The sequence below is a fragment of the Manacus candei genome, unplaced genomic scaffold (assembly GCF_025592945.1).
Source record: "Manacus candei isolate 608988 ecotype Guabito, Panama unplaced genomic scaffold, ASM2559294v1 h1tg000086l, whole genome shotgun sequence".
NCBI lineage: Eukaryota > Metazoa > Chordata > Aves > Passeriformes > Pipridae > Manacus > Manacus candei.
Window position 1 is genome coordinate 3,644,860 of NW_026138134.1, and position 69,720 is coordinate 3,714,579.

Here is a 69,720-nt window from a genome sequence, read left to right on the forward strand (position 1 = left end):
CCTTTGTGCCTGGAGGGACTGACAAACTTTGCATAAACAATTTTCCTTCCCTCTGATGTGGAAAGGCTGCCACGGAGCAGTGGGAGAGGCCAGAACCAGTCCCTACTGACTTGAAGAAAGCCAAGCCCAAAAAGATTCCCTGAAAAATGACATTAATGGCCCGAGAGCAGCGGGATGGGGGTAAGACTATGGGAGAGGGGGCAGCAGCATCTCTGATTTCTGGTCCAGGGACCCTGAACTGCTTCCTAATCGTGAGCCCTCAACCTGGCCACCCTGATCCTGTTGGAAAAGATGTTTCTCTGCCAGGTTAAATGCCAAAACAGGGTGGGGAGAGATTAAAAATCATCCCCTTCCCCAGGCAAGCCCTCCCAGACCGCGTCATCCCGAGATGTGCTCTGGCACCGGAATATTAATGTGATGGAGGATGCTGTCCACCTCAGCCAGGCACCAGCTCCAGCACAGGAGAGAGATACCAGGAGCTCAGTTTGTGTTTGCCTGAGCCAAGGAGAAAATCTAATTAAACATGGCATCAGGGCTTGGAGGAGCTGGGGATGGGGCAGGAATATAAAGCGCGGCCGCTTCCCGCAGATCAGAGGGCAATATTAATAAACCCACGGAGGGGGACTGCAGGATCAGCTGGTGATATTGATAAATGTAAAGCAAAGACAAAGCAGCCGGGGAATATTGGATGGTAAAGCTGATAAAAAGGCAAGTGGGGACAGCCAGCCCTGCCGTCCTGGTGGAGGGAGCCCTGCAGCCACCCGCCTGCTTCCCAGGCAGGGGATGGCACAGAGCACCCCAAAGAGGGGGGGACTTGGGCCCGTGGGCTGTTACCCCTATTAATGTGCCCCCAAACCTGCAGCCCCCAGAGCAGCACGGCTGCCCTGCACATCCCAGAGCCAGGTCTCAGCAGAGAGGAGGCCCAGGCACAGGATCTCCATCCAGCTGGGAGCTTGGGATGCACTGGGGATGGGGAGCAGGGACAGCAACGGCCAGGGGCTGTGTGGGAGAGCAAAGCAGGGCGAGCTGGGAGCACAGAGCACTGGAGATGCTCCCTGCTTGCTCCATCAGCCACAGGGATGTGTGTGGAGGCAGCAGGGATGGGGCTGAAGGTGGAGCAGGGGGCAGGAGGAGTACGTGGGGGATGGCACAGCCTCTGCAGCTCTTCCCTGTTACCTGCAGCCTTTCATCTCGAGATGGAAGTTTGTTTTCTTCTCTTCCACCCTCAGTGCATTGACCTTGGGTGTCCCTGAAGCCCCTCTCGCAGGGATCACTCTCCCACGGCCGTGCACCCACCGCTCCCTCCCCTCTGCCAGCAGCACGTCGAGCCAGGGCATCGAAAAGAGCCACTGAGTGCGTTTTAAATAAAAGATCGCGTCTTTCCGAGCTATTGGAGAGATGATTTAAACATGAAGTCAAAGCCAGTAATGGTGTTGTCAGAGCCGTGGCGGTAAATCCAATCAATAATTCACTGATAGCAGGAATGGTGGCTCCAGCCAGACCTGCCTGCGGAGGGCACGGAGCTTCCCCCTGGAGCTTCCCCCTGGAGCAGGAGGTCCATCCCCTCCTGTCTCCCTGCCAGCATCACCCACGCTGGCAGCAGAGGTTTGGCCCCCACTGGGGATGGGCAAGAGCCAGGAGCCAGATCTGGAGCCCCACAGGAGGGGAATGCTGCCCGGCTCCAGGGGATGTGAGATGAAATGAATTTCTTACCTGGAGATGGATGTTCAAAACGCTGGAAACACCTTGGCTAAGTGATGGCAGCTCAAGTTTTCCTCTCAGCTCTTGTGCCCTTTGAAAGAGGCCAAATCAGTCCCAGCTGTCCTTGTGAGGCTTAAAAACACCGACACCCTAACCCTAACCCTGCCCCAGGCCATCAGCACAGCTGGGTTGCCCACCTGCCACAGGGGTACCGGGGGTACCTCATTCTGTGACCCCCCCCGCTCCTCCAGCCCAGAACCCACATGCCCCTGGATGAGCTCCTGCAACATCATTTACCTGCACAAACACCTCAGTCACAGCCCAATCACCTCTTTTTGCCCTCCCGTTCCCTCTAACACAGCAGAGATCAGTTCTCCTGTAACACAGGATCCAGATGGGGGACCTGGATCCCCACTTCATCCCTCCTCCTTCCCACAGGGCTTCACCAAGACTGGAGCAAAGCTGGGTGGCAGCACCTAAATGACTCCCAAGCATCTGCCTGTGCTGGGCGCAGGGTGTTGTGGCACCCACAGCAGGATGGTCCCTGATACCTGCACAGAGGTGTGCAAGGTCCATGTGGGAATACCCAGGGCAAGCTGGGGCTGCCCTGGGCACAGTTTTGGGGAGCAGCCAGGGAGGGATGTGGAAGTGGCCTTTGTGTGCATCTCTGCTCCCCCCTGGGGAGGAGTTTAATTGGGACTGGTACTCAAAGATGCTGCACAGCCTTGAGCCACATCCCCAACACACTGAGGGGTGTGAGGGCAGCACAGCTCCCCAGAGAGCAGCCAGCCCCTAAAAACATTGCAGGAGCCCCATTGCAGGGGGACTCGGTGGGCACCCCGGCACTGGGGGGCAGCTCAAGGACAAGCAGGAGGCCAGACAGACAGAAGCAGCCCCTCTATCCCAGCCCTGTGGGTGGATACACAGAGGACAGAGGTGCTGGAGGTGGTCGAGGCAGCCTCTTCTCCTTCCATCCTCATCACCAGCGCCGGGAGCTGCCGAGCCGGCACTGCCACCTCGTGGCACGGCCACCGGCGAGGCTGGGGACATCGTGGCACCACACACCGCACGGTCCCGGACATGCTCCATTGCTTGACAGAGCCTTTATTACCAGGGGAGCTGCTGCCGCCTGAATCAGTGCCAAAAAATGGCAAAAAACTCCAAAGGCAGCAGGCAAAGGGGAGGGGAGAGCGGGTCAGCCTGGCTAGAGGAGGGGGATGAGAAGGGGAAGCTGTGGCAGCTGGTGGGGTGGGATCCCTGGGCTCTGAGGGGACAGCATCACCCTGTCAGATGGGATTTGGGCTCTCTCACTTCCTAGTCCTTTCCCAAAAGCAGGATCTGAGCATCAGTGTCCATCTCGGTACCCATCTCAGCTTGGACATGCTGCAAATCCCAGTGAGAAAACATGATTTGGGGAACCCCACTGCACCCCATGGGATGCTCAGGACAAAGAACAGCCCAGCATCCCAAGGGCAAATCATCCCTATCCCCCAAACACCTCTGGGGCAGCCCACCCCCTCCCCTCAGCCCCTCCACCCAAATCAATGAGAGCGACAAGTCTTTTTATAGATATATTTTTTTTTTTTAGCAAATGTTTATTTATATCAAAATACAAAACATTTCTGAAGCAGGGTAATGTTACATGAGGAGCAAGTTAATCGATTCCAAAACCCATCATTCTCCTACAGCATGGCTAGTTGTACGTAACATTGCAACACTGCCAGAATTTCTTATAGTGGGTACATTAAAATAATAATAAAAAAACCAAAACCAACCCAAAAAGTCAATCTATGAACATGCAATGTTACCGGCGATAAATTAAGTACTCAGCAGGCCTTAAAATCCCAACAGGCAGAGACCGAGGGACCAGCTACTCCCAGTAAGGCAGGGCTTCAAACTCTCATTTCTTCCAATTTTTTGTTGGCTTATTTAGCATTTACTCGTCAACTGACAACAGTCCAAGAGCCAAAAGGACCCAACTTTCTTGGCAGAGTGGGATTATTGCTTAGAGCTATCAAAGCAGCCCCAGCTCCCAGCCGGCCCCAGGGGAAGGGCAGGGAGAGGGCTCGCAGGGCAAGAGCCAGGGGTCTGCCTTGGCTAAGCGCTGCGGAGGTCGGGCTGATCTGGAAGATGTAAAATGCCCCCGGATGAGGGGGCTCATGGGTCGTTATCCCCTTGGAGACCAGCTCGGGAATGCCGGGAGGAGCGGGCAGCGCTCCCGGCGAGGTCTCGGTTCCCTGCCCAGGGCAGGATAGCACCCAGTCGGAAGGAGAGTTTGGGGTGAGGGACCCCCCCCACTCCGTGCCCCTCATCGCACACCTGGGGAGCGATGCTGAAATTTGGCTTTCCCTCCCCGTGGCCCGGAGCAGCTCCGGGCCGTTCCCGGGGATGCCGATGCCGAGCACGCGGCCACCGGTCCCTCCTGCTGGCATTTACTGGCCCTGGAGAAGGCCCAGAGCAACAATACAGGTACAGAGAGATTATAGAGAGCGCGGAATAAGTTTCATATAAGGCTTTGGTACAGCACCATCATGTCAGATTTATTTGTAAATCGTTTACAGAAAAAAAAAAAGCTTACTGAAAAAATAGTGTTTTGTTTCTCTTATTTTTTTTTTATAATTTTTTTATTATTATTATTATTTTCTTCTGAGGAACATACCTGAAAGTTCAAAAATTAACCCTCTAGTTGCCGTCTGGGCTCCCATCAAACGCTAGTTTTGCTGTGTGCAGTTCCAAAACGAAGTGACTCGATCCCAAATCCCACTCAGGTGTGACACAGCCCACCCCGTCTCACAGCAGTCACTAAAGAATCAACACCACAGAGATTCGGCAGCCGATCGCTACTCACTGTTTAGTAAAAATTAAAAAAGGATTTAAAAAAAAAAAAACAAACCTTAACAAAAATTAAAAAAGAAACTCAAAAAAAAAAATAAAATTAAGTCACGACAACGAACGTTATGGAACCAGCGGTACTAAAGTTTCTTTTATTGTTATTGTTATTAAAAAAAGTCAGTTCCACTGGTTACCATTGAAACAGCACCAAAGAGCACCCTAACGTGTGTTATACATCGTAATACTCGACATTCAAGAGATGGAAACGAGGTTGGATGGTCTAGTCTTTATATCCAGAGGCAAGAAATTCTTCTTAAAAAGAGGAAAAAGTTGTCCCACGCAACCAGACCCCTGTTGGGTCCAGAAGAAAATCCTGCCTTAGGGGAAACACTATGGAGTTAGGAGGGAATTAAATCAAGAGCTACCTGTGGAGGTCTAGGAGGGTTCAGAGAGTCTACAAAACCTATTAAAAGGGGATTAAAAAGTCTGGGCTCCCCTGGAGAGCCAGGGATGCTCCCAAGGGAGAGCTGGAGATGCTCCTGGAGGGATGTGGGGATGCCCCCGGGGTGATCCAGGGATGCTCCCCTAGGAGCTGGCAAGGAGGTGTGACCTCCAAATGCCCAAAGGATGGCTCGGGAACCTCACGGCAATGTAGGCATTTCCAGGAGGATTTCTACAGGGCTTTCCCACGTGGGAATGCCAAGGGACTGGAGCCTGCACAGCCGTACGGAAGGTCCTGCACCCCCTGGATCCTCAGGAGCATCCCCTGCCTGCTCTCTGCCAGCCCCGCAGAGGGGAAAAAAGGGAAGTTTGGCCTTAAAGTGCATCTGGGAGGGCAGGGAGCGTGTGCCGGCATCTCCCACCGAGCCAAAACCTCCCCGGGCGGAGACGGGCGGTTCCCAGCGCTCCCGCCGGCCGAGCGGGAAGAGCCTGGGAGGGGGCGGGAAGCAAACACCCCCCCCGGGAAAAGCGAGCTCCTGCCAGATGCGCGCGGCTGCGGCGGATGGAGGCAGCGGGGATGCGGGAACAACCAAACCAAACCAAACCAAACCAAACCAAACCAAACCGCGGGAAGCAGGACGATGCTGTGGGCGCGGCCGAGAGGGAGGGAGGGGCGGAGCAGCTCTTGATGTGTCTGTTTGGCATCCAGAGGGTTAACGCTACTGTGGAAAGTGTGCTTTGTAAACATTTATATCTTTCCTTTTTTTTTTCCTGTTTTTTTTCTGTAAGTGATTCCAGGGGAGATGGGGAAAGGAGAAAGCTGCCCGCCCCCCCCTGCCCACCCCCGGCAATACCCCAAAGCCCCACCGGGGGGAGGGTGGGGGGGAAGTGCACCCCCCCCAGCCCGGACACCGACCGGTGAGAAATCTCATCCCTTCTCTTTCTCCTTACATCCTTTTTTTTTTTTTTCTTTTTTAAACATATAAAATACTCACTTATGTATTTACCGCTAATAAATGCAAGTTAGTCCCACCAAACATGCTTTGCTTCGATATCAAGAATTGGTGCTGAACAAATCTTGGCTTGATATTAGAAACATCCCTCCCCCAACCCTCCCCAACCCGACGAAGAAGACAGAAATATCATGGAAAATACAGGTGACACCTACGGAGGACACGGTGCCGCTGTGAGGGGCCAGCTCCCGGGATTACATTCGTGCCTCAGCCTGGCAGGACATGGCATGACCACGGTGAGGGACCTCTGCCTGGCTCTGGAGGGGTGGAAGCACTCGGGATCTGTGCCACCATCCCCTCGGGGACATCTGAGCCCCAAAAACAGCATCTGCATCCTCCCAGAGCCAAGGATTGTGGGACACAGCCCGAGGGGTAACCACTGCCCAAAGCCAACCCCCAAATCCTGCCCCAGCGAAGGCAGAGGGGGTGGTTTGCTGCTCCCTGGCATTGCTCAGTCCCAAAACTGGCTCCTCATCCCCCCCCTGCCACCCACGGGCACACAGGGAAGGGGGTCCGGCGGGTCCTTGCAGGAAAAGCCCCAAGTATCCCCAGCACATTCCTCATCACTGGGACAGGGAGAGCCTCATATCCCACCCATCCGGGCAGGGAGAGCCCCCATCCCACCCCAGTGCATACCAGCAGCCTCCCCAGCACCAGCAAACCCCGATGGCCAGAGTTACTCTGTTTGGTGGAGAGGTATCGACGTGCCTACAGAGAAGGTTCCCTGCTCCAGCCGCGTGTGGGGACCCACTGTGGCCACCTGGGTGGCTCTGAGGGGCTCCACAAACCACAGGAGGGTTTCAGGAACCCTCAGGATTGATGAGGACGGGCGGCCAACAGCGCCCAGGGAGGCAGTGGTGTGGGGACCCCATCCCACAGCGCATCCCTCATCCTGTGCCACCCCCCAGGTCGCAGCCAGCCTCGTCCTTCCCGCTGCGAGCAGCGCCCCCGGAGCCGAAATTTGTCTTTTTTCTCTGGAAAGAAAAGCCCTGGGTGGAAACACCACCCCCTCGCCGTGGCCCTGGGCGAGCTGGCAGCAGGCCCAGGCTTCCCATTCCCGGGACTTTTTCCCTTTTCAGTGTTTTTCCCTATTGAAAGAGCAACGTGACAGCAAACAGCGGCGATGCCGGAGCCGGCGGATCCCCCGGAGCCCCACGAGCCCCCCAGCCTCGCCCAGCCCTCCTCTCCCTCGCCACCGTATTGCTCAAACAGCACTAGGCATGGATACAAAAATAAAACAGCTATGTGACTTAGATATATATAATTTTTATATATATATATATATTTGTATATATATTTTTGTCTATTTATAGGTGGATGGAGAAGCAGAGAAGCTGAAGCGCAATATAATGTAAAAATACTCGCTCTGCTCCCGCTGTTGAGACTCTCCCCCCCACCTCTGACAGCCTCTCTCATGCTGCACAGAAGTTTCTGACACCTATTACTAAGGAATTATTTTAAATATTTATTCTCCCCCCCCTTCTAAAATAGAAAGTAAATATATATTTGTTTAATTTTATATACAATGCGGTTCCGATACACCAATATCGTTTCTTTAGATAGAGATACTGGGGCTCATTTCTCAAGGTTGTTTTTTTTTTTTAATTTTATTTTAATATAAGTGCTGGGGGGGAGAGTGGGGGGATATTAGAGGAGCTTTCAGTCCTGGGAAGATGGGCATCCCCTTTTGCAGCCCTCTTGGTCCCCTGCAACCTCAGGAGGACAAGAATAAAAGTCCCCCTGGGAGAGAAAGTGTCATTTTGATGGTAAAGCCAAAATCTGGGCAAATTCTCCTCCCTGGGGGATGCCAGTTTCCCACCCCACTGCAACCAGTATAAAAATCCTTAGCTACCACTACAGTACATGCTTTCTGCACCTGAACCCCCCAAGCCTGGACCAGCCTGTCTGCCCCCCCTTTCTCTTGCCCACCCCCTCCCCAGGTACGGTCCCTCCTCCATCCATGCATGTATCAAAATTCAGCCAGAGCCCTGGGATTGGGGATGTCCTGAGGTCACCCAGCATGGCCAGGAAGATGCCTATGCCACACAATGATGGGGAACACACAGCTCAGGCAGCACAAACCTGCCAGGTCAAAACCACAGAAAAGGGGAAAATGGGGAAACACGGCACTGGGCAGCTCCCCCTTCATCCCAGTCACCAGGGGAGGGGAACAGGCTCCCATCTCCAGCCCATTCCCAGCACCAGCATCCAGTCCTTTCCACATTGGAAGTACCAACTGATGGGAATTAAGTGCAATATTGAGTTTCTTCTTCAGCTGGCACCAGCATTGCCAAATCTGGATGCTGCTTCCCAACCCTCAATTCCTGGATTGTGCATTCCCTGACAGATCTCCAGCAGGAACAAGTGTGCTTCCCACCTCTCCTCCCCAGCAAACACAGGCAGAGGGGAGTCAAGATACACAGAAACAGGAAAAAAACAAACAAAACCACAAAATTAAGCTGAAGGGGGGAAATGGGAGTAAACATCCTATTTCCTTTAGGGGTTACACTGTGCCCAGACAGCACAGGGATGGGCTCCTGGAGCGTGGTGGGAATACAGCCTGAATTCGGCTGCCCCCGAACCCAGTACTGGCTCTGGCATCACTGATGACCAAATCCCCTCTCTGCCTCAGATCCTCAAAGTCCTGCTAATGAGGTTTAAAATGAAGACGCTGTGAAGAACATCTTGTCCCTCCAAGGAGTCACTGCTGGGGCTGGCACAGCCGGCGCCGCCTTCCTCAGCTCAAGGGACAAATTTAGCTGTACCCCTGTCTCATCCCTTCTGACTCACGCTTTTCTGGGAAGAACAGATGCAAAGCAAAATGCTTTCACATGAGTAACCGGAGAGCAGCATCTAGAGGGACTTGAGGGAAAGGTTTCTGCGTGGTGCAGCTTTTTCTTTAAACGATGGCACCAGAGATGAGGCAACGTTACGTCCCCCTCCCATGTCACGTCCCGTGTCACGCCCCACGTGTGTCGGACACACAGAGGAGAGGACCTGTCCCTCCTGCTTCTCAATGTCACGGCCCCCGGGTGAGTCACAGACAATGAACAAAGCAAAAATAAAAAATGGGGGGGGGGGAGATAATGAGGGGAAAAAAGCAATTTGTTGTGTGCAGCAGGTCACGCCTGCAGCGTGCCTCTCCATTCCCAAATTCCCCTTGGGCTCCAGCTGCTCCCAGCCCCTTCCCTGCTTTGCCCATCCCAATAATCCCCCTTTCAGCACAGCTCTTAACTCTCCCCTAGAGACACACATACCCCTGACATGCAAATCTACTGAATTCTGCAAACCTATCTACCTTTGTCCTACGCTTCTTCTATCTATTTATATCTCATATATACAGTGCATTTTACTCCACTTCCTTGAAAAGATTTCCTTCCACAAAAAAGCATCGACTCCGCCAGCCTGGGGCCGCAGTGAGCCCACGTGGGACATGTGGAAATCCCTGAAGGTCCAGCCTCATGGAAAAATACCCCCAGACAAGAGCTACAGCTGAAACCAACCCGAAACTCTGAGAACTCCCAAATCTACGTCACTGCCTGAAGCAGGAGGAGAAACCAAAATGCCAGGAGGGTTTAGTCCTGACACAGGCTGCAAGGTGTGAGCAGCAGTAAGTCACGAACACGTGTCGTGCCCGGATGCCATGAGACATGACTAAGCCCTGCCTGGGCTGCTGAGCCCAAACCCAGAGCCCTCAACACCCCCAGAGGTGGGTACAGAAAATTATTATTCCTTTTATATTCCCTTTACCAAACACTGTCACCTCCAGACTTCCTCCAAAGCGGGTGGCACCGAGCCAGCTGACAAGGTGATAAACACCAGATCAACAGCCTGGAGCCCAGCAGTGCCCCAAATCAGCCTCCAAGTCACAGGTGACCTGCACAGGGCAGCAGGAATGAGCATCCCCCTGGGAAAAGCATCACCTGCTCACAGAGACACTCCTCACCACCCTGGGGACGCATGGAGACCCCCCTGCTCAGGGGGACAGACCACAAACCATGCTGAGGTTCACACTGGGAAGAGACCCCGGGACCCTCCAGCTCCCCACATCCTACAAACCCACTGCTCCAAGTGCCTCTGGATGCAGTAAGTGGCAGGCACAGAAATGGGGCCCCACAAACGAGCCCTAAATGCTCCCCTTCCCCCCCACTTACAGTAACTTGCATTTTCCTTCATGTCAACACTGAGAAACCGAAACACTGCTGGGTTTGCACGGCAAAGTCACCTCAAAAACACGTGGGTGAAAGCTCAGCAAGTCCTGCTGGAAAAGCAGGCAAAGCACTTTCCCTGCCCTTTGTCCCTGACTGCACAGGGACACACAGGTTTTATTGGAGAGGCTGCGAGGGATGGCACCCCACGACCACCCCCTCTTTCCAAGGGATCTCAGCAACACCCTATACCTACCTCTCCATGTCATCTCCCCCAGCTTGGGGTGCCCAAATCCTGCAGCCCCCACAGTGGCATGAAAACGGCACTGGAGCATCCCCACGGTGGCCACCTTGCAGGCAGAGGCACCAGCAAGGACCCCCCAAAACTGGGTTAGCACCCCTGCACTGACGTCTCAGAGGAGCCCAGGGACAAGTCTCCTTGTGATTCAGAGGCATTTTTTCACCGTGGTCCAGGATTTGCCAAGGGACCTAATGAAACATGGCATTCACAATGTGCAAGGAGGAATCGTACGGTTACTGATAAAGAAAGAGCCGTCTACCTCAGACCAGCTTATAAAAATAAGAGAGTTTGGCCCAGGAAGATAAAAATCAAGATATATTTTGCAGCATGAAAGAAAAAAAAAATAATAAAAAAAAAAATGAAGCAGCAGCAGCAGCAGCTGTGTTTGCAAACCACCAAAGCGGCACGGAGTTCAAACGGGGATGAAATGGGGGAAGCGTTTGGCATCGTCTGACACGGCTTCGATGTCCCAGGTCCGAAGGGAGGAGAGAGGAGCGACCCCCTGGAGGGCATGGAAACCAGAGGGCTGGGAGAAGCGAGGAGGTTGCCAAAGCAAGAGGTGAGCCAGTCAGCCAAAGCACGGCCCGAGTCTATCGGAAGGTAACTCGGTCTAGCAGGGAAAGGAGTTAAGGATGGTTTTAGGGAGGAGCTGCTTCCATGAGGCGCCCGGGCGGGATTTCCCACTCCAGCAGCGTGGCAGGTACACGGCTGAAAGAGAGAGGGCTGCAGCTCCAGGCTCTAAAGGTCGAAGACCATGAAAAGCCCAGTGGCTCAAAACACCTGCAAAAGGAAAACAACTCTCAAAAGACTGACGCAGCAAGCCGGCACGCTCCGTCAACCTTCCCTGCACTCCAAGTCCTCTAGAGCTCCTTAAGACAGGATGGGGCACAGTCCCGAGGTAGCAACCTCAAGAGCCTGAAGACAGCGCCTTGCCCATCGGAACGGGCGTCATAAATAGTTTGGAAAGCACTCAAAGGAAAAAGCAACCCTCTGTTGGAGAGGCTGAGGCAACGAGAGCGAAAGGAAGAGCGAGTTGGCCACGGCACGGCCAGCACAAAGCCTCCACACCTCCCCCGGCCCCGATGGTCACCTGTCCGTGGGGAGCAGCCCAGCCCATCTGGAGCAGCCCAGCTGAAGTTACCAGCAAGCTGAAGTGAGCCAGGCAGAGTTTTCCCCGCTGCTGAGCGGGAGAATGGCATTAAATCAATTCAGATCCGAGCGGATTCTAGGGAAAACCCTAAAAACACACTCAAATAAAAGAAATCTGCAGTCATACTGTTAGCAAAGTTGAATTCTCACTCTGAGAGTTGAGGTTCTTACGTCAGGTCACTCGTCACGTCAATAAAAGGCCCTGGTGCAGGCTGGAAAGAGAGGGACATTTCTGCCAGACCCTCCCTCCTTCCCGAGACAAACCTGCTGATGGTTTGAAGACCACCTACACAAAGTTGTTAAAGCTCAGAAATATCTCGTTATTGATTCAGAGGATTCATTGTCCAGTGGTTCAAACCTTACTGAGGGCCTGGAGATTGGAAAAGACGCGGTGCTCTGCTTTTGGTGGCCGAAGGCTCCCGAGCATCCTGCTGGGAGAGGGAAGCACAACCTCTGAAACCAGGTGTTTTTTGGCAGAGCAATAGGCAGGCTCCGAGCTGAGAGCGTGGCGTGGCCGGAGTGCCGGATCACAACCCAGAGCTCACGTCTTTCTCCAAACATCTCAGCCCTTGGAGGTTCAACCAGCAGCAAGAGCAAAAACCAAGGCAAAGCAGAATTAAAGGCGAGATTGCAGAGAATCTCTTGGCAATTCTACCTGGGAATAAACAAAAGTTTCATATGCAAATAGAGAGCCTGGGGCAAAAACATGCCTGCAGGCTCTTCGGTTCTCCTGATGCTTTTTCTACAGCCTGAATCCACTCAAAGCCAGAATATCTACATGAAACACTCGGTGTTTTATTCCCAGGCAGGCTGGAGGGTTTAGCACTTTACCGCAGAGGAAGAACTGTGCAAACCTGGATACAGCGGTTGATTTTACCACTTCAAACTAAAAAAAAAAAACCAAAAAAAACCTCTAAATATTTTAAAGGTAGGGATTGCTTGGTATCAGCACTAAGCATTTATGTAGCACTTGCAGTCTGTAGGCCACCAAGTGCTTGTCCAAAGTGCTCAAATATGACTTATCCCCATTTTACAGATGGGAGAACTGAGGCACAGAGAGGTTAAGTGACTTGCCCAAGGCCACGCAGTCAGAGAGTGGAGGCAGAGCAGGAAAGCGAGCCCGGCTGTTCTCGGAGCGGGTTCCACCTTTCCTGCTAAAAAACAAACCAAAAAAACGGCCTGTGCAATCCAGAAAACCACCAGCCACCAAACCTACCCTAAGTACTTCGAAGAGGAAATACATTCTGGTGAAGAGTTAGAACAGCATTAACCGAGGGGAACAGGGGGCAAAGGGAGGGACACGACCCTGGCGGGTGTCACAGCCGACACGGCCGGGCTGGAGCGGGATAAAAGGAAGGGGGGAACGGTGGGACCAGCAGGAACGTGCGTTAGGCTGACGCGAAACGCTGGGCTTAGCTTTGCGCGGCCGCTCCGAGGAGCCGTCCGTGTCCATCCGCAGAGCTGGGCACCTCCAGCCGCTCCCGCCCGGGCTCAGCGCCTGCCGACGGAGGCTTTTGGGACCAACGCAGCCAAACCCCCTCTGCTCGCACGCCTGCGTCGCCCCGGTTCGCGGTTACGAGTCAAGATTAAGCATCACACAGGGTAAGAAATCACATCACTGCACGGCACCGAAGGACATTTGCCTGCGACATACAGAGTGTCGGGAAGAATTAATCGCGACCACCCTCTTCAAAGCTGGCACGCACCGTACCTGGAGGGGGAGACGCCCTCGCGTGAGATCGGCCCCGCGCCCGTGCGCTCGCACGGTGCCCAGAACGCGTCACCGAGGCTCAAAAGCATTTGCACAGACAAAGGGTGATTTCTCACGCCTCAGACTGATTGGAAGGCTCGGGGGGGGGTGTCTTTCTGGCTTTTCCCTTTCAGAGATAGGTAAGGAAAGATGTCACGCGTGGTTTCGCTGTTACCTTCACGTCAAAGGAGGCTGGGGAGGGGGAGGCGGGGAGATTTTCACAATTACAGCTTTCCTGGGATTATTTGGTCATGTTTTTTTATCATAATCAGATTCACGGGATTACCAGTTCCTGTCTGGGTTGTTAGGTTCTTGTCAATTAATTACACCCTGTGTCATTTAATTTCTTCCGGCGATTGAGGGCCAGCTGCTCAATCCCACACTTTCTCCCTAAAGGCGCGCCGCGGACGCAGATGTCAAAAGCTCTGTCTGTGCCTTTGAAGCCTAGAGATCTCTCCCAAAACCGAGGTGCAACACCCCCCACCCTTCCCATCCCACCACCGAAGCCGTTTGGGGTGGGGGGAGAAGCGGATCCGAGGAGCACCCAGCCCAAAGCATCCTCCCCGTCTGCCCCAGGGTCCCCCCAGCTTGTCCCCGCCGCGAGCCGCCGAACCCCCCGGCAGAGGCAGCAGCATCAGGGTGTCCCCCCTCTCTCCCATCACCTCCATCCCCATCAGCTCCCTCCACCGCTCCTGTTCAACCTCCTGGGGCCGGCGCAGGCTAAAGCAGGGTGGCGTGCCCGCTGGTGTCATCGTGGTCCACGCTGTTGAGAATGGCTGTCTGGTCTTCGGGGAGCTGCCGGTGGCAGAGGTCGTCCTTCAGCGCCGAGAGCCGGGCGAAGGGGTCCTGACGAGGGTGTCTCTTCTTCTTGCGGAGGCAGACAGCTTCGTCAGGCGACAGTACCTGAGAGCTGGGAGGGTGCTGAACCTGGGAGGCAGAGCCGTCTGGGAAGGGGGGAGAGAAGGCAGATGGGACCGGAGCCAGCAGCAGGGCAGAGCACTCTGCTTGCTGTAAAAGGGAGGTTACAGCAAGCCTGGCCCTGAACCCGCCGCTTGGCAAGAAGGGAGCACGTTTGGGGCATCAGGGAAAATGAAATGAACACTCCAAATCCAAAATAAATAGAGAAGGGAGATGCAGGGAACAGGAACTCGGTTTGGAGGAGCAAGGGAGGGACAACCCACAGGCAAGGAGCCATCCCTTTGGGAGGCAGGGAACAAGGGCAGCATCCAGGAATGGGCTTGGGGACCCCCAGCATTGGAGCCGGCAGGGACCTGCCCAAGCTCTGCCCACAGAGGGACAGAAGGGATGCTGTTGGGGACCGCGGGGTCCTCACACTCACTGGGTTGTTTTCTGGATTTCGAGGAGCCCTTGGATGACTTTTTGGGCTTCTTTATCCGCTGGTATTTCAGAGCTTCGAGCCTCTCAGGTGCAGCAGCGTCCCCGGGCGGAGATGGACGTTTTCTAGGAAGGAAAAGCAGACAGGCGCCGTCAGCGGCTCTCGGCCACACTCGGGCCTCTGGACGTCCCCGGTGGGGGATCGGTCAACCCCAGCCAGCTCTGCCGTGGAAAAGGAAGAGGTGAGAGACCCAGGGCTGAGGGAGCAGGGCCAGCCAGGTGTGCCGGAGCGCGGGATGAAAGGAGCGAGGCGTCCCCGCTGCCCCTACGTCTCCCCTCCACGTTTCCGAGCAGCGCCGTGACCCGGCCGGTCCCACCGGCCACGTCCAACACGGGCACCCCAGCTCACCTGCCACCTGCCTGCCATGCCAACACTGCTAAACAAAAAAAGGACAGGGCAGATCCTATGTCCGATAAGGTATTTCTGGGAAGTGGTTGGAAACCCCTTGGGATGGAGAAAGAGAGAAAGAGACAGGCAGAAGCGGCACGGCAGCATCGAGACGGGCACCACGAGCCATCCGTGGCGGACAACACCGGCGCCACAAACAGCGGGGAGGCAGGATCCTGCTGGCCCTGCTCCCACAGCCAAAAAAAACCAGGGGCCACACGACAGACAGGGACACGAAGGGCACACACCGACAGAGCCGGGAGAGGTACCTCGTTCCCAGGTCCCTGTGAGAGGCGACAACAGAAACGCAACAGCACGGGAGCATCTGCTCCTGGAACACCAAGAGGCTGGGAGCTGGAGATGGAAACACTGACAAGGTTTTATTGCAAGGATTTGCAAAGGGGTGCTTCCTGCAGGAGAGCCAGCAGTTGCAAGGGATAGCTTTCCAGCTCTAGCCCCTGAGGAACTCTTCTACAGGAACCAGCTCAAGGTGAAACAGTCTCCCCTTTGCAAAGGGATTTTTTACTTTATTTCCTTCACTGTACCTGTTTTTCCCATCCAAGGCCTGGAAAGCATGACTGCTGTAGAGAGCAGAGCATTAGAGGAAAACCTTTTCCTTAGGAGAGAGGGTAGTCCAGCTCTTATCTATAACACATCACAGCATCCCCCCTCTTGCTGCTTTCCCATCTCCTTCCTCTGCTTCATTTTACTTCCATGACTCTCCAAGTTGCACCAACTTCTAATGGCACAGAGGGACAAGTCTGAGGCCACAGGTCAACCTGAGTCATCACTGAGCAACCTGTAGACAAGGTGTCCAGAGACAACAGGGGAGGCATCCACAAAGCACCTTTTATCGCAGTAAAGCCAATGCTTGAAGCCAGGATCCAGCGAGGAAAGGAAAACTTAAACCAGTGTGCCTTCATCTTCAAAGGAGATGACTCTCTTCTGCTCTCACAGCTCGGTCACCAGAGGTCAGTGACCAAACCTTCTCACAACAACCACGCAGAGGACAGTGCTGACGGCAGCTCCTGCATCTTCAGATGTCCGTGACTGGGGCAGGGATCAGCAAACCCTGCAAGCCACAGGCAGAAGGATGGGCAGGCAGAGGAGCTGTCTCAGCTGGCTGCAAGGAGGCAACATCAGCGTGTCCAGACTCCAGCTTTGGCACCAAAACGTTGTGGATGACGTCCTCCCGGTCTGTCAGCAAGGTGAGACCCACCCAGCATTGCAAGAACACTGTGGATGCCGGTGGGAGCAGCAGGAAAGGGACAAACACACGGACTGGAGCATAGACCCTGCACTCCCAGGCTGTGGGACAAGAGTACACCCACCCACAGAGAGTTTGGAGCTCCTCATCTCCCCCGGGTTCCAGGTAGAGGCTGTGCACCACCATGGAGCTGTGCATCTCCATGCACAGAGCACAACAGCAACACTCCACATCCAACATCCCAAGTGGCTCCAGAGTGGTGATACTTCAGCTGGAGTGCACAGGCAAAGAGCTCTCAAGGGATTTTTGCCCTTGGGGAGCAGAAGGGTGGGGTTCTTTTGAAGATGTCTGTGATTGCAAAGCTTCTGAGTTCTGCTGGCAGCATTGGAGAGCACCCAGGGAAGTGCAGCGTGAGGTGACAAAGCAGCTGAGGCACAGCAGACGCAAGAGAAACCCAAACACTGGGAACAGAAAAGCTCCTTTTCATGTTTCCCATTGCAACAGAAAAGTGAATGTGCGGAGAGCTCCCAGAGAGCCTCTGTTCCAGCTCCCAGAGAGCCTCTGTTCCAGCTCCCAGCAGAGCAGCACGTCAGCTGAAGATGAAGCAACTCATTAGACATGCTGGTAGTCCCGCTGGCTGGATCCAGGCGAGAGCTTTCCCTCGTTGGGAAGACGACATTTGCAGTTGCAGAGCATAAACACCTTGCTCCCAAGTGCAACCAGCCTCTTATGAGAGAGGCTACACCACCCACTGCAGCCACTGAGCTGCAGCAACACGGACAGCCACGCACATGCTGGCTCAGAGTAGGACCACAGCGACCCACAGGTCCGACAGCACGGGACTCCCTGCAGCAATTCCTGCTTGCATGGTCAATAACAGGGTTTTCCCCCTTTATATCCACCATTTCTATGATTTGCACACGAGGTACATTCATGCAGGTGGCCTCAGCTGCTCCAGTCCATCATCCACGGAGCTCAGGTGTGCCAAGCCCTGGACACTGTCGGGCTCGGTGATCCTGCCACCATCCTGCCCATCAGCACCTGCTTTCTACCACCTCTTCCCATGTATTTGCTGGTATTATTCAAGCACAGCTCTTAGAAGGCTCTTGCTCTTCCCACTCCTTTTTCTTTCTAAGAAGATGCTACTGTGGCATGTTGACAAAATTAGACAGATTTACGCAGGGGATTATGAGGAAATTGCCTGAAGCTCATTTCCACTAGTTCTCCATAATTGGACTCGTATTTATACACACAAACATAAACAGTGAGTGTGCTGAACCCATGTGTCACCATAAATACTGTCTGACCTCTGGCAAGGAAGAGATACAGAGGAGGACAGAATGATGCTACTCACCAGCCAAATTTTATCTGCTCTACCCACCCTTTCTTTCTTCAAAGGGCTCTGATTATTTCAAATTAATTTTCATTTTAAGCTCAGCCAAAAGCCTCTTCCTGCCCCCAGAGTTAACATTTTGGGCAGCTGCCCGTGCACGAGGGAGATCTTGAATACCAACAGACGAGAGGCTCAGAGAGGTGGGCAAACCTCTTCTAGAAACTTCAGTGTAGAGCTGGGCAAAGGAGCTTTGAGAAGCCCATGTGAACTCCTGACACAAGCCTTCTGTGAGGCACCACAAACACCTGGAGCAGCAGTTTTCCTTGAGTCTCCAAAGGAAAACCCTTCTGCATGAGCAAGGGTCTGAACTGCATGGACTGGGAGGTACTGGAGAGGTACTGAGGGACCTCTGACAGCCCCAGGACAGGAGCAGGTAGCCAGGGGAGAAGAAGTATCCAACCCAACACACATCTCAGCTGCTCTTCTTCAAATGTCCTTCCACATACAAAGCAAAGACGTAAGGGAGAAGATCCCTGAAGGCATCACCGATCTCTTTCCACCCAGAAAGGGAACCCATATAAAGGAAGAGTGCAGGAGATTCAAGGGCACAGTACATATGTTTAACCTTGTGGAGATCTCAACATGCATTCCCTTTCTCCTTCTCTCCTCAAGACACTGACATCCAGAAATAGTTTGGGCATGTTAGAGAATCCTCTTGGACGAGGTAGAGCATCCACTCGGACCAGTTAGAGCATCCACTTGGACAGGAGCCCACTGTGTCTCGGCCTCCATGTGCTTCAACCCTTCATCTTCCTCAGATGAAGAGCTCAATTCTCCTACAGGAGGTTCCTGCAAGTCAGAATTCCCACTCTGCTCTGAGGCAGCTCTGGCTGCTGCCTCCATCCCGGAATGCTTGGGATCCTTCAGAGAGGTGCTAGAGAAACACAGCGGTGACGGGCCCTGGCCCCAGAGCTGCTGCTGCCAAGGCACAGCAATGAGGGAGGAAGAGGCTGAGGGAAGGAGCACACCTTCTACAGGTCTGCAGACACCACAACTCATCTACACAACGGACTTCACCACCATGCTGACGGAGAGGAGAGAGGGCGAGGGAAAAGGGGCCGGACTGGAGAGGAAGAGGGGGATACAGTCACGGGGAGAGGGAGGGGGGAGAGAGGAAGATAAAATGAAAAACAGGAGTGAGAAAATATATAAGTAAATTAAAGAGACTGAAAAGAAAAATGAAATAATAGTAATAATAATAATAATAATAATAATAATACTTAAGAAAGAAAAGAGAAACGCACTCAGACAAGCGGACTCACAACTTCTCCAAGCGGGAGGAGGCATGAAACACATGCAGAGGATCAGCACATGGACAGTCTTTAAAGGGGAACCTGTTTTCTTTCAAGCAGGGAGCGAGGGGTGCTGCTCCTCCCGCACTCCTGGCACCGACGTCCCTTCGTCACTCGACTCTACACCACGGCCAAGCCCCCCAACTCCCAGCATTGGCAGTGCTGTCCTGGCAAAGGAGGCCGGCGGGGCCACCCAGGGCAGGCTGCGGTGCCGAGGGGCGGGGGAGCTTGGTGCCTTGTCTGTGGTTTTTGGGTTTCCCTCTGCAGGGAGACGACAGCCCCCTTTTCCCTGTCCGGAGATGCACGCTGCATCCTAAGGGGAGAAGATGGGAAAACTCCTGGTGCCGACTCGGTAACAGCATTATTTATCCCTGCCCATCCATAAAAGCTACCTGAGCTTCACCTAACAAAAGCCACCACGCTGCAGCCACCACCGAGCTGAGCCCACACGCTGCCTCTCCCTCTCCTCCTCTCAGGTTTTATTACTGCAGCACAGAAATCTGGCTGGTCTGGTATAAAATCCCTGTGCTCTGCACGCACTGACAATTTTATGACCCCAAACCATCAAGAAATTACTTGGCTGGGCTCTTTACGGGATTCCTCACTTATTAACTGAGATTTATTCTTCTGGCTTCCCCTTTTTGGTGATAATGACTCTGGAGTCGCTCCTGCAACTCCACCTCCCAGCAGCATCTTGGAGAAGGACACAGCAAGTGTCCTGCTGGGCACTATGATCCTGCTCCTCAAAATCCATCAGCCCACAGCGCCCAGCACTGGAGATGGGAGCCAGCCAGGATCTGTGCAAGAGCCACACCAAACTCAGATGTGAGCCTGGACTCAGCTCTGCTGTGCTAAAGCCACGTTCACTCATGTCCCTGATGCTCCCAGAGTGGAGAAGTGCCACAGAGAAAAGAATAAACAGCCATGTCCTCACAGAAGGCTTCCCTATTCCTTGAGAAGCCTGGCACAGCCCAGATCTCACCAAGGTTCGGTGCCAGCTTTGCTCCTCATGGGATACCCTGCTCTGCCATCAGCAGGGGAAGACAGAAGAGGGTGGCCAAGTGCTCAAGAGCTTTGGAGGCTGCAAGGCTCAGATAGGAGGGGTTTGAGCTCCTGCACAAAGCACACATCCTATCCCTGCTCCCATCACCATGACCCAACACTCCTTCCTTACCTCTCCTGCTCTCCACACCTCAGGACAACCCTCCAGGTCAGCTGGAGGAATTTCCCTCTCCTGTAAACATCCCCCTGATTTCTCTGGGCATCCCATCTCTGTTGTGAAGCTCTTTTCCAGCCCAACAAGGCTCTGCAGGCTGTTGGAGAGTGTTGGCCAGGACCTTGACTCTTCCCATCCAAGGCAGCAAAGTTTAAGTTTTTGTAAGGCCAGTCCTAAGGAAGTTTGGCCATGGCCTGGCCCTAGAAATGCTCCTATCTGCAATCCCACCTCTCCTTTCATAACCAGCCTGGCTGACAGCCAAATAGGTCAGCGTTCCCAATCCTCAGGGTCACAAATTAGTATGATCCTGTCTGGATTTAGCAGTTTTAGAAACATTCTCTTCTTCTAAAGGCCTGAAAACTATCTCCAAATTACTCCATCCCAGTTCCAGGGATGCCCATGGCCATCTAGGAAACCAGCCTCATGAAGGCAGCCCAAGAGGAATTTTCTTGGGAGAGTCTTTCAAGGTCTGCTTAGGGCTGTTTAATTACAGCTGGGTCAGAAGAAGTCTTGGAGATTTCTCCAACAAGAATTTCAGGGAGGGAGGGATTTTACTACGACTACACTTGTGTTGGGAAGGATAAAACACCTCTCTGGCAGCCTGAAACCATAGTTATGCTGCTGCCAGGCATACAGTCTATCTTGGGAGAAAGACTTCTCCCATTTTCCATGATTTAGGAGACTTGGGAAAAAGAAAATAGATCCAGGTACTGCTGGACACTAAATTCTCCATGTGCTGGACTGCAGCTGGAGACTGATTTTTGGAGCCCCACTCTGAGCTGTGTGCAGCTGGTTGCTCCAGATGTGGTTGTTTTACCTGGTTCTAGGGGTGGGCTGTGGGCTCCTCCTGCTTTGGATCATCCAGGACAGCCCCACCTCAACATTCACCTTCCTAATACCACACAACCCTCGTGCACCCTGCCAGGGCCAAAGGTGCCACATGCCACTGTCCTCCAAAAAAGGAAGGGCAGCCATGGGGAGACAACAGCTCAGCTCATCCCAAACCCCAAACCCCAAAGGCAGAGGAGCAGTGGCCTGCTGCTGGGAGGGGAAACCCAAAAGCCACAGAGACTGTGCGTCCAGAGGTGTTTCCTAGTGTTTTCGGATTCCTTATTCCCCTTTAAAGGAAGAGATGGTATTGGAAAAGCCCCTTCCGTGTCCCCTCTCATGCCCCGCTCCCGGCCACCCTCCACAGCACCCACACCATCCTTTCGGACATGGATCACCCTTACCTATTGAGCTGAGGAGAAGCTTGTCTCGACAACACTGCCCAGATAGCTGAGATTAATCAAAAACAAAGCAGTTATCAACACCCGCAAGGAGCCGAGCTCCGCAACACATCAGCACGTCAACAACTCCAAAGGAAAAAGGAGGGAAAGAAACCAAACTGAAACACAAACGAAACGAGGCTGGAGAAGAAAGGGGGAAAGAAACAGAAGAGAAAGGAAAAGAAGAAACGAAAACGATAATCAACGAAGCGAATGGATACACTGCATAAAAGCACGGACAACAGCGCTGCTTTAACACGGCTCTGTCCTGGAGCTGGGTCTCCTTGGGGTGCCCTGCCAGGAGACATGGACCTATGACTACATGCCTAACTGCATCACTCCGTAGCTGCGTTTTCCAGAGGCACACAGAAGTCATTTCAGGCTCGTTCAGCTCCTCTCCCTCCCCATCCTCTCTCCCCTGAGCCCTCCTGCCTTCCGTGCAGCGCCGGAGGGGTTTTCTAAGGCCATAACGCTTCCAGGTACCAGAGGGAGGGAGTGAAATGCGGAGGGCACTGCGGGGTGAAACGCTGCCTCCCCCCTCCCCAAAACACACGCCTCTCCTCCGAACGCCTCCGACCGCGCCGGCTCCGCGGGGCTGGGAGCCCCGGCCCCCGACTCCTCTGTGCCACAAGCCGGAGGAGGGGGCTCGACCCCACCAGACAACAAGCCAAAATGAAGCAAGACGAAAGGATGGGACGAAAGCACGGCTACGGGGTCTAAGGTGCTGTGAAAGACGGAGGGAAAGAGGAGAAATACAGAGAGAAAGAGAGAGAGGAGAGAAAGAGAGAGAGAGACGCTTTTGCCTGGAGCAACCCTGGTACCTGGAAAACCAGCCGCTACTGTCTAGTGCAGCCACATCCCTCTTTAGGGCAGGATCTGAGCGTGCCGGCAGCCTCCCGATCTCCGCTGGGCTTAGTTTATTTTTATTTTTCCTCCTCTCCTGACATGCTGCTGGTGTGGCTAAGTCCTTGATCTCTCCCTGCCCGCGTCCTGGGGCTGCAGCATCCCTTTTGCAGGTGGGGCGGTGACCGTGATAGCTGTTTCTGTCATGCATTAAAGCTCTCTAGACTCCGCGGGAAGGAAGAGGAGGAAGACAAGAGGCGCGGCGGCGGCGGCCCTAACGTTCGAAGAAAGCCAAGAGCCAGCAACTAGAAGAGGAAACAACCTCCAGTGACACCAGGACACTTACCTAAGCGAGCCGGGAGCCAGGCCTTTGCACGCCTGGTGGACGGCCCGTAGCCCGAGTCACAGCGCTCCCAGATTCCCACGGGAGCGGCCAGGCTGGAGGCAAATGTGCCACCGGCACTGGGAATGTCGCCTCCCTAAAACCCAGCACTCCTGGGCAGCGGCCATGCAACCCATGCCCACGGCACCAACCTCTGCCTAGCAAAGCCCGCGGGACGCCGTCTCCAAAAGGGATGCTGCAGCGTGCCCAGAGAGACCCTACGAGTTGGGATGGAGATGGCAGGGAGGGAGTCAGAGGGAGCGGGTGAGGCAGGGTGGGGGAAGCCAGGAAGGGGCCGGAGGGGCACCACGGGGCTCACACACTTACCCCGTGGCGGCTACCGTGGTGGTGGATGTCGGCTCCGGTTGGAGAATCTCCTCGCCAGCCCTCCTCGGAGAGGGGATGTCTCCGAAAACATCCATGGTGTCCACGGGCAGGGAGGAGCCCTGGGAGTTGGAGAAGCCAGTGCCCACGGGGGTGAAGGCGGTGGTCGGTCGGAAGCTGGGGCTGTCCCCCCGGCTGCTGGGCGCAGGGGATCCCGTCGACGACGGCGTGGATTTGCGGGAGAAGCTGACGGCCGCGGGCGGCTGCAGCGTGATCTCCGACACCTCCGTCTGCTGGATGAGGCCCGGCCGGGGCCGGGCGCGGGCGGTCAGCTCCGGGGAGCTGTTGCGGGAGCTGAGGGGACTTTGGGTCAGAGGAGAAAGCCTTGAAGGTTGTAGCACCACCTGATGTAAACTGGGCTCAGCCCTCCTGACCTGCCGAGGGCTGGGCCGAGGTCGGGGTTGGGGCTCGTACCACCTGGTGTCCAGGCTGAATGTGCTTGTGCCGCTGGGGCCGACGGGCTCGGACGGTTCGTGGTAAGGCAACACGGGTATGCCCATACCTTGGCTGGTATGTCTTAGCTGCCCTTGACATCCCATGGGTTGCATAGGTTTGTCCTGCCACTTGGTGGTAGCGGGCACGGAGGATTGACCCCTGCCCGGTGACTTGCCGGTCCAGCTCTTTGGTGCCTCCAGGGGCAGGATGCCCGAGTAGGACGCAGGGACCACCTGGAGGGAGGAGGGGGGCGGCCCCCGAGGAAGGCAGCCGGTGGGCTGGGAGCCCTCAGCTGCCTCGCAGGGCTGGAGCTGGTGGGGGAACGGCGCGGGGGCCAGCTCCAGGCTGCCGAAGGGGAACTCGGCCCTGCCCCAGGGCTCGGGGGACCGGCCCCCCGTGGGGGTCTGGGCCAGGGGCAGCGTGCTGTTGGAGGCGTTCTCCCCGTTCTCCTCGGGGATGGTGGGGTGTCCGAAGGGCCCCTCGGGGGGCAGCGGCGGGGAGGACATGACCGAGCTCAGCGGGCTGACTTCTGGCATGTAGAAGGGCGGCGGGTCCACCTCCCCGGGGCTGCTGCTGCTGAGGTAACCGTAAAACTGGTGGTGGAAAGCCCGGGGGGCCGGCGGGCGGGCCTGGCCCGTGGCCTGCAGGGCGCCGGGACCCTCCAGCGCCCGGTGGAACCGGGGGCTGTATGCTGGTGGCTGAAGGTAGGACTCCTGGCTGGAGGAGAGAGGGGTGAGCTGCGCTTTCAGGGCGGTCACGGAGGTGGGGACGACGGGGTCGTCGTTCTCCTCGTCCGACTGCCTGAACTCGGGGTACATGTCCGTCTCCTCCACGAAGGGGAAGCCCTCGATCCGCCGTGTCTTCAGGGAGGGCTCCATCTCCGCCGGGTCCATGACGAAGCGGCCGTCGGGCCCGCGGCTGATGAGCTCGATCGGGGTGGTGGCCTCGGCTTCGGCCTCCGCCTTGGAGACGCTGTACTTCTTGCTGCTGATGGCTCGTTTGGTCTTCTTGTAAAGGGAGAGCTCCTTCTCCTTGGTGGGGCTCAGCATCCGCTTGGCCTGTGGACCCTGGTCGTCAGAGGACTCCGAGGGGGGACGGAGCGTGCGGATGCTCTCGGGACTCACCTTGCCTGAAGACAACCTGGACCACAGGGGAGAAAAACCGAGAGAGGGGACGGTCACCCGGAGGGGAAAGGAGGTCTTCTTGCCCAGAAGAACCACTGTCTGGATCCGGAAAACAAAGTGCTACCAGCCCTCACAAGAGGAACTGGGAGAAAGGGGCAGGGCCTAACCAGGGTGGCAGAGTCTTGCCAGAAGCCGCGCACAACATCCCTGCTCCCTGGGAACGGAGCTCGGCACACTCAGCATCACCCCCTGGGGCAGGTACTTCACACCAACACCTTGCAACAAGCTCCACCAACACCTTGCAACAAAGCTCCACAGCCCCACCGGGACAAAAGACAGATCCAGAGCTCACTTCCAACTCCTTCAAAGGCTTCCTGTGTTCACCTGAGCTATTCATGCCCAGGAAAGGCCCTGAGAGGAGCTACATCAGGTAAATGTCCCCTCTTGCAGAACTCAGCGTCTCACTTGGAGATGCTGATGGATCAGCTCAGACCAACTGTTTCTCCCACTCTCAACACTCAGATTTGAGGCTGAGAGCCTCAAAAGGCAGAGAGCATCAGAAGAGTTCCCTCATCCCTATCCAGAAAGCCTTGGACAAACAGGATTGTGAGGCAAAAGGTAGCAGATCCAACAGAGACAGTGCAGGTTATTTCAGTGCAGTGGATGAACCAGAAAAAAAACCAGCACCAGGACATTTTGCAATGGTCCAGGAGCCAAAGCATGAGGTGTCCACATCCCAGGCTCTCGCACTCCTGTTGGGAAGATGCTCCCACTGATTTGCAGCCACGCCTGCTTTTGATGGGCTCCGCAAGGAGCTGTGGCTACTGCAGCACCACGACCCACCACCTCTGGGCACAAGTGGAAAGAGGCTTCAGCAGGGGACTCTTGATGAGAAAAGATGTGTTTCCCAAGAAAAAACAGAGCCAACAGAGAATGACTCAAAAGTACTGAGCTGGCAGGGAGGACTCTATGCGGCAGGCTAGTCCTCCCAAGGAGCCCCTTCATGCTGGTGTGCCACTGAGTTCCACCAGCCAACTCCAGCTTGGTCAATGTTTATAGATCCAACAGGGTCATCTCTTAGCTTAGTTTGCTGCATTCCCTGCTGCTTTCTGCTCCAAAGCCCATTTGTCTCTTGTGAACCGCTGTGCTCCCAAAAGTTCAGGGAACACCCAAAACAACTTGTCAGAAGCGACCAAGTAATGATGAGATATTTCCATCTGAGCTTTGCAATAACTGTAGGAAGGAGGCACCTTGAAGACCCACAACCTGGTGCCGCATCTAAGACAGATACTTACGGGGACTCCAAACTCTTCCTGCAGTGGGTTATCGAGAGAGGAGGGTCTGGAAGAGAATAAAAAGGGGAAAGAAGAGAGAACGCTGAGGAGGCGCAACACGACAGACACAAGACAGACTCAACATCAAGACAACAAAAGACACTCAACAAGAGGCCAAGGTTTCATTGCTCCAGTGCTTTAATGGTTGCTGACAACAAACAGCTCCCGTCACAGGGTCCTGCCCGTCCTGCTGCCACAGCCCCGCGGGCTGGAGGAGAAGGAGCCGACTCCCTGCCCTCTCCAGCTCCCCAGCCGCCCTTTTCCCTACTGGCCGCTCCTGCATGGAGGCTGCAGTCCCAGCTTTCGGGAAGCAGAGCAGCAGGGTCTCCTTTGTGGGGTCTTCTCTAGCCCAGCGTGGCACTGCCCACTCCGGGCTGGGAGCAGCTGGAGAGTCCAGCTCCAGGGGGGGAAACCTCGAGGAGGAGAATGATGACCCCCATCTGTGTCTCAGAGGACACCCCAGCCCTAAACCCCGGGCTCTAGGAGTTATCACCACGCGGGAGAGCTCCCTCGGAATTCCCAGGCTACTTTCTCTGGCGCCTCTTCACCCACCCTGCCTCTCCCGCTCCCGACCACGGGCGCTTTTCAGGCACAGCCGAGGGATCAAGTCAGGGCTTCACCTGAGGACGCGCACGGATGAAGAAGAGACAGACACAGGGAAGAAGGTTACGACCACAACACAACCAGGGGGGGAGAAACGAGGAGGAGACAGGAGGGGGGAGGGAGGGAGCACACCGGGAAGGGGCTCACCTTTCTTGCGCTTGAGCTTGCGTTTGCGTTGCTTGTTGACGAAGCAGGCGGCGAGTGTGCTGAAGAGGATGGCAGCAGCCAGGAAGCAGATGGTGGCAACGATGCCAGCCAGCACTGGGCGGGCTAGACCCTCGTCCGTCAGGTCAGGCTGAGGGAATACGTCTGGAGGACAGACACAACGGGGTGTTAGGCCCCATTCCCTGCCTTCCACAGGGACCTACCAGGGCGTGGAGGCAGTGACAGTCTCCAGGAATGATACTATACATCAGGACGATAATCTCTGTAAAGAGATCCCAAGCCAGCCCACCCAGGGAGAGCAGTCAGTGCTGCTTCAGGGCCAAGGGTTTTAGTGACCTCACACCGCATCATAGAATCATAAAATAGTTTGAGATGGAAAGGGTTTTTAAAGGCCATCTAGTCCAACCCCCCTGCAACGAGCAGGGACATCTTCAACTAGACCAGGCTGCATGAAGCAACCTCACAAACCTTCCTGTGTTAGCTGATGGACACCCAGGAAAGAAGCCTCCATGCCAACAAATACATATTTATGTCTAAACACACACAACTGCAGCAAACCTGCAGTTCACTCCTGGCTGAAAAACCTGCTGCAGCAGCAGAAGGTATTTTAACTTGTTTGCCAGTGCTTCATTTCAGCTTTTCAATGAAAACTGGGCTCCAAACCCTCATGATACCCCTTCATTAACCGTGAGCACATCTGAACTCCCAGCAGACCTCGGCTGTGGGCCCCTGCAGATGCAAACCCTGCACACCTCAGCGCTCCTGCTGTGTGCTCACACATGGAATCGGCTGCAGCACCGGCTTTCAGCCTGGGACAGCACCTGCCTGGGGCCAGGGCACCTGCCAAACCCCATCAGAAAAATCGGGCGTGAGGAGAAAGGGCAGCGGGCAGGGAGGCTGCAGGCAGGGAGGCTGCAGGCAGGGAGGCTGCAGGCAGGGAGGCTGCAGGCAGGGAGGCTGCAGCAAGATCACACCACACCGGTACCACTTGGGGGCAGAGAGAGACCGCTGCATCACGGCACAGCAGAGCCGGGCTTTCCACGAGAGCCATAAAACCAGGGTTCTCCGCATCCCCGTCCCCTCCCGCTGCCCTCGCCCTCCCCATCGCCACCACAAGCCCTCGCCTGTGTCTTGGCTCGAGGAGCAACTCCCGAGCCTGGGCGGGCACAGGGTAAACACACGCAGGAGCTGCAGCGTGTTGCAGTCTCCCGTTGCAAAGCTCTTTTCCCTGTGGACCCTGCACTGCAGTGCTACGTTTCCCTCTCTCCACCTTTCATTCCCGTTTCCAGGCTGCGCAGTGCCCGGCTGGAGCTTTGTTCTCCAGGCTCACCGCAGGGCCGGGACGTGCCAGCGGACACCGACAGCACCGTGCTCCAGGGGAAGGACTAAATGGGGCAGGTTGTCCTCTCCTGCTCCAGGAGGCAGCCTGGACACCCGTCACAACCATGAGCCCACCCAGCAGCCCAGCCCACAGCCCCACAGCCGGGGAGAGAAGCGGGACACCCCTCACCTGTACTGGACACCCCAGCGACGTTGCTGGGTTCGCTGATGAGATCCTGCATGACCGCCAGGACACGGAACTCGTACCAGGTGTCCTGCAACACCAGACACACCCGTCAGGTCCCCCACTGCAGGCTGCCACCTCCCCCAAGACCCCAGCAAAGGGATGGGGCCACCCCTAAAGCTTCCCCAGAGCTGCGGCAGACGGTGCAATTTTATCACAGAATCATGAAGGTTGGAAAAGACCTCCAAGATCATCGAGTTAGGTACGGCGTGGGCACAGCCCCTGCTTACCAGGGACAAGTCCTTGGCAAAAAACTCGCCCTCGGTCCCTGGGATGCCGTCGTCCAAGATCTCCCACCTCTCGGCGACGCGGAATTCCATGATGTAGCGGTCGATGGGGAAGCTGTGGTTGGCGGGAGGGAGCCACGACAGGAGGACGCCTTGCTGTGTCCGGTTGGCTGTTAGGCACCTCGGTGGGGTAACCAACACCAGAGGCTCTGGAGTTGTTACAGGGAATGCTGGGGACAGAGCAGAGGGGACAGGGACACCTTTGAGATGGGGCAGGGGAAGCGCAGAAGATGCTTTTCCACGTGGGCCCAGCAGCAGCAGCAGGACCACTGCAGCCCCTCCCACATTCCAGGAGTTTGGGGCACATCTCAGGAATCTGGTCTCTTATCACAGATGTAGAAAAGTGGCTTTTCAAAAAGCAGGGGACTTATGATGTCATGACTTCAGCAAAAGGGGCACAGTGTTAAAAACCCTCCTGCTTCCTCCCACCTCCACCTGGGACAGCCCCAAGGCAGGGCCCAATGCAAGGCCCTCCTACTGTACAAGTGATTTCGTGCTCTATTAATACCTCCTGATCCCAGCTGAACTTGAGGAAGATCTGAAAGGTGACTGATAGAGTACAGCTCTCCCACGCTATCTCAGGACAAGCTTTCAGGAGCCTCGTGCATCCAGCAAAGTCTACAGGCTTCATCCAGGACCCTCCACAAACTATCTTCTACATGGCTGGAAACTATTGCTGATGATCATCATCTCCATCCCCAGCAGGCAGGACACATGGGGCACTTCTCCCCACAGACCTCCCAGATCCCATCCCTGCCCTCCCCTTGTGCCCATGGAGGACCTACCTAGAGTGTTCACAGTGACCACCTCACTGAAGGAGCTGGTGCCCAGCTTGTTTTGAGCCAAGACACTGAACTGGTAAGCAGTCTCTGGTTCCAAGGTATCCACCAGTAGCCAACTGGAACCAGCTGGCACAGGGAGAGACAGCCAGTCATGAGGACCAAACTGGGCTCTCTTCATCCTGCCAAGAGAGAAGGCAGCATCCTCAGGGAAGGTGTCTTTGACAGGGGGGACAGAGGCAGCATTAACTTCTCGAGCGAAAATGGAGCTTTCCCGAGCGATGGTTTGGTTTGAGAGCAGTGATGTGTATGGACGTGGGGCAGCCACTGCCACCCACGAGCTGGCACCATCCCACCGTGTCCCAGCAGCATCCCCGGCTCACAGGGACACTGCCACCAGCTCTCCCCTCTGCTGTGCACCCCCTGCACCCCCTGAGCAGGGTCAGGGACGGCAGCAGTGCCAACAACCCCACTCTGATGTGATCTCCATCAGATTCCCATGGGAAGAAGTGGAAGCTGGAGCATTTCAGCTCCATGAGCGCTGCAAAGGGGACGGCTGACGCAGGAGACGGGCCCTGTTCCCATTTATACCTCGACAGCTCCTGAGCCAGAGCCAAGTTCTCCCTCAGCTGTAGCCCTGTACATGTCATCCCACAGGAGACATTTAGCTAAATCCCCATCTTTGCCACATTTGCACAAGTCGGGGGCTGCCAGCACAGCCTGGGGCATCACTCGGGGTTTGGCAGCGCAGCAGAGGCACTGGCAGGGAGTGCAGGACACAGCCTTTCTGCTGGGATCTAACCACAAATCCAGGGTGAAAAAACCTCCCAGAGCCATCCCAGTGCCACCCCAGCACCCACGAGCGTGCAGCCACCTCCACAAGCCATTATCCTGCCAGGAAGCACCTTGGTGGAAGAGCCCCACGTCCCAGAGCAGCATCACTGCACTGCAATGATACTGCAAGTACTGGTGCTCATGTCAGAGAGAGATGCTTTAGGGAGTCTGAGCCCTCAGCTGCACGTTTTGGCAGTGTCAGCAGAGGATTTGGGAAGGATTAGTGCAGATGGTCTGTTCTGTGTAGGTAAGGGGGCACATCTGTGGCCACCGGCACACAGCCAGGGGAATCCAGCAGGAAGGAAAAGATGGAGCAAAGAGAAATAATACCACTGATGAGGGAGCAAGAGGTGAGGGAGGAGAAGCCACGGCAAGCTATGGAAAGAAGTGAGTTGGTGGAGAGCCATGTGTGTGCAGTGTGACTCCACCAAACCGAGTGGAAAACCTCTGGATCACCACAGCTCCGGCTGGGACTACAATTCCCAGGATCCCCTGCCACTGCAGCAGAGGCAGGAGGGCAGCGGAGCAGCCCCTGAGCAGGTTTCAATGCAGCATTTAACCCACTGCCTTCACATCCCTCCTCCCCAGTGCTGCTGAGGGCGGGTACAGGAGGGCAAGGGGTTGAGGGTGGGGAGGGTGGAGGGGAAATGCAGCTCTAATCGCTCTGGGGAACGGGAGACAGCCCTTGCTGAGGGACAGCACGTGTGCAGGTGGGATGCTGTGGTGGCCCTGGCCATCCCTGGGAATTGGGGTTTGTATTTCCAGCCTCAACAACTACAACAGCAGGAGGAGAGCGTGAACCCGCAGGAAATGAAGCCATGTTTTGCTTGAGCATCCCAGAGCCACAGCAGGGAGGAAAATGCATGGATGGGCCGCGCTCTGGATGGCACTACATGACCCAGCACTGCCTCAGATCCCTGGTCCCAGGGCACAGCACAGTCCCCAGGGATCACACCCTACAGTCAGGGCAAGATGGATTGCTGCCTCCCTATCCAAAGTCCCCACAGCTCCTTGTAAATTCCTTAAGGCAAGCTCGGTGCAAACACCTTCCCCTGCTGGCTGCTCTGCCCGGTGTGGGGTCTGCAATTGCCTCGAGGAGGCAGGAACCCGGCAGCAGGTTGCAGAGCAAAAGCAGCAGCAGCTGCAGATGCAGCCACGTTTCCAGAGCAGAGAGGTTTAACCAGTCCTTCCCAAGGACATTTTCATCAAAGCAAGGTCTGCACCACTCAGCTCACTCCCTCATTTTCCCTCTCTGCTCAATCCATTCCTTCTCTCCATCACCAGACAGACTGCCCAGCCCCAGGCTGGAGCAGAGCAGAAATCATTACAGGCAGCGTCTCCCTCTCTTCTCTCTATCAGCAGTCTCCACCGGGGCAAATTAAGGCAAGGAAGGAGAGAGAGAGCAAGAGGAAAGGCTGAAGAACAGCCTGGAAAGAGAAAGGATCACCCCCTCCACATTTCCAAAGATGACTCTTCACAAGAAAACAAGAGCAGAGCCCGAGGAAAACCCCAATTTTGCTGCAGCTACATTTTGCCCTCCCCTGCCCCAGGGAACAGGCACAGGGCTGAGCCTGGCCCTGCTGCAGGAAGGTGGGATGCACCCACTGGCTTTGGGTGCCGGGTGGCACAGGGCAATGGGAACAAAGCCCCAGGGACTCAGACCCAGCCAGCATCTCACAGTGGCTGGTCATGATCCCAGCTGGGATTTAACCATCTCCAGGGAGCCACAGAGCAAGGAGAGATCATTTCTGCTTAGTCACAGCTCTTCCAGGACGCGCTCTCTGAAGGTTGCATTTTCCATCCTCTCCCTGGCTGTTAAGCCCCATAAACAGTTTATCTTGAAATTGGATGCCAGAGGCAGAGTTACACGAATGCAAAGCACCTCCCTGCACCACAAGCAGAGTAAAACCTGCTGGGGCAGATGGGAGGCAGTGGCCAGCACAGAAAGGAGAGGAAATACAAGAACTACATGATCCCACCATCACCACCACCACCACCCACCTCTCCGAGGAACCCAACGCCCCACGGGCACAGAGCCGGGCGCGCCACCCTCACCACCCTCCTCCCCCCCCCAGGCTGCTCGAAGCTCGGGTCGGCTAGGAAGGAAAAGAAGCAGAGAGCAAAGCATGCCAGGATGACTCACAGAGGGCCGTACCAAACTGAGAAAGTCTGCTCGTATCCACCGTCGTAGCCGGGCTCCCAGGAGACGTTGGCTGAGGTCATGGCGGCCACGACGTGCACGCTGGTCGGGGCGTGAGGGCTTGTGCCTGCAGGGAGAGGGGCACGGGTTAAAGGGGAGCAGGACCACGAAGGCAAGGGGGCTGCTCCCAAGCCGTGATCTGAGGGGGCTCCTCTTGCACCTGGAATTTCTGCTGGAAACAGCAGGACAACTGTGCCTGCAAGTGGCCAAAATAACAGCGCGGAAAAAGGCAGCTCTGCCAGTAAATAACATTTAAAGGAGACATCGCTCTTAGTCATAGAATGGTTTAAGCTGGAAGGAACTTTAAAGGTCATCTACTCCAACCCTCCTGCCGTGGGCAGGGACACCTTCCACTAGACCAGGTTGCTCCAAGCTTTGTCCAGCATGGCTTTTAACACTTCCAGGGTTGCGGCAGCCACAGCTTCTCTGGGTAACCCGTGCCGGTGCCTCACCGCCCTCACAGTAAGGAATATCTTCCTAATATCTTGTTTAAACCCTCTCTCTGTCAGTTTGAAGCCATTCGCCCTTGTCCCATCACTACAGTTCTCTTCACAGGGAGCATCCCCACCTCCTGCCTTGCCAACAGGCTGCCTGGGGGGCTCTACCCAGGGCCCCTTCCCCTCCCTGCCCGTACCTACGACGGTAAGGTGGGTGCTGGCAGTAATGCTTGCGACGATGTTGGTGGCGACGCACTCCCACTCTCCGTGGTCGTCCTTGCCGAGGGAGCGGATCTGCAGGGTGCCGCCGGGCAGCGTGTTGTGCTTGCTCCTGCTGGGCTTCCCTACCTTGGGCAAGGAGCGGGGTGGGGAGCCAGGCAAAGAGAGAGGGGGAAAAAACAAAACCACGACTCAGAAGCGGGTTGTGGGGCCGGGCGAGGCGGCGGCGGGGTCACTAAGCTACCTGCGCGGCCCAGGGGACACCGCCGGCCACCGGCAGGGGATCCGGGCTCTCCGGTCGTGGCAAGGCAGACGGTTCCCCCGTTTCCGAGAGGACCTGAGGGGCAACGCGAGAGGCATGCGTCAGGGAGGCTGCTCTGAGCACTCACACACCAGCGGAAACCCCCACGGCACTCGCACGGACAGCGAGCCCTGCGCCAGGGCTCAACCTCCAGCATCCAAAGCTGAAACCGCTGCGGGACGAAGGTGCACCAGCCACCCCAAGCAGACACCCTCCCAGGCTGGGGAAGGCACTGTCTGCCCCAGGAGATGCCCAAATTGCCCCTTAGCCTCAGTCAGCAGCAGATGAGAGGCAGGACTGCTTTGTCAGAGGTCTGGGCAGCAAAGGCCCCATGGGGACGTGGGAAGGTGGTGGGTGTGGAGGTGCCTGGAATCTCTCAAGCCGAGCAGAAAGATGGATCTTGTAACAACTTGTCCAAAGTTGTGCAAACCCCACGTTGGCCAGAGTCCTCTTCAACTGTTCTTCATGTGGGAGTCTCTGCTGATCAACACCAGGACCCACGGGCTGATGCCAAGCAGGAGGAGCAGAGGAGCCAACGGGCACATGGGGTAACCACTGCCAAGCCCAGGAGTCCTTCAAGAGACTGGTCAGCGCTGGTGGGCTGATGGGGAGCAAAGGAGTTTGCTTCTGCCACTGGGAAACCAAGCCCAGTTCAAGCCAGCCCTGACTGGAGTTTGTGGCCCTGGGCTTATCCCTCCAGTTATGGGGAAGACCATCAGAAGGCACAAGTAGGATTGGAAAGAAACCTGAATGAGACTGATGAGGGAGGGAAACTAAAATAAGATGGAGAAAAAGACTAAACAGCCAACAGGCTTCAGGCAGGGCACTTGCAAGCTGTGCAAGTCATGGTCCTCTAGTGCTGGTAAAAGGGGCTCAGAGATTCAGCATCTCATGCCACAGGGATTGGGGACGGTGCCCACTGGGTGACACTGGGATCTTGCTCACTCTCAGGAGCCCAAGAAGGGGACAGGAGACTTGGAATGAGATCCTGACAGGGGGCACAGAGCCCAGGAGGTCTCCTGTACAGCTTTCTTATGGGAGCAGTAAAGGTGGGAAGCAAAGGGAAGGCTGCAGGAGGACTAGAGACTGTGCCACCACACCCTGCTCTATGAAAAGGGACATCTTGAAGTCGTTATATCCAGTCCAGCAGCACTAAAACAGCTTCTTCCCAGGGTCTTTCAAGTCGTGGGGCAGCAAAACAGCTGCTGACTGGTCCAGCCCTTTGCCTGGACATGCTGCTGGACACCCTGATGTGCTCTGGTGTCCCATCCATGGGAGGTCTGTGCCATGAGAGCGGCATCGCCGGGGCTGCCACGTCCTGCCGGTGACCACCTCACACCCAGGCAAGGAGGAAGGTGTCCTGTGGGCAGTGCTGGCGAGGAAGAGGAGGGGGAGGCCGGGGGTAGGAGCAGTGTTTCAGCTTTGTGGATGCTGCCGTGACGGTTTCCCGGGATTACAGCACTCGGTGGCCACAAGCCGGGCTTCCCCCACCCACCTGCGGGACAGGACGGCAGTGGCTCAGCCCAAAGCGAAGCAGCTGTACCTGCAGTTTGTTCTTACCGGGACAGAGTGTGGCTTCTCTGTCTGCAATATTCACCAAAAGCCAAAGGCACTGCAGATTTGTCTGGCAGGCCGGGTACCTTTCTCCAGGCGATGATGGGAAAGGGGTCTCCGGCAGCAGCGCAAGGAATCAACAGCTCCCTCCCTGCCTCCTGTCTGTACTCCCAGCCTGGTAGCACCGTGAAATAGGGGGGGTCCTGCAGCCAAGGGAAAAAACAAGGAGTGTCAGCCCACCCCAACTCCCATCACCAAAACAGGCCCTCTTCCAAACCAACCAAATCCCTGATTTGGATAAGCTTGAGGCATTGCAAGGAAAGCTGCGTGGAGAACGTGTGCTGAGGAAGTGCCAAACTATACACCTGGAGGGAGGTTCTCTCCAAAAAAACACTGCACTAGGGCAGAGAATCACAGAACCACAGAATGGTTTGGGTTGGAAGGGACCTTAAAGACCATCTAGTCCAACACCCTGCCATGGGCAGGGACATCTTCCATTGAACCCATTCTCCTTGCCCTAGTACTACAATTCCTGATGAAGAGTCCCTCTCCAGCTTCCTTGCTGGCCCCCTTCAGATACTGGAAGGCTGCTGTGAGGTCTCCACACAACCTCCTCTTCTCCAGGATGAACAGCATCTGGGTTTTTACTTCCTTAAAACAGGAAAAAAACCACCCACACCACATCAGACATCAACCTGATTTCCTCGCCTCGGCAGCCGCCCCAGCGGATGTGTGTGTCTGGTACAAAAAGCGCTCTCATGTGAACCTCAGCGAGACACCATGAATCACTGCTGCTCACAGGCACAGGACTTCTTGTTCAGGGAAGGAAGAGGCAGCAGCTCCCACCCCAGCTGCACCAGGAACTGTGCTGGGAGCCCAGCATGCCCCAGGCTCCGCACGCAGCCGGAGCACGTGGAGCTCAAATCATCCATTTATTAAAATCCTCCAGAACCCAAGCCCAGGCCAGCAGGGCTAAGTGTTTTGTTGGCAAAAAGGCCATCCCAGGGAGAGGTTTCCTCAAACCACCCTCACCCAGCACTACCAGAGCCTTATATTCTCACACCAGCCGATAATTTATATTATCTTACACCAGCTGATCCAGCTCGTGCTCAAATCCGTGCTGCTGCTCCGGCAGGATCTTTCCAGCTACACCAGACAGGGTGCCCTCAGGGTTTGCCTGTCTTGGTGGGAAGCACATCTCCAACCACAGCACAGACACACCTTCACCCTCAAGCCTCTGCTGTTCCACTCACAGCAGCGTCCCAGGAGGACACTGCTCATGGCAAACACGCCGGATTTTGGCAGGCAGGTTACCTTCAGTACCAGTCGGGCAGGGGGAGACTGGCCCATCGTACCCAGGGCGTTATAAGGCACACAGGTGTAAGTGCCGAGAGCGTCTTCAGTTGCCTCCTCTATCCGGATCGACCCGTCCTCCAGCAGGTTCCAGCCAGCATACTGCAGCAGGGAGAGCGAGGGACTGACTGATCCTACACCCACCACAGCCAGTTATTTTCCCTTCAGCCAAGCCCCCCGCCCACGCCTAGGGTGGCTGTCACATCCCTGGGAGACACCCAATCCCATTCCCAGCATCTCCTCAACTGCAGAGAGAGGAAACGTGGGCAAGATCAGCCCATCCAAACACAGTCCTCCAGGGAAGGGTTGTCCTGCTCTGCATGCACCCAGCGGGTTTATCTTGAAGGCACTCTCCTCCCTACACACAGCCAGGCTTCTTCATGTAGCCCCAAAGATTTAAGATCAGAATCTAACCCTAAATAAAACTTGTCCTGGAGTGGACAAGACAACTCCACTCGAGGGGCTGAGGGCACCAAGGACCAGGAAGCCACAGCAGCAACAGATTTAAATGGACTTAAAACTTCAAATCATTAATATTTAAACAAAAAATTTAAAATATTGAGTGTTTTCTTTAAATATTTAATGTCCAATATCCTTGCTCAGACTGTGATTGGAGGAAGACAGAGACTTGTTAAAAGGGCCTTTTAACCATCCGTTGCCATTGGAAAAATAAACCAGGGCCATCAGGAGGCGACTTTAGGGGGAAGCAGGCACTAGGTCTGGGAGACACTGTGTCCACAGGGCTCCACACAAAAACCTGAATTAACTCTGCCTACAACTGATAAGGAAAAGCAGAGTCATCCCACTCATGGGGCTTCTTTTCTCCTGACAGCCAGGCCGGACCCGCAGGGTGCCTGGTGGTGCTCACCAGGGATTCCCAAGGACATGAGGGTCCGATCCCCCTTTGTCCCTCCCCGGGGGCTTCGTTACCTTCTCAATTCGCAGGGGACGCCCGTCCTTGTTCCACTTGACCAGCGTGACCGGGGGCTCTGCCTCAACCGGGCAGCGGATGTATCCGTGTATCCCGATGGGAACGTAGATGACGGGGGGCATGTTCACCACACGGGCAGGATCTGGGAGAGCAGCAGCACCACGTTAGCACGGGGAAAGAGCCCATCTCTCCCCCCAGGCTGCCTTGCTTTAGAGGATCTACACCACTTTTGTAAAGAACTCCAAACCCAGCACCACCTTGGCTCCCACAGGCTGTTATCTCCAGCCTTGCTACACACAAATCCACTGTAATACCTGGTGTTTCTGAGAGGCTTTACCAATGTCCAGGGTGTTCCTACCTGGGGCTCATTAAGAATTGCATTTATGAAGAAATGAGATATGCCTGCTTCCAATTCCACACCAGCTTGCATCCTGCTGAAGCCCAAGCTGCTCCATCACAGTGGGACACAGGTGCAAGGTGTGACACACACCCAACAGCAGCAACCAAGTTTGACACACCAGGAACCAAAACTATTTCAACTCCCAAGCCTTAAAATACACCAACAGCAGCAACCAAGATGGTCAAAGAGACCCATGTCCAGGCTGCCATGAGCCCTTCACCACCTATATCTGCTTGTCCTCGTGGCTCGTGCCTCATCAAGGCTGGGTCATGTTGAACACCAAACACCTCCACCCTTTCCAATGTAAAAACCTTAAAACACATATCTAACCCCCCCCCCCCCCATGCTGCACCACCCACACAGAGAGGTGTCTCGCAATCCTCCAGTCTAGAATGTGTCATTAACAGCACTTCTAAGAGCTTTTTTAATTAAGTGCGAGTGGGTTGGAGAGAATCTAGACTTTCTTTAATAAGAAGCTTTTGAAAAAAAGAAAAAAAAAGTTACTTTTAATAAGAAGAGTGAGTATTTCTACAATCTCGTCTAGACACCGGCAGCGCAAGGTTATGGGAAAATCCCGACGGGCCTTATGCTGCATTAAGGGATGAAGGTGGGGTGCAGCACCCACACAAAGTGGGGGCTTAAAGGCAGGGTGCTTAGTAGGAAAGGATGGAGGATGTGGGGGTGCCCTCTCCTTGTTGCTTTCTTGGGGCTAAAAGGACAAAATTTGGGAGATATTCTCCCTCCCTGCCGAAACGTATCACCCCATCCACCCCCCCCAAATCGTGTGCCCCCGGCAGTGGCACCGTAACCCAGATTGCTGAGTGCTGCATATGGAGCAGGCTTTACCCCCCTCCGCTTAACTCCACCTCTTAGGAAATGTAATCAAGGACTCCAGCAGCGCGGGAGAGGGTAATGGGATCGAGCCTTTCACTACTAGGTCACTGGCCGGGGGCCAGCCCGGCTCACTAATGACCCAGAGATGTGTCCCCATCCGCTTCGGTGGGTGGGAAGCTCCTTCCCGAGGCATCAGCCCCCACATGGACGAGGTTTGCTCAGGAGGAAAAGGGTTTGTGGCACCGAGAGCCAAGCGCCCCTCCCTGCGCGCCTGAACGGCAGATTGTCCAAACGCTGTTCCTCCTGCCACTAGAGCTATTTTTAACAGCTATCAGCCCTGACAAGCGGTCCTGGATTAGCAGCAGGGCAGATTTAATGGCCTGAGGCCACAGGCTTTCCCAAGAGCCGCCCAGCCGGGCACATCCAAGCCCCAAATCAGGCCTCTGCCTGGGCACAGCATAACTCACACCATCCCCCTGCCCGCTCTGCCCCACAGGGAAGCAACAGGACCTCCCAGCCCTTCTCACAGTGGCTCCCCACTAACCGGCACCGGGTCTAGAGGCAGCAGCTCTACGTCAGCCTGGAAAACCCGAGCCATGAGCCCACTTTGCTCGGGCCCGTCTTTCATTATGAAATAAAAGCGCCACAGTCTTTTACAGCAGAGCAATATTGCAATTGTGAGCGGCGGCAATTGAGGCCATTACTGTCGAATGCCACGAGGCGCCGGTGGCACAGTACCCATTACCGCCCGGGGATCCCGGGAGAACAGGCGTGGGAAGCAGCGCTCCTGCTCCAGCCCTTTCTCCTCCGCTTGTTTAGATCAGTTACCGCCTGAAAAATGTGACACACAAGGCTGCGGAGCTCGAGGAACAGCCACACCACAGGAACAAGCCCCCACAATAAATACCAACAAGTACGAGACCGAGAGCCCTGATCCGGTGCTTCCCAGCAGGATGAGGGCAGAGTGTCGGCAGCAGCGGTGGGATATGATGCTCACCTAGACAAAACCCACAAAGGTGGACACCTGCCCCAGCTCAGCAGTGTCACCCAGGATGCTCAGACCATTTCAGACCATTTGCTTCCTTCTCTCCCACATCCGTGTGGGATGCTCTCAGCTTTCCGCTGAGGGTGATTCCACGCTCATCCAAAGGCTGCTGTCGCATTAACCCGATTCTCTTAGGATCACACCAGGACAACAGAGCCTCTGGGGCTGCCTCAGAGCCAGATGTTACCAATGCCAGCCCCGTCCCCACACTCACACTGCACTGTCAGGTAGGCAGAGGCTGATGGCGAGCGGCCCAGGCTGTTGCTGGGGATACAGGTGTATTTTCCAGAATCCTCTGGCTTGACATGGAAAATAATGAGCGTCCCGTCGATCAGGATCCGCACCCTCAACTTCAGGTCGCTGCGAGAGAAGAGGAGAGGAGGATCACTGGGAGGCCCAGGGCAACGCCCAGCACAATCCCAGCTCCTGGCACAACTCCCAGCTGCCAGGCCAGGTGCCAACTCACTTCTTAAAGTAGACGTTCTCCTCCTCCCAGTACCACAGGTAGGTGAGGTTCCCGGGGTACGCCTCGGCCTGGCAGGTGAAGAGCGCATCCTGGGAGATGTTGACCGTGATGTTCTCCGGAGGGGAAACGATAAAGGGAGGTCCTGGAGGGGGGGGAAGAAGAAAGTGTCACCCCCACCCCTAAAGGTGTCCCCACAAAGGTTGCTCAGGCTCAGCTCCATCACAGCACTGTTGGCTGGGAGCTGCTGGAGGGCTCTGGGGCAGAGCTGGCCCTGATTCCCTGGGATCACAGGGTGCAGGGACTGACTGAGGGCCACAGTGACCCTGTTACTCCTAACCTTTTCCCTAATCTCTACAGCTTTGTGGACGGGGTCCATGCCTGTGGTGCACGGCTCTGCTTCTCTCAGGGCACACAAACACACGCCTCACTTCATCCCGAGCACTTCTCCAGAATAGCATCACCCACGGGAAAAATCCAGGGAGGGGGAGAGCACTGCAAACTGCCAGGAGCCAGCAGTTCACCACTGCCACAAAAGCAGAGCAGAGGACACCCCGCTCTCCCCTCTGCGCCGGTAGCTGTTGACCTAATTAAAGATTTATTTAATAAGAGCGGGAGCGCGGAGCAGGAGGCCTGTCATGCATCACCGCTGTCTGACGAGGCGCTTCATGACAGCCTCAATCTTTTCCCCGCTTCCCCAACAAAACCGAGCTGCCATCGGGGCCTGGCTGCTCGTCAGGACAGCACAGCCACCGCCACAGCCCAATTAAGGACATTCCTCCATCCTCGGAACGGGATGTGGAGCCCGGGGGCAGCCGGCACGGTGCCAAGCGCAGAGGCCTTGGGGTGGCACCGCATCCCTGTGGTCCACGTGTCCCCATTCCCAGCGCTCCTGGGGGTTGCTGAGGGGCTGGAAGGGCTCACCTTGAACGAGCAGGCGCGTGGTGTGCACGGCCTCCCCCTGGATGCTGTACGCCCGGCAGGTGTAGGCACCTCTGTCCTCCCGGCTGATGGAGAGCACCGTAAGGCTCCCGTCGCTCACCTGGGAACAACGAGGGAAGACCCTTGGAGCGTGGGCAGGGACCCCCCCCGGGATATGAGGGAAGATCCTCCCTCCCTGCTTCCCACGGCACTGGAGCTGCCGGTGCTTTTAGGGCCGGATGAGAGACGGGTTTCCCCGCTCTGCAAGGCTCCGGATATTAATAAACCAACACACGCGTTTCTGCTCGACGCCAAGGGGAAGGGAAGGAAAAAAAATAAAGCATAAAATAAATAAATAACCATCGCGACGCGTTTATCTCCCGGAGAAGCGACTGGCAGGCAGCAGGATCCAAACTGCTCCTGCCAAGCGCCCCGGCACCTCGGGGTGCTTCATAAGGAGCAGGATGCCTCGTTAGAGCATTCCCTGCTCCCCAGGGACCAGCCCCACTGCTGAGGTGGGAAGTGAGGGGGAGACCCCAGCCTGGCCACTGTCCTCCCCCCCTGGGGACACCTCACAGCTGGAAGAGGAGTGGACAGGTTGCCCCTCAGGGATACAACAGAGGAGGGATGGATATGGGACCATCACCCTCGGGGTAGCAGCACCCCCACACACAGGGAGCCCTCCCAGCCAGGCTTCCCCCCCCACCTTATTCTGCCTCATCCTTCTATTTCAATTAGTAACAAATGATTCCTAATTACTCTCATTAGTGCCTGCGCTGATTCCAATGCCTGATTTACCAATTACAGCTCAGGGGGGAATCTCTGCCTGGGAGCCTCTGGGATGCAAAAAGGGTCCTGAAGGGGAGGGGAGGAGGGGAAATCCTCCCTGCTCAAACCCCTCCTGCATCCATCCCTGTTGGAGGACACACATCCCCAGGCTGCAGCCCCCATCCCATCTCCAGGGTCCCAGCCCCTGGGATGGGTCCACAGGGAGCAGCTCGGATGTAGGAGTAGAGCTGTCCCAAGCACCTGGGGGGTCTCCAGCCCTCACCCAAGGGCAGCCAGCATTACAAGCTGCTGCTCAGCAGGGATGAGGAGGGGGGAAATGGGCATTTCAGCATGGAAAAGTGCTGAGAAAGCATGTCTGGCTCCAGGCACGGCGGAGCTGCCGCCGCCATAGTCCTGTCAATACTGTCCCTGCCAGCGGGGAGCCCAGGAGTCCCCACAGCAGCCCCCACCAGAGACCCTGTCCCCCCCCACCTACCTGGTACTTGCCATTGTCACCCAAAAGGTCTCCCTCTCTCAGCCAGGTGACGATGGGCTTGGGGTTCCCGAACGCCATGCAGGTCAGGGTGACACTGCTGCCCTCCTTCGCCTCTACGTACTGCGGCGGGGTCTCCGTGAAGGTGGGGGGAGCTGCGGGGCACAGGAGACCACCGTGACCCCCCCAGTTCCACTGTGGCTCCGGGGGGGGCACAGGGACAGAGGGGCAGCTGCCTGCACACCAGGGACACCCTAAACATCCTCGCAGCGGGGCTGAGACCACCCCAAAAGCGAAGGAGGCTGCAGGGACAGGGATGAGAGCGGCTCTCACAGCAGCTGTCCCTGGGGACACCGACCAAGGGCTGCCACACCGCACCCCAGCCCTGTCCCCTCTCCTCCCCACCAGCTCCGGGGCACGGCGTCCCCCCCCCCCTCGCTGCACATTAACTCGCTCTTGTCAAAACATGGGAAAACACCGCAGTGCAGATCGAAAGGCTCCTTCCTGATGAAAGAGGCTGGCAGGATTACAGCCCGCCCCTAATTACCCGCGGTTGTTAAAGCCCACTTTAGAGGAAGACAGGTTGGCAATTTAATCTGCTCGGGGAAAAAGGAAAAAATAAAGAATTATATTTTGTTTCTCCCCAAATGATTTTTATTTTCCCCCTAAGAAAATTAAGCGTTGTAATGCGCTGGGGGAAAGCCACAGCCTTCACCCTGAAAGCAATCCCTCGAGCTGGAAGGATTATGGTTATTATATTGTTATTAAGCCCCTGCATGCCCTGTGCTGTATAAAACCCCCAAAATGCCCCATTTTGCCAAGAGGAGGGACAGGGCATCTGGGGCCACTTCCAGTCTCCTGAGCTGGCGGTTTGCAGGATCTGAACACGTGGTGGAGGTGAACCATGCACCATCCTCCTCCTCCTTCTCTTTCCCTCTTTCCCAAGCCCTCGGAGCTCATTAGCAGGCAGGGGGAAAGCAGGAAACGGCAGGCAGGGCAGCAGGCAGGGATGGGGCTGGTGGCCTGCACAGCCCCGCTTGCAAAGCTCCTGCTCACTAATTGGGCTCAATTAGGTGGCTCTGCTCCATGCCATCCCCCCAAAGGTTAAATTGATTGCTCAAGGTCAAGGCAATACCAGCAAGGAGCTGCCGGTGCCCACATCTCCTCTCCAGCCACCCCACTGCAGCAGGAGAGGCACAGCCCTGCTGCCGAGCTAAAAATAAAGATCTCTCTCCCGATGTGCAGAATGACAATTTGCTAATTAGTTTAATATACGGCCTTAATAAAATGAAAAAGTAATTTGAGTAAATCTGAATTTCAAGAAAACAAAGATTTGATTTTCTGATCTGTTTGTTGAGAGGAGACTCGTTCCCAGCCCCGGTTCTTGATGTGTCTCCTTTAAACAAGCTCCACGCAATTAAACTGAGGAATCCCTAATAAAACTTTGTCCCTTTTGAAGTCGTGGCCAGCCTGGACGGCTCCAGGCTCCTGTGTCTGCAAGGCACAGGTGCCGCTGAGGTCCAGCATCCATCAGAAACCCGGCATCCACCCAAAATCCCATTCTGGCACCGCTCACCCTGCACCGTGAGGTGGACCCAGCTGCCGTTGTGGAAGGTGTCGTACTGCTGGTCCAGCATGAGCACTTTGCACTCGTACCAGCCCTGGTCCTCGGAGCGCACCTGCTCAATGCGCAGGGAGGCTTTGTCGTGCAGGCTGGCCCGGCCTGTGGGAGAGCACAACATCAGCTCCACGGCCCCCCGAGACCGGGGCGGCCCCCTGGGGCACCGCTGCAGGGGACACCCCATCCTGCCCCAGTTTGGGGGCTGGTGGAGCCTCCTGGTCACGGCCAGCCGGTGACACACTCGCCCGTCTGGGGGTGGCAGAGCCAAGCTGCCACGGCCAGGCAAGGTGCCTCGAGCGGCGTCTGCCCGCAGTGACACCGGCCTTCTGCTCCCAGCCGGGGGCTGGCGGCGGGACAGCCGGCATGCAGGCGTGCCCCAAAGCCTTCCCTGGCCTGGGAGACTCCCAAAGAGCAGAGCGGCCCTGAGCTGACCCGGAGCACAGCCCCCCCCCCCCCCCCCAAAAAAATGGGTCAGGAGCAAACCAGTCCAAACCTCCACCACTGGGTTGTGGCACTGCTCATTCATGAGCTGAGTTTGGCAGGGCTCAGCCCAGCCCGAGTGGCGCATCTTTGCTGCTGCAGCATTTCTCAGGGAACAATTCGGGCAGAGAGCCCTGCAATACCCAGGGAAGATCCCCAGGACAGCACTCCCCTGGGAACAGGATACCAAAATGGGCCTGCCCCACCACACCACAACCCGGGACCTCAGGGCTGGTCCCCGGGTCACACCCCCCACCAGAGGACACCAGCCACGTGTCACAGGCGGCACATTGGTGAGCGGCCACATGGGCTCTGCAGCTCCAACCTGTCACCTCTGCCCGGCACGTGGCCCTGGCTCCATCCCCCAGGGTCCCTCCCTAGGCTCACAGCTGCTCCGGGGCGCAGCGGCAGCAGCCACCGCCACCACGCGTCACCCTGGGTTTCTCTGCCTCGCTTGCTCCCGTCCCACGCAGCCCAGCTGGCTTCCTAACACTGCTGCTTAATTAAAACCAACTGGGTGGAAAGCGAGCAACGAGAGGCAGAGCCCGCGTGGTTCCGACGGAGGAACGGATGGAGCGGAGCTGTGCATCCCAGCCTGCGCCAGCAGCCGGGGCCTGGCACGTCCCCCCCCGTCCCCCTGCTCCCCCAGGACTCACCGGCATACTCTGGGTCGACATGGGGAGGGTAGAACCCAAACTTGATGAAGATGGGGATGGGGACGCCGAACTTGAACCACTCCACGACATAGGGAGGGGGCTGTCCCGTGAGCGGGTGGATCACGTCGCATGGCAGGATCACGCTCTCGCCAGCGCGAGCGGTCACGAACTCGGGCTCCTCCCTCGAGCCGAGGGCACCTGCGAGGGGGCGAAGGAACAAACTGTGGCTGATCCCACTGCTGGACCCCAGCATCAGACTGGGACCCCCGGGAGAGCCACAGCAGAGGAGATGCCTGTCCCCAGCTGCCTGTCTCCACCGAGGGCAGCCCCTGGATCTCCAAAACCAAGAGGGAGTCCCCAAGCTCCTCCACTCAGCTCCAGGGCCACCCCGAGCCACCACAAAACACATGAAAGTGGCCATTAGCACTCACTGCTCCAGGACAGCTTCCCAATCTCTGCACCAGGGCAAGGATGCTGCCCTGAGACCCCGCAGGGGTTTTGGGGACCCCCTGCTCTCAGTAGAGGGGGGCACAGAGCATGCCTAGCACTGCTCCCCACCTACCAGCACCAGCAGGGCTACCCCATGTCCCTATGGCAGGGAAAAGGCTGCTTTTAGCAGCCCTGCTTGTGCCCCTACATCTTCCAGCAAGCATGCAGGGACCACTGACCACAGCTCTGCTGTGCCAGCCCAGTGACCCAGCTCTCCTGCAGCTGCCAGGGTGGGCTGAGCCCCTGGAGCAGCGATGCTCCAGCCAAGTCAACGTGTCCTCGGGCATCCCTGAGAGCCCCAAGCCTGAAACCCGGCTGCGACCTGCACGTCAGGTCTGTCACCCTGCTCCTCCCAGCTGGGTAATTACAGGGGACTTTGGTCTCAGCTCCGAGGCTGCTCCACCCCGGCTGTGCCGCCCTGCTCGCTGCAGCCTGGCGTCATCCTGCTCTGCCAGCAGCAGCAAAGCTGCATCCTCAGCACAGCGTTCGGAAAGGGAGAGAAAGGGAAACCCAGGGCTGGGGGGAAGCCAAAGAGGGGGGGGGTCCCCAAAACTAGGTTCAGACCCACATCTCCCTTCCCATCAAGGAAGGGCCCCCCATTTTCCTGGCACACGCGGCTGCCGCCTGCTCCGGGGGGATGCTCGGGGAGGGATGCTCGGGGAAGCACGTTCCCACTCCTCCGCGCTGCTCCTCGGGGCCGCCGGTGATTGGCGGCGAGTGACATCACCGCTTCCCCGCCGCGGGAGCCGAGCATCACCGGCTATTTTTGGCTCTGGCACAAGCGCGTACCGGCGAGAGGCCCGTGATGTGCCACCCCACGGGCCCACCAGCCGAGTGTCCCCGTGGGAAGGGCAGCGGGCAGAGCCGGTCACGGCTCTCACGGGGCACACGCACGGCGTGCCACCGCAGAGGGTCACAGCCTGACGGTCACCCAAGTGTCCTTAGCCCCCACACCACCAGCAAACTGGGCACCGGCGGCCGTTCAACTGGGAGGGCTGGCTGGTGGCAGCGGGGCAGGCGAGGCCGGGATGCAGAGCTGAGAGCTTTGCGAGGAGCCGACGCTGCATTGCACGCCCACTGCAGGCACCCGGCCCTGCTAGGGGGGTCCTGCACAGCCACAGAGCCGCCTGGACCCCGCCGGGGAGGGGGGATCGCCGAGCACACACGTGCACTGTGCATGCACACACGCGCACCCCGCTTTGCACCACGCCGACAACACTCTCACACCTCTCCATCCCTCGTTATCGCTGCATCGCCAATGAGCTCACATTCGCACCCTGTCAGCAGGGACGGTGTCAGCCCTCCCCTGCCGCCCCGGCGCAGAGCTGTGAGAGCCCGTCCTGACCCCGCTGCGCCCATCCCGGGCTTGGGAGGGGGGCTGCGCTGCAAGGCTGGAAGCCCCCTCCCTGCCCGTGGTCCTCCTGCGCCGATCGGGGACAGCGGCTGTCACGTGCCGCTCAAGAGCATCCAAGGACGCGCCTCGCCGGCCGCCTTGCCCGAGCGAGCGGGTCCCCAGCACCTCACTGCCTGCAAAGCCACAGCCTTCCTTCCACCGACAGCAGAGGATGGAGAGGGCAGCACTGCAGTCCCTTCCCCAGCCCCCTGCCTGCCCCAGCCCACCAGCTCCCGGCGCACCAAGGCGAGATCTTGGTTTCCAGCCCAACACCAAATGGAGCCTGGGATGCTGACGCTTGCCCAGCTGGAGCAGCTCTTTGCCCAAGAGGCCACCCAGACACCCCGGGGATGGGCGCCAGGGCGTCACGCGCCGCCAGGATCCCCTGACTGGCTCCCCAGCAAAGCAGTGGGTGACGTTCCCCGGGGAGGGGACGGACCAGCCGCTCTGCCGGACCCACGGCCGGCCACGGCTGCCCGGGCGTAGGAAAATAGGTCAGCCCCGGCAGCTCTGAGCGTCGGTGTCTGATCGCAGGGCCGGTGGGGAATTGCACGCACGGCTGAGCATCACCTCCCCACGCGCACGGCCGACTGGCAGCCACGGCGGATAACCGGCCCCCGGCTCTCCCCAGCTGCCACCCGCCCCGCTACCGCCCTGTGCCCTCCTGTCCCCGCTTCCAGAGAGGCCTGAAAGCAAGGGGAGATGCTTCACAAACCCTCTTTGGGTCTCCTCAACTTCCCAACCCAACCCCGCGCTCCCAGCCCCGACCAGGTTTTCCTGCCTAGTCCAGGCCAAGAAGGCACGCGAGCGATGGGAGGCTGCAGCTCTCGATCCAAAGTGTTTCTCACCCCCACATTTGCAGGGAAACGCTTGAAAACAACTCGCAGACGCCAGAAGAAACAGAGCACAAATAGACAGGGTATTTTTAAACCCACTTGGTCTTCCCAGCCAAGTTCAGAGGGGCTTCAAGGCTTAACCTGCAGTTTGGAAACACGGTCGCCATCAGCGAGCAGCAGCAGGGATGGGAGCCCTGAATCCCCCTCGGTGCGGGAGCTCACGTGAAGCTGGGGGATGCCTCGTAAAGAAAAACAAGTAATCAACAGGCTTCATCATCCAAGCAGATCCAGGGAAAATAAAAGCACGCCGTGTGCCAGGAGGCAAGAATACAAGATGCGGAGGTGGAGTTGAACAGCATCCCAAAGGGAGAGGAGGGAAGGCTGCCGCCACGGAGACGGTGCCACCACGGGGCTCCCCAGCATGGTGATGCCAGGGATGGGGAGACCCTCACCTGGATCTGGGCATCCAAGTCCTCCCATCCCAAAGGCAGAGATGTAAGGTGACACAGGACTCGGTGAAGCTGAAGGCTACCAGCATCTCAGGTGCACTCGCTAAAGCAGGACCCTTCCTGCAGGTGCTTCGTGACAAGGAGGTGGCCATGGTTTGGAAACCACCAGGTTTCCAAAGGAACCAATGCCTGGGAAGGCTGTCCTGCCCAGGACAGCGGACACCCATGCCCTGAGTCAGAGAGGTGACCTACTATCTCCTTGCAGCCTGCTAACAAGCATGGAGGCACCACTATCTGCTTCCAACACTGCCCCCCTACCCCAGGCACTCATCCCCATCCCTGTTCCCCCGTGGGGACGGCTGGGGGAGCAGGGACAGAGCCCCAAGCCCGTGGACCTCTCCTCCCTGCCGAGCACAGACGAGATCTGCTCTGACACATCCCGCTCACATCGGTGGAGGCGGGATATGGCAGGGATCTCTGAGGACAAGGCCACCAGCATGGCATATGGAGGCCAGCAGGGAAGGAGAGCAGGCAGCCATCGCTGTGCAACGAGGAGGGAGGCGACTGCAGCCCGTGGTGGGGACAGGGACAACGTGCTGCAGGGACCCTGCTGTAAAGGTACTGCATGGGACACCTGCCCCCCACCTCCATAACCCCCCCAAGTATCTCAGGGGGGGCTGCACCCCCTCCTGCAAACTCGATCCCCCCCCTCCCTGGCCAGGGGTACCGAGAGCCCCCCAAAAGCCTCCCCCTGTCCCCTGATGTGGGGCAGCCCCAGAGCCCCGGAGCGCAGCCCTCGCCCCCTCCCCCAGCTGGAAAGCAGCATCTGGGCTTTCAGTGCGATTCCTGCGTTTTAAACCCGATTTTCCAGATGGATGGAGGGCAGCGCGCAGGTCAAGCGACATGCCTCAAGGTCACACGGGGCCAGCGAGGAGAAGGATTAGCTGCTGTCAGGGGTGGCTCAGTGCCCCATTCACAGTGAGACAGTGACTCTAAACCCCGTCCCTGGCACAAGAGATGTCCCGTGGGACCACCAACACCACCCCCATGCAGGCTGGCAGCTTCCCTGGCATCCCTAGGGGAGTGTGCATGCACGGAGTGCTGCTCCACAACAGCCCCATGGTGGGTCCCTGCTCCCTGGAATGACTCAGGTGGGAACATGCCTGGCTGGGCAGCAGCTCAGCGAGCACATGGTAGCACAGGTTGGTGCTCGGAGAGGCACAGAGATGGGGCAAGTGAGAAAATCACTTCCCTGCAGTCACCCTACTCCCACCTGGGGGTCCCCTGCGCCCCCTCCCTCTAAACACCACCTGGAGTAGAGCATCCCCAAGTGCCACATGGCAGCTGGCTCGTGGGAACCATCATCTCCCAGCAACAACCAGCAGCTACCTGTGCATTCCCTGAGAGCTCCTTTCGCATGCCACGGGGCTGAGCGAGCTGCTGCAGGGGGAGGCTGGTGCCCAAACCCATCCCAGAGGAGACCTCCTGCACCTGGAGGCACTGCCAGGGTGCTGTGCCCCCCAGCCCAGCCCCACACAGCACCAGTACCCATGGGCAGGCTGCCCATTGCCCTCTCCACAGAGTAGCATGTACCAGTGCCTTCACAGCCTTCCTGGAAAACTGGGATGCAGGCAGCGCTCCGAGCTGCCCGCCAGCAGCTCCTGAATCACACTGTTCCTGGCTCAGGCAGCCCTCCCACCAACGCCAGCCTCTCCACCGTGGAGCGGGAGGAAGGGAGTTGTTTTTCCAAAGGCCAGCTGGTCGCTCAGGGCTCCCAGCTCAGGAGATGCCTCCCGCAGGGAAAGGGAGAGGGAAGGATCCTCCATCGGCACGGAACAGGGCTGGACCCACTGCTCGCCCATCTGCAGGGCTTCTCTTCCAGCCTCAAGGCACGACCTCCAAGGCGAAGGACTAGAGGTGAACGGGAGCTGTCCCACCCTGGTGCAGCTCCGGAGAGGAACTTGCAGGGTTCGCTCATCGCCGGCAAAGCATCTTCCAAGTCAAAAGGCAACCGAGCTGGGAAAGCACCACTGCCAAACCCCTCTGGCAAAGCCAAGTCATCGACCGAGACGCTCACACCCCTCCCTGCCCCGCGCTCTCCCATCCAACAGGTCCAGAGGAGCACAAATCCTCCAGGGAACGATGGAAACGGGAGCTGGGCCAATGCCCTTGGCCGTTCCCAGTGCCAAACCATTGCCTTGCCAGAAGAGAGTGGGGCCAAAGCCGCACGTGCCAAATCCGGCGGCTGCCAGTCCAGACCCCTCCATGGCCGAAGAGGCTCCATCCCTTGTGTAGAAGAGCTCTGCACCGGGATCAAGCAGGGAATGCAGCGCCGGCACCGCCGTGCCAAACCGCTCCAACCGGCCAAGGTCAGTGCCAGGAGCATCGCCCGCCGTGGTGTCCAGGGAACCTCCTTGACAGGAGTCCTCGCCTGGGGCTGGCGAAGCCAAATTCTCTCTCCGCAAACCCGCCTGCCGGATCCACGAGCCTCCCCACTCACCGTGTGGTGCCACAGCGTCACACCCGTGGGAGAGGGAGGAAAAGCCCCTCGGTGTGACGGCACTGCTGGGAATGCCAGGAGGCCAGATCCCTCCTCTGACACCCACTCCCGGTGCGGTCACGTCCTGGCTCTCCTCCCCCACTCCATAAGAAGGGATAACGCACCCTCCTTCCTCCTCTGAGCCGATTAATGCCTGGAAAGCCCTCGGAGAGCCAGGCAAGAGGGCTGCCCAGGGCCAGCGCTGCTGCTTCTCAGCTTGGCAAGGAGAAGGCAGTGTGGGAGGAAGGCCACGGCAAGGGGAAAAGCCCCGGTGAGGGCATCGGCACACGGCGAGCCCCAGCTCTGCTCTGAAGCCCTGTCCCCAAGCAATTCAGGGTGACAGCCCCCCAGGAGGAGAGGACAGCGCTGGGGTTAAGGGGTTATACAGCTGGGGTGAGCCCCGTGGGCTCCCCATCTCCCCACAGCCCCGCACGGGGGCCACGGCAGCCCACAGCACCCCCTCAGCCGGCGCCCACCCCCGCATTACTCACGGCGCGCTCATTCACCGCGTACACGCTGCTCCACACGCACAGCACCCCCGTGCCCGGGGGTTCCCGGCGCCCACCCACCCCCGCCACCGCTTCCGGAGCCCCATCCCGGCGGCTCCGGGGTATTTCCAAGTTCCCGAATGCTGAACTCGGCTGCTCCGCTCCTCTCCCAGGCAGAGCATCCCTCCACAAACCGCTGCTGCAAACCTCTGCCTCACCACACTGCAGCATGCATTTCAGGAAGGCAGCAGCCGGCCACGGCTCGGGAACAGGGGATATGTACCCCCAGATGGGGCAGCCCCCATGCTGCCCCCACAAAAGCACAGCCCCATCCTGACACACCCCCCCGACTCCAAGGAGTCGGCTGCCAGGCGAGGGTGCCAAGGGACCGTGGCATGGTACAGATCTGACCCTCCGGGCTCGAGGAGTGCTGTGAATTGGGGGGGCTGCAGCACCCTGGCAGTGCCCCCTCCCAGCCCACCCGTGTCCGCCGAGCCGACGTTCCCCCCCGCCACGGGGAGGGGAGTGGTGGTGGCTGCCAGCCAGGCATCGCCTGCTGCCGGCAGCCACTGCATCCCCATGGGCAGGGCACAGTGACACTCAGGGCACAGCTCCTGCGTCTCATCCCGGGTACGGACCACGGGGTAGCTGGGATGACCCGTGCCCAGTGAGGAACCAGCGGCAGAGATGGGGGACGGTGCTGCACCAGCGGCAGGCAGCTCCCCTCTACCTGCAGGGATGGCTCGGGGGTGTGGGAGGGGGCTGGCAGCCGAAGGAAAAGAAGCCGGAGCAGGAAAATCAGGGTTATTCCCCACTGCCGTCTCCCTCCTGACCTTGGACAACCCTGTGCCTCAGTTTACCCCAGCACGGCAGCCAGCCTGCAGTGGGGGGGGAAGGAGGGCAGCCTCTGCCGGTCGGGGGGGGAGCAAAGTCACCCCCAAACCCGCAGCCGGGGCGCTGCAGGGGAAGGCGACGAATCTCTCCTGCATTTCTCCTTGCCCAGCCGGGCTACCCTTGCAGGGAAGGGCAAACGCTGCCCGCACCCTTCGGCGCTGCCGCAGGCGCTTCTTCCCCAGGACGAGAGAAAAAACACGGATGCGAGAAATGCTTTCCCATCCCTGATCAAGGGGGACACTCAGCCAGCCGTGCCCCGCGCCAGGACCCGCGACCCGCTTGCCTTCTCCCAGAGGGAATTTCCAACCCTTGGGCAGAGGCTCCGCCGCACCGAGAAGAGCGCGGCTTCCCGAACTTCCCCAGCTGCAGCCGCTGCCCTCGGGGAGGTCACGGCCAGCCCCGCCGAGCGCCTGCGGAGGGAGGATGCGCCGGGCGCTCCCGGCTCCCCCCCGGCAGCGGAGGATGAAGGAATCGCCAGCGCCCCGCCGCAGCGGGAAGCGCTCGGTCCCCGCGCCGGCAGCGGGGAGGACGCGAACCTCGCAAAGCCCCTCCGCAGCCGCAGTCCTCCCCCCCCCCCCCGCCCCTTCTGCCCGGGACGCGATGCCCTCCCCGGTGCGCGCATCCCTCCCGGTCCATGCGCATCCCCCCCGCCGCACCCGGTACAAGAAGGGGGGGGGCACGCACAGGGCGGCCCCGCAGTCCCCCGGGGTTAACCCCGGCGGACAACACCCCCGCGGCCCCGCACTCACCTTGGACGGGCAGCCCGCGGGCGCCGAGCACACTTGCTACCAAAGCGGCCACATACCAAATCATAGTACTACCGGCCCCCGGTGCGCAGCATCTTCCGCCCGCCGGGCGGCCCGGCCGGGGCGGGGCGGGGCCGGGCCGGGGTGGCCGTGTCCGGGCAGGGCTCGGCGGGGCCGGCGGCGCGCTCGGGGCCCGAGGGGCGGCTCCGGGGCGGCTCAGGGCCGGCCGCCCTGCGCTGCGCCCGCGCCCATGCCCGCGCCGCACCTGCGCTCCGCCGCGCGGTGCAGCCAAGCCTGCGCCCTTTAGCGGCTCGGCACCGCCCCCGCGCGCCGCCCATTGGCCGCGCCCCTGCCGGAGTGGGCGGTGATTGGCCGCCGGCGCGGCCCGGGCCGGTTCAAGGTGGGTTGGCGCGCACGGGGCCCCCGCGCCGCAGTATCATGCGCACTGCCGGGAGCGGCGGGCACCGCCGCGGGCACGGGCACGGGCGCGGGCGCGGGCACGGGCACGGACAGGGCAGCGCCGCGGCCCCGCGCACAGCTGTGCCCTGCGCCGCTCGGTGTCGGCTCCTCGCCCGCGGATGTGTCACCGCACCGGCTCGATGTCAGCTCCATGTCCGCGGATGTGTCACCGCACCGGCTCCGTGTCACCCCCCTGTGCGCGGATGTGCCGCCGCACCGGCTCGGTGTCACCTCTCTGTACACGGATGTGTCATCTCCCTGTGTCCAGTTGTGCCCCTGCACCAGCTCAGTGTCACCTCCCCATCATCAAATGCACCGCTGCACCAGTACAGCATCACTTACCTGTCTCCAGATGTGCCGCTGCACCGGCTCAGTGTCACCTCTCCATCCCCAAATGTGCCCCTGAGCCAGTACAGCATCACCTCCCTGTCTCCAGATGTGCCTCTGCATCAGCTCAGTGTCACCTCCTTTTCTCTACATGTGCCCCTGCACTGTCTCAGTGTGACCTCCCTACCTCCAGATGTGCCTCTGCATCAGTTCAGTGTAACCTCCCCATCCCCAGATGTGCCCCTGCACCAGTACAGCATCACTTACTTGTCTCCTGATGTGCCCCTGCACTGGCTCGGTGTCACCTGCCTGTCTCCAGATGTGTCACTCCACCAGATCAGTGTCACCTCCCCATCCCCAAATGTGCCCCTGCACCAGTGCAGCATCACCTCCCTGCCTCCAGATGTGTCCCTTCACTGTCTCAGTCTCACCTCTTTATCTCCAGATGTGTCACCACACCAGATCAGTGTCACCTCCCCATCCCCAAATGTGCCCCTGCACCTGTACAGCATCACCCACCTGTCTCCAGATGTGTCCCTGCACCAGTAGAGCATCAGGTCTTCATCTCCAGATGTGTCACCGCACCAGCTCAGTGTCACCTCCCTGTCTCCAGATGTGCCCCAGCACTGTCTCGGTGTCACCTCCCCATCCACAGACGTCACCGTACCGACACACTGTCACCTCCATCTCCAGATGTGCCCCCTGCACCAGCACAGCATCACCTCCCTGTCCCCAGATGTGCCCCTGCATTAGCTCAGTGTCACCTTCCCTGTCCCCAGCTCTGCCACCTGCCCCTGCTGCCACACGCCACCCTCTGAGACACCGGTGCCACTTTGTGCCTACACAGGTCACCTCCCTACCTCAGGCTGAGCCACCCACCCCCCGCACCAGCTCCACATCACCCCGACCAACATCAGCTGTGCCATCCGTCCCTGCCACTCTGCACCACCTTGGGGTCACCTCCCTGCCACCTGCTTGGTGTCACTGCAGCCTTGTACCCCTATATCAGCTCAGGGCAACATACCTGCCACCATCTGTGTCCTGGCAGAGGTCCAGGGTCATCACCACCCCAGCCTGGGATGAACATGTCGCCTGCCCCTTGCACCAGCTTGCTGTCACCTCTGCCAGGCCCCTGCACCGCTCAGTCTCCTTCTTGCCACCCCCCACAGCTTGGTGTCACATTCACCTGCCATCTCACACCCAGCACTGGCTCAGTGCCACTGTCACACCTTGCACCAGCTGTATCATCCTCCTGCCCACCTGCACCACCTGTGCCACCGGCCCTGCTCCTGCTCTACACCCACCACTTGCTCCCATCCCTGACCCCCTGTGACAGCTCTGTGTCACCCTGTCCCTCCCCCCTTGTCCCCTGCTGGTCACAGCCCATTTGAAAGGCGAGAATTGGGGTTGACTCCAATGGAAAATGGGTAGAGAACAGAAAGTCCCCCTGTGCTCAGCCCACCTCTCCTCCCTGCAAAGACCTGGTGATGCCAGATGGGCAAACAGCCGGGCTGGCTCCCTGAGGAGCATGCCAGCCACAGAAACGGGCCACTGAACTTCCCCGGAGATGACAGCCAGCCCAGGGGGTGACAGCCTCACACGGAGAGGGGGACACACCATTTTCCCCCCAGAACTCACCATTTCCCCCTTGCCCACATCATTGGGAGAATATCTGGGGGAAGGTCTGAGCAGCTGCTGGTCTTCCCACCTCTTCCCATGCTGGAAACAGGCAGAAACACCCCAACCCCTGCAGAGGATGAGGAGCATCCCACTCCTTCTGCCCGGAACTACATTTATTGAGGGTCAGACACTGGCATGCTCCGGGCAGGAGGGGGAGCATCCCCTGCCCAGCCCGAGCTCACGCGAGCTCCCGGGCGGTTTGCTTCCCTAGCAAATTCCAAGACCTCATAAAAGCCTGACTCAGCTCTTAGTGCTGAGGTCTGAAGTGAAAGCTTGCAGATATGCACGGGGGGTTGGCACAGCCAAGGCTGACCCTCGTGCTGGGGCAGTTTTGCTCTCCTGGTTCCTGAAAGTCTGGTTTGCAGCAGCCTGGGAAGGCAGAGCCCCTTGGCCAGCACCCTCCCCTTGCCAGTCCTGCCACCTTCAAAGCACCCAAAAATTCCCAGCCATCCCCCACTGACTTCAAAGGAGCAAGCCCAAGGCTGGCAGAGCTCCATTTACTCTCACCCAGCTGGACACAGCTGATACATGCTGGTCCAGCTGGAGTCCATGTTACCACCCAGATCATCTCCATGCCTTTAGCTGGGTTTTACCACAATTTCAAAGAGGAAAAAAAAAACAGTTTGGGGCATTGATGGCACATATGGTAACACAGCCCAACCCAGAGGCACCAGGAGCCCATGGTGGATGGGGGGGACCCAGTCCTGATCCCAGTGTCTGCATCCTCAAGCCAAGCCCAGCACAGGGGCACCACCAACATCCCTCAAGAAACTGGAAATATCGGCTTGGGTTGGAGCATGGCTGTCAGTTCACACCCTTGTTTCTCCAGACTAATTTGCTGGTTTTATGAAATCCATTCCCCACTGTTTTCACACTTCTCTCCCTCTCTATTTATAGCTGGGTTTATTTACATGAGCAGGGCACTCCGTGTACTTGCACGTCAGTCTGTGGTGGCAGAACTGGGAGCGGGTGAAGGAATCAGTGGCAAGGCAAGGAGCCCCCCGAGTCCTTGGACATGGCCACCTCCTGCCTGCCACGTGGGAGGCAGGCAGGGAAGCCTCCACGCCGGGATGGGAGATGCCAGGGGATGAGCTGGAACCAAATCAGCCACACATACACCGGACCCACACATACCCCATCCTGTCCCCAGCCCTGCAGGGCACAGCAGTGCAGTTCCCATGGGATTCAGACTGCCCTGGAGCCAGCACCTTCCCAAACCACAGGCCCTTCTTTTTCCAAGCTGGAGCAGCTCTGGCAGCAGCATTTTGCTGACCTGAGCCTTACCTGTCTGTTGTGCTACTGACCCAGGGATGCCCCTGCCCTGGACACAGCCATGGCAAGCAGAGTTTACCACACAGAGCTGAGTCACTTGACAAATGCCCAGTGATAAATTCACCACTTTGCCTAACAAGAGGGATAAAAATGTTGTTGCTTTTTTTTTTAAAAAACCCACTCTGACAGATGAGGCAGGAGTTCTCAGATTAGCACAAGAGCAAGAGACTTGGGGGATGCAGCTCTCTCCGTCACACACAGTCATCTGGGAGAGATGCAGCCCTACTTGAGCCCTGCTGCCATTTCCCTGGGACTTGGCTCTTGGGAACAAGGACAGAGGTTTAGGTTTGGGTACCAGCACAAGAAAAGTGGGAATGAGCTGCAACTCAGGCTGAAAATTCAGAGATATCCATCACTTGGAGCAGTGAGGTTCTGGATCACTTCACACAGGGAAACAAAAATATTTGACATTGGAGAGGGTCTGATCTGAAAATGGGACTTCCCAGGATATGTGTTACTGCCTCTCTCTCCTTAACTCCTCACTGCCCATGACCTGGCCAGGAAAGCAGGAATCTGGACCCAGCTGCCTCCCACCTGGCCGCGGGATGCTCCAACCCACACTGGGCTGAGTCTCCCTGCACAAGTACATGATTATTCACAGCCTCCAACATTTGCATGGTGGAGTCACGAGTCTCACAACACCTGATCTCCCGGGAGAGCTGCCTCCTGTACTTCGGGAGGGAACGGCCCACATTCCAAAAGTGGGACTCGGTGTCTCACAGCATCCCACATCGGCCAGCTGTCACCTCCTCCCCTCTCTGTGCTGGGACCGGGAGAAGGGAGCCCACCCCACCCCTTCCACCCAGCGAGGAAGAGCAGCAGGGCAGGGACACGCAGGAACCCTGAAAATTCGGGAGCTGAGCGTGGAAGTGCTGAGCCAGCCTGCAGTGTCGCTGTGTGCACAGCGAGGCTGCTTTTTGGAAAGATCAGAAAAAGCCCCCTCCATGGGATCTGTGAAGGACGAGCAGGCAGATGGGCTCGACTCACGCCGAGCTGGGGTCAGGCTCGTTCCCTCCTCGTCCCCTCTCCCATTGCCGGTGGCTCATCACCGCCGCGTGACTCCAGCTGGCAAGCAAGGAGGAACATCCTGCCATGCCTTGCCGGCTGCACATCCAAGTCGTGGAGTAATCCACCTGTGGTATTTCAGAAAAGGCACACCAACTTCTGTGGAGAGGGGTCAGTTGAGTCACAGTAACAACTTTTTCCCCCTGTTAGCAGGTCTCCAACGTAGCTAATTACTCATCAGCCCACTAATAGACTCACTCACACAGCACTGCCTGGATCAAGCAGCAGCGATTGTCTGTCTTGTCTTATTAACCTCAAAGAAGGATCCGACTGCGGTAACACGATACCCCATCCTTATCTCGTCACCTGCCTCTCCAGCCAAAATATGTCTCTCTGCTGTGCAGGGCATCCCTGTCCCAGCAGCAGCCAGGGGAAGCCAATGCTGTGGGGCTCAGCCTTGTTGTGCTGCTCTGTGGGACTTTGGCTAGGGCTGATACAGGCCAGGGGGGGTGGGAGACCCCAGACCCACAGCAGCCACCATGAGCTGATGTCTTCTCCCCCAAGCAAGGGACTTGTCTCACCCTTCACACAAGACAGGTTGTCCCCACACCGGTGTTGTAGCCCCCCATCCTGCTGCCCCACGGTGGGACACATCCCTGCTCCAGCACTCCTGGGGCTGGTGGAGTCCTCCCCTCGATCCTAAAAGGATGACAAAGTGTTCTCTGCTCAGTGCCAGGAACTGCAGCCCCCTCCAGTGCTCCCACCCCCCCACTGCAGCCCAGCACTGCCGCCCACCCCATTACTCACTGGGCCTCTCTGGCACCGGGAACACACCTCCCCGCGCGGGAGCACAGGCACAGCACGTGCTCCTGGGGGCTGGGGGACTTGTCATCGGCACTGTCATCGCCATGAGTAACCACACTTTGCTTTGGCTTCCCCTAGAACGTTCCCCAAAAAGAGTGTGCATCTCTCCTTGCTGAGGGGGCACAGCTCCATGGCAGCTGCTCAGCTACCAACTCCCTCTGCAACGTGGGGAAACTGAGGCACAGGGATTTGGCCATGCCGGAGGGCTGAGCTCCCAGGGGAGTGGGGCAGGCTGGGGGGCACAGGTGACCCAGTGAAGGTCAGGGGGCAAGGCTGGCTCAGCACTGTGAGGCACACGCTGCTGTCCTGGTGCTCCAACCTCTTGCCCTGGCATCCTTTCCAGCCCCTGCACATGCAGCGTGTCATCAGCTGTGACACACTCTGCTGACGTCCCTGCATCATGTGGCATCAACCTCTCTGTAATTACCAGCGCAGGAGCTCTTTCCCCCTTCCCTGTTCTCTGCTGCTGCTGGCTGTGCTGGGCTCCCTGGTGCCCGTGGCCAGAGCCTGCCCCAGACTGGTACCCCCCTAACTGTGGGGCTGGTTGCCACCCCCCTGCACACGAGCCCTGCTCCCCCAGGACAGCTGTCAGTGCCAGGCAGGGAGCACCGTGATGCAGGACCCCTTGCAATCCAAGCATTTCCTCCCCCAAATCCCACCAACAAAGACATGCAGGAGGGGACAAGCCTGTTGGGGTCCCCTCCACAGCTGGACCCCACAGCATCCCAAAGGCAGGCAGGTGCCAGGCTGGGCTGGCTGAGGGCAGTGAGGAGGGTTGCAGCCCTCCCAAGGAAGGGGGGCCAGGCTTGGAAAAGGCTTTTGCTGCCGGAGAGAAGGGCTCTCTTGTGCAGTGCCCAGAGGCAGGAGAGGCTCAGAGCCGCCTTTGTTCCAGGGGAGCAGACGGAGGCTCCAAGGGGCTGGAGCCACGCACCTCCCAGCCCAAGCTGCACCAGCCACTGTGTTTCTCCTCCCTCAAAGTGATCATCTTTGATGGGGGGCTCAGGGTGGCCCCTGAGGACTCAACAGCCAGAGACCATCCCCTGTGGGATTGCTTTTCCCATGGCCGTCCCAAGTAGCCCCCAAAACCAGGGTGCATCATGGAGGGGGGAAGCAGAGTCTGACCTGCTGGGGAGACCAGCTATGGCATTCCAGCCCCAGCCCCAGCCCCCTGCTGCTCCCCAGCCCACAGCAGGTGGGCAAATCCTCGCCTCCTGCAAACAAGAGCCTGACAACCTGTAACAGGATTGCCGGAGGCCACAGCCCTCCAAGCTGTCTGCTCCTGCACATGAGCCCAGGAAGGGGGAAAACAGGCTTCAGCTCTTCCATGGTCCCCTCCAGCCACAGCCCAGATGCCACAATGAAGGCCTGAAGGAGACAGTGCGCCCATTCCAGGATGGGTTGTGCTCTACTTGGATCCCAGCTTGGCTCCACTGGAGGCTCCTGGCTCAGCACCCTGTGCCCCCGAGCTCAGGGGCACAACAGCCCAAACCTCTCCACGGATCAGGAGGGACCTGGGGGCTTGGGGAATGGAGGTGCCATGAGCAGGTGACACTGCAACCAACCACGGGGAGGAAATCCCCATCCAGAAGTCACAGACACAGTGACACCAGCCTGCAGGTCCAGGGACCCACCAGGTCACCCCTTACCACCCTCCATGGCATTCCCAGGGGGCATGAGGGGAGAGGGGACAGCCCCCCTGGGCTCTGCTGGGGACGTGGGGGTCCTGCACCACCGGGATACACAGCTTCCAAACCCATCCCTTCGATGGAGACTGGCACAAACCAGCGAGACGAGTTGGCCAGTGCTCAGCTCTCGCTGAAACCAGCCCGGCGAGCCAACCCCGGGCCGGGAGCGGCGGCATCGCTTCCCGCAGCTGGGCTTGGCTCCCAGTCAGCTTCCCCCCTCCCCAGGCTCCCTCCCGCCAGGCAGCAATCAGCCCTGCATTCACAGGCTGCAGGAGGATGACTAGGCAGCGAGTCAGACCACTTTGGGGACAAGTGTGCAATCAGCCCCGAGGAGCAGCCCCGCTCCCCTGGAAGGCCGGCACAGCTCCAGGGAATGCCCTGAAGAAGGATGTGAGCGTGGGTAGCACAGCACCCTGCTTTGCTGATGCTCCCCCATCCCCAGAAACAAACCCCCTCCCCAGGGTACTCGCCCACTCCTGCAGCATCCTCCTTATCCATGCCCAGCTTGGGTGGGAGGACCATGAAACGCTCTCCCCCATCTATCTGTCTTTACTGAGGATGGTCCTGGGAGCAGAGCAGCTGGAAGTCCTCAGCTCCAGCCTGTTTTCCCAGTCAGACAGCAGCAGGACAGCTTTCCAAACCAAGAGCCTTGTGCCCCAATCCCCCTCCGCTACATGACCACCCCCAATAACAACGTGGGCACCACAACAGCCACACTTTGGCCCACCAAATTCAGGAACAGACCCCTCCGCTGTCACCCTGGCCCCGATTCCCATGGATGTGATCCCCCAGGTAACCACTTCCCTCCCCATCTCGGGCACTGGTGTGTCTCTACTGCCGCGCACTGACATTTCTTTCCCCGGATGCCACTTATTTATAGCATGCCTGACCTTTTCCCCAAGTTTACATCCTCCTCTCCCTTCCCTTCCACCCACCCAGCTCTGGGAGCCGCCCCCGGGTTGCTCCCAAGCCTGGCTATGTGTAGACATCCCCCGAGGCCCAGCCAGGATGTGGTTCCCCAACATCCCCACTGACAGCACGGGAGGACAAAGCTGGGGGTGTCTGTCAGGCACGAGCCCCCTCCTTTCCCTCTGCAAGGAACAGCTTCCAATCAAAGCAGCTGCCCGGCTGCCTTTGAAATCCAGATGGCCCATAATTCTTGCTGGGGAAGAGGAGAAAGGCTGTTTCACCGCAGCCCCCTGCGAAGGCAGGGCTGGGGAAAGCAGCAGGCTCCATCCGTGTGGGTGGGATTCGCCAGCGAGTTGCAGGCTGGAAGGGCGAGGGAAAGCCGGGAAAGCTTCAGCAGTGTGGGTCTGGAGGTGATGCTCGGGTGGCAAGAGGGAGGGAAAACACCCGGCTTCAGGATTCAGCCGCCCTTAGCAGTGTAAACCCTCTTGTTCCTGCCAGCCCGGGAGGGGGTTTGGGTACCAAAGGATATCCCGGCTGCTGGGGAAGCAGGAGGAGGTCCCTCGCCCTCCCTGCCGTCCCTCCCCAGGCGATGGGCGCCGGCGGCTGCCCCGACCTCGCAGCAGTCGGTCCCCGCCTCCTCTGCTGCTCTAATTACTCCTCTCGCACCCGGCGCCGGGCCCTCCGACCAAATTACGATCGATCCTTTGCTCCAGCCCAATCGATGCCATTGACTGAGGCATTAGAAAGACAAATCCGGGCTCCCCGCCCCGGGAAGGCGGTGGCAACCTCGGAGGGGGGATGTCAGCACGCGTGGGGAGATGTGGGAGGCACAGGGATGCCCTCACTTGATGCTCTTCATCCCTAGAGCCATGAGGAGAGGACAAGCACCTCTGAGGACCTGAACTCGCTTGTTCTCTGGCTGCTGGATACAAGGAAACCAGCAGCAGGGATCAAGCTCCTGGACCACACAGCCTCAACCAGCCAAAAATCCCTGGCAGCAAAGGACTTTCCTCCCAAAAACTCCTTTGCTTCCGCCCAGCTCCCACTCCCAGCCATAAAAGATTTTTCCCTCAACCTGCTGAATCAGCAAATCCAGCCTATATCCCTGCATCCCAGTCACCTCAGTTAAGTACCAGGAATATTTAAGAGCACAGACACCTGAGGAACAGGCCAACCCAGGAAGGAGAGCTCATGGGGGCAGCCCTGCATGGGATGGGGATGCTGTGGTCCAGCCCTGTGTAGGACAGGGATGCCACATGCCAGCCCTAGCACAGGAATGGGCTGTTCTCCATCACACCACACAAGGAACAAAGCCCAGTGCTGCCCAGTAGCCATCAGCAGGGCTGCAGAGGGGAATAATTGAATCAGAGCCCTGACAAGGGATCGCTGGCTAAAATCCCCCCCCCTGGCCCAGCGTGACACAGATGGGAAACAGAGGGGGGCCACCTCGAGCCCCCTCCTCCTGTGCCTCCCAGGAGCAGATAATAGACCCTGCGTGAGCAAATTACAAGGAATTTGCAGCCATCCCATCTAATCCACAGGGGAGACATCAGAATCCTACAAGGAGCATTTGGCTTCTGGGTACGGAGGAGCTTAGAGACATGCAGAGGCATTAAAAACACGCTTGGGGATTAAGCTGGGAACTGGGAAGGGAGAGCACAGCTGGAGACCTTGGGTGGCTGTGGGAGAAGGTGGTTGGGGCTACCCAAGGGCTGTGGCCAAACAGGTTTGAGGCAATGTCTGAGTGTCCCAGTGTCCTGATCTAGGCTTGGAGCTTGAGGCAGGTGGAGGTGGGAACCCATGGGATGCTGCTGGACGAGTGGGATTTGACCATGATGTGCAAAACCAAGGTGTCACAGGGTTTGGGGCTCCAACACCCAACCAGGCACCAAGTGTTGCAGCCCATGTCCAAACCCACAGCCAGGCCAGACAACCCAGCCTTGGGGTAGAGCAAAGCAAGTCCCAAGTATCTCTCAGGATCAGGTCCATGCCAGTGGGGTCTTCCAAGGATAGACTTTGGCAACGTCCCTCATCATTTGGGATTTATTCTGATCATCTCTAATCCTCTGCCTTGATTGCTGAGGCTCCCAATCTCATTAACTGGGCTACGCCGGGTCATTATTGATGCTGGGGGGTGTTTAAAATTGATATTAATCCCATCTCGATAATCTGGCATCTATTGATTTTTATTTTTAACCTCTCACATTGTCAAGATGAGCCGAGGCAGCTCCCTGCTTGTGGGGCAGCCTGTGCCCCCAGCAAACCCTCTCAGGAGCAACACCAAACGCTCCCAAAAAGCTGGTTTACCCCAACCCACGGAGGAGATGCCACCTCTGGCCTTTGCAGGCTGTGAGCATCACCGAGCTGCCAACATACCCAGCGGCACTGACCCCTGGTTGCTCTCCTTTAAACCTGTTATTATCATTTTTCTTAATTATCACAGAAAGCGGCGGCTCCCACTCAGCACGTTCGGGGCCATCCGGGCTCGCGAGCGCCTGATGAGGAAGGAGCCATTAGCACCCCATCAAAACAGCACCTCAGAAAGGATCTCTGACAAAATTGTCACAGGAGAGGCAGGGGGAGCGAGGCAGCCCGGCACAGTTGTACATCATTTTGACAGCTCGCATTAAGGCAACTCCAGGCACCTCTGGGAAATTACCTCCCCGTTAAACAGAGCTCGCAGCAAGTGCCTGGGGGCTGAGCTCAGCAGCTGGGGCAGAGCAGGGCAGGAAGGTGCTCCTCGGGGTGCCCAGCACACGCTTTGTGCACAGAAACCAAGGTCCCGTGCCTCGGTTTCCCCAGCACAACCCCAAAAGCAACAGCTGCTGGTGCTGCCGCGACCTGGATGCTCGGAGGGGGTTTCCTCCAGCCCCAAACTCTGAGCTGCAGCTCAGAGCTAATGGCTGTTTACCCGCCTCCTCCCCAGACCTTTGGCAAAAAGCAAAATGCCAGCGACTTCGGGAACAGCTCGTGTTTAGCTTGGCAGGACGGCTATTGTTCCTATACTGCAAATGCATGTATCACACAGAAATGTTTTGAGTGAAAGCAAGCTGTTCCCCCCAGCCCTGCTACAGCAAGCGTCATCTCAGAGCTGGAGGCACAACAAAAAGGGCTTTTTGGGGTGAAACTACCTCTGAAGGCTCCACAAATCATGGGCTGGGAGAAAACCTGCTGCAACATCCCTTCCCAGCCCCACAGTGACCCATCCCTCCATCCCAGGGAGGCTGCTGTGGGCACATCTGAGCCCAAAGCCAGCAAGTTTTTAGCACAAGGTGGGAGAAATGATGGAGCAAAGCCAAAGTCAAGCACCAGGATTGCACCAGCTCCATGAAGTGCCTTGAGAACCTCATGGGGAACAAACCAATGCAGAGGCAACAGTCCAAGGTAAAGATGTGGAGATAAGGAGGGCAGCTTGGTGGCCTTGCTTTATTTTTAGTTCCTGGTTTTATTTAAGAGCCAACAGTTTAATAAGGAGGTTGTTTTAATTGGAACTCCAGTCACTAAGAAAAACACAAGGGGAGTAAATATATAAAAATAGTCGTGTTTCTAAAGATTCTGTGGTATTTGCCTAATTAAATGGAGCGTTTTAATTACAAATCAAACTTAGTGCCATTTTTAAAAAAATAACCCACAGGCATTTGCCTTGTTTTGAAGCGCAGCTGCCATTGAGTTGGAAAAACAAGTCTAGATCCACTTGTTTGCAAAGGAGGTTTGGAGAGAGCCCAGAATGGGCCACAAACATCATCAGGCTGAGGAGCTGATGGATCCCAAGTGGTTTGGGGTCCAAACCCACCTGCACCACCTAACACACTGTTCCTACCAGGGAAACCCATTGCTGATGGTCCTGAACATCACCAGGACACAAAGCAGGAAGTTGCTGTGCCCCAGTTCAGGAGTAAAGGAAGCTGGTGGTATCCCTGAGGTGTTCCTCAAAGCCAGACACTCATTCCCAGGATTTGGGAAGAGCTAAGGAGCAGCCAGTAAACCAGTAAAGAACTACAGACATCAGGCACACATACATCAAGATGTCAACCATCCAACCATCTGGGCACACATGATGAGCAAAAGGTCACCTTCCTGTGTTGTTCCAAACATCCTAGGGTCAGGCATCACCTCTCTGGGCACCAGATATGGATCCCTTTCAGGGCTAGAGACTCTCAAGAGCTTTCCATACCTGAGCAGTGCACAGCCATCACTCACAGCTGTGCAACCCACAGCTCCCTGCCCGCCGCCTCGAAGCATCTCCCCAGCAATTACCTCCACAGAAAGTTATTAAGAAACGTCTTTGTCTGGAAGGGATTAGAATGGCAGTCATTAAAAAAAAAATTGGCATGAAGAGCCATGTATATTGCAAAACAAAATGTGTTGCTTTTTAATATGTTTTTATAACCCAAACAAATTTGTTTCTCACACTCCCAGGCTGGAAAAAGGAGCCGTCCGACAGTTTAGGATTGCAGTTTGCAGTCAGCTCCGCCAAGGAATCTGTTGCAAAGCTGTCGCAGCAAATAAATGCCGTCTCCCTGCTGTGCTGCAGCTCCGCCGGCGCTCCGGGCACGGCTCCGCGGCGGGGAAGGTGGGACGGAGCTCGGAGCCACGGGGGAAGCAGCTGTGGAGCAGCAGTCACACGTACCTGCGTCACCCCCGGCTGGCAAGGACACGGTGGCCTTGCACGAGGCTCTGTGCAGCACAGCCTCTGCAGGGACACGGCTCGGGGCTCCTGCTCCGTGGGCTGCACCGAGCTCCACGCGCTGGGACCTCGCCAGGCGCTGCTTCAGAGGGCACAGACCGTCCCCGGGCGCCCCTTCCTCCAACACCATCTGCTTTGCCCTCTCCCACCCGGGCCTGGCTCCTCATCGGGCAAAAAGGGAGGATAAACCCCACGATTTCATTGATCTTAATGGAAACAAAGCCCCAGCTCCTTGAACCCTTGCAGAGATGCAAAAGCACTTGAATGTACGAACATCCTTTGCAGCACTGACAGGGAGATGCGGCACCAGGCACGGCCAGAGCATCCCTGCATCCTAAAGCTAAGGATGCAGGAAAACACCTCTGGGGACCCACCATCCCCTTTTCTGATCCCCACCAGAGAGCAAGCCCTGGCAGGGAAATGACCAACATTTGGTCAGCTGGGAAAACCTCCCAGACCCTGAGGATCCTTTGGGAAGGGGGAAGGCAGAGCAATGCCCTCCCTGCAGCAGCGCTGCCCTACACACCTTTCCTCCCCCAAAACATCCATGACTGGATGGATCACCTGCCTTTCATCATCAGAGCAGCAGCAAGGGCATGAGATGCTGCTCCCAAACTCCCCACAGAGAGTCCCAAGCTCTCCAGCTGGCAGATCTGGAGATTCCCAGCTGGCTGCCTGAGGGGGTCCAAGGAAATTAGCCATTCCTTGCAGGAAAGCTGCCTGCAGCAGGCAGGGAGCCATCCCAGGCAGCCCCCGGGGGGGATGCTGGAGCTCACTCTGCTTTGTGCTCAGAGAATGGCTGATTCACGCTTGTTCCAGGCATCCCCTGAAAAACCTTGGATGAGGACACAACTCCAAGCTGAGCTGGTGTCTTCCACAGCGCCACGCTGGGCTTCCCTTTGGGAGGGATGCTGCGAGCCAAAACCATGGGCTTTTTTGTAAAACCAGAGAGAGGGCCTTACAAATTAATTAAGGAAGGCCAAGCATTCCTGGGATAAATCGGCCCGGCCCCGGATACCTGCAGCTCTGACCCTCAGAACCCGCTCAGTTGTAGGCAGCACCAAAAAAGCCAAGTCTATTTTAACAACATATTTTTACACTTAAAATTAAGCCCTTAAACAATGCAAAGCACCAGACTGAGAGCGGTGCAGACTCAGAAAAGGAGCAGGATTTTCCTAACATGAGCCAGGTTAGGTGTTAGGGGACAAAGAAAGCAGGGAAAGGCAGGAAAAAGGTTATCTTGGAAAGGGGAAAAAGTAGGCACAGTTTTCAGATCACTTTCTTCTTTAACAGCATACACTGAGTGAGGAATGGGCAGAGCAACTGGGCACCCACGAGCCGTGCTCTTGGCTCCACAGCCCACATTTCCCCTCTCCCCATCTCACCCATGACTCTTCCCATCCCTCAGACTCCCTCTAAGATTCCCAGGCTGCACCTGAGGCCACGCACGCACAGGCAGAGTCAAACAATAGCCTCGACGCTTTATTAATTTCCAAGCATCGAGGCAATTAACGGCACCGCGCCTCGAAAACTCCTAATTGGTTTTTCTGCCGAGTCTCCTGCGGACACACAGGCCAGTACTCGGGTAGCTCATCCCACGAGCAGCACTGGGAGGGGATTAGAGCAGTGGGACACGCAGATGCCAGTGGATATTTATGGCCAGTGCGAGATAAAGAGCGAGGTGAGGCGGGTGACACATCCCCCGGCAGAGCTCCATCACCGCAGCCCCGCCGCACCAGAGGCACGGTAAGGGCTCTGGAATGCTCGGTGTGATGGATGCCGCCTGAGACTGACAGTTGCTGGGGCAACCAGATGCAGAGGTACCCGGTCCTCCCCTGGAATGGGCTCCAGTAGGGATGGGGTCCCCCTGCCCGGGTCAGGCGGGGGCAAGCTCCTTGGCGAGAGAGCAAAATTGCACAGCATAATTAATTTTTATGGGTAGTGCGGCTTTAATTGCTTTGTAGGGGCTTGAGGGTGCCTTTATGGGAGCAATATTAGGTATGCAGTGAGTAAGGAGACCCCCGGGGTGCTGCAGCAGGGCGGTGGGACTCGAGTCTCCCCAAATTCACGGCTGATTTCTGAACAAAAGCACCTCCCCGGGTGCCGCTGTAACCCAGGAATCCCAACCTAGCGCCTGGCTCTGCCCCGGGGCAGCTGGGAACACGCCACCGCATCCATCTCTCTGGATAACGAGGTTTTCCTCCCCAGGAGGGGGGAGCACAGCACGGGGAGGTTCGTTAGTGCCTGCAAAGCCCCGTGGAGACACACACGGCTGCCAGGGCACTGCATGACCCTGCCGAGAGGCACGAGCAGGAGCTGCAATGCTGAGCCAGCCAGAGGAGGTCTGGTCCAGCCCCAAATTACCCTTTGTGTCTGGTAACCGAGTAAGAAATGATTTCCCTGCGTACTGAGCAACACCAGCACATTTTCCTGCCTATTACCAAAGACATGAACAAGTAGGACTCCTCTAACAGACTGGAGCAGCCACTCCATGCCCAGAGCCCCCTGTGCTGCATTCCTGGAGCTCAAGGTGCCCACTTGAACCACCTCACACCACAGAAATCCGGGTCCTGCAGGGGAAAGGATCTGCTTTCACAACTCTCCCTATCCCAATGCACACACCAAGGATGGCTTCCCAATGGAGGGGACACCCTCTTGCAACCAACACCCCCAAACCACAGCAAGCACATCCCCCATCATGCAGCCCAGTACCTGGCCAGGAGAGCAACGGGGTCACCAGAACAGGCAGGAACCAGGGCAGAGAAGCTGGGAGAGTAGAAGGGCTTCCCCTCCCCTATTTAAAGCTTCACACTCTGCAGCTGTGGCTCCCCTGGGTTTGGGAGGCTCCAGGTGCTTCCCGTCAGGACTGTTGTCACTCCTGCATCCCTCCCCACCCCACATTCTGCTCCTGTTCCCAACTCCTTGGGAACACTGTCCTCCTTCATTCCTCTCATCCATGGGAATCCCTATGCTCCCAACCCAAGGCAGAGATGTGCTCCCCCACTTAAAATCCTCTTTCCCCCTTCTAGGCACATTGATTATTTTCCTCCATTAAGAAGCAGCATCCGTGGCTGCAAATCCACCTGCAGCTCATCCCTCACCCCTGCTTCCCCTCTCCAGTGCTCTTCCATTAGTGTCTCCATCCATCCATCCCGCCATCACCCTCACCAAAAGCTCCTCAAAAAATCCTCTAAACCAGGAGTGAACCCCCTCCCCCAGGAGGGGGGAATGTGTGCTCCCACCTGTGCATGTGGGCCCACCAGAAAATTCCACGCTGGAATTATGGCCGGTGCCTGCACGGAGCTGTGCCCAGAGCCACCAGACTCTGGCAAAACCCCAGCCCCGGCTGTGCTCCACATCTGGGAGCTTGGGGACATCCTTTGTGAGCCACCTGGAGATACCCGGGGTAGGGGACAGGAGTGCAGGAGGCCACATGAGCGTCCTACATCTCCTCCTTGCATTGATCACCTCCAATTAGCCCCGAGGAAGTGGCACGTGGAGAACCAGAGGCACCAGCATCCCCCCCGGCTGATGCCCCTCCAGTGACACAGAGGGGAGGAGGAGGGGGCTGGAGAGCGGTGGGCTGCCATTGCTTCGTAGGAAAAATGAGTCCCCGCGTCCCCTGCCCTCCTCCTCCTCTCTCCCGGTCCCCCAGGTTGATGCACAAAGAATAGACCCGGTTGCTGGCGGGGCTGAGTAATGCTCTGAGCCGCTCCTCCCCGGCAGTGAGTAATCCCGCTTTTGTCTCCCGTGCCGGCACCACAGTAGCCGGGAACACGGTGTTAATCGGGAGCGCAGCGTTAGCCGGGAATACGGCGCTCCCGGCACAGCCCCGCGGCCGCCTCAGCTGGGGCAGCGTCCCGGGGGTGACACCTCGGGGGTGACACTCGGTGGTTTCACGTCATGCCATCTCTGCCCGTGGTGTCACTGCATCTGTGCCTGTCTGGGGACACCTGGGCAGGTCCCTCTGACCAGGCACCCCCTGGTTGCGTACCCTGGGTTGTTGTCTAGAGGTACTCTGGGCTCCCCTCACC

General features: G+C 57.5%; 1 protein-coding gene across 9 annotated transcripts; it reads right to left on the reverse strand.

The window, feature by feature from the left end:
- Positions 1 to 13,122: 13,122 nt before the first annotated feature.
- IGSF9B (immunoglobulin superfamily member 9B) lies at positions 13,123 to 52,921 on the reverse strand. Of its 9 annotated transcripts, XR_007908503.1 has the most exons (23): positions 52,742 to 52,902; positions 44,905 to 45,102; positions 43,724 to 43,870; positions 42,151 to 42,302; positions 40,890 to 41,007; positions 39,969 to 40,110; positions 39,717 to 39,862; positions 37,223 to 37,365; positions 36,254 to 36,394; positions 35,026 to 35,142; positions 33,329 to 33,421; positions 33,063 to 33,213; positions 32,372 to 32,495; positions 29,401 to 29,576; positions 28,559 to 28,785; positions 28,275 to 28,359; positions 26,747 to 26,908; positions 25,958 to 26,003; positions 23,047 to 24,678; positions 22,872 to 22,937; positions 22,316 to 22,642; positions 21,459 to 21,504; positions 14,728 to 14,796 (listed from the first exon to the last, which is right to left on the reverse strand). XR_007908503.1 is itself a non-coding variant. In XM_051812487.1 (21 exons), the coding sequence occupies exons 1-21, from the start codon at positions 52,803 to 52,805 to the stop codon at positions 14,056 to 14,058; spliced, it is 4,410 nt and encodes a 1,469-aa protein (XP_051668447.1). In that variant the 5' UTR covers positions 52,806 to 52,921; the 3' UTR covers positions 13,233 to 14,055. The 9 variants fall into 9 exon arrangements, 5 of the variants coding, with proteins under 5 accessions (XP_051668447.1, XP_051668443.1, XP_051668445.1 ...); XR_007908502.1 differs by lacking the exons at positions 21,459 to 21,504; positions 22,316 to 22,642; positions 22,872 to 22,937 and adding exons at positions 13,123 to 13,228; positions 13,998 to 14,279 and having other exon boundaries at positions 14,675 to 14,796; XR_007908505.1 differs by lacking the exon at positions 22,872 to 22,937.
- Positions 52,922 to 69,720: the final 16,799 nt, after the last annotated feature.

What these genes read in the sequence shown, in the direction of transcription:
- IGSF9B (XM_051812487.1), bottom strand. Translation starts at nt 52,805, where the DNA reads ATGATTTGGTATGTGGCCGCTTTGGTAGCAAGTGTGCTCGGCGCCCGC. An exon ending in GTGACAATGGCAAGTACCAG is followed by an intron (nt 41,008 to 42,150) that starts GTAGGTGGGGGG and finishes CGTTGTTCCCAG; the next exon opens with GTGAGCGACGGGAGCCTTAC. An exon ending in CTGCCCGACTGGTACTGAAG is followed by an intron (nt 35,143 to 36,253) that starts GTAACCTGCCTG and finishes CCTTGGCTGCAG; the next exon opens with GACCCCCCCTATTTCACGGT.